General features: G+C 46.8%; 1 protein-coding gene, 1 long non-coding RNA gene and 1 other non-coding gene across 4 annotated transcripts; all 3 read right to left on the bottom strand.

The window, feature by feature from the left end:
• Positions 1–10,083: 10,083 nt before the first annotated feature.
• On the bottom strand, positions 10,084–10,187 carry LOC129654354 (U6 spliceosomal RNA). The gene has a single exon (XR_008715439.1). It is a non-coding gene; the product is annotated as a U6 spliceosomal RNA (small nuclear RNA).
• A 13,440-nt stretch (positions 10,188–23,627) lies between these two features.
• Positions 23,628–37,394, bottom strand: ENO1 (enolase 1). Of its 2 annotated transcripts, none has more exons than XM_055582398.1 (12): positions 37,242–37,394; positions 34,942–35,035; positions 32,334–32,429; positions 31,339–31,397; positions 29,509–29,578; positions 28,922–29,055; positions 28,317–28,539; positions 26,900–27,097; positions 26,022–26,223; positions 25,519–25,627; positions 25,253–25,311; positions 23,628–24,044 (listed from the first exon to the last, which is right to left on the bottom strand). In XM_055582398.1, the coding sequence occupies exons 2-12, from the start codon at positions 35,024–35,026 to the stop codon at positions 23,975–23,977; spliced, it is 1,305 nt and encodes a 434-aa protein (XP_055438373.1). In that variant the 5' UTR covers positions 35,027–35,035; positions 37,242–37,394; the 3' UTR covers positions 23,628–23,974. The 2 variants fall into 2 exon arrangements, with proteins under 2 accessions (XP_055438373.1, XP_055438372.1); XM_055582397.1 differs by lacking the exon at positions 31,339–31,397 and adding an exon at positions 30,978–31,036.
• Positions 37,395–42,678: 5,284 nt separating this feature from the next.
• LOC129653997 (uncharacterized) lies at positions 42,679–44,895 on the bottom strand. Its single transcript, XR_008715340.1, has 2 exons — positions 44,646–44,895; positions 42,679–44,174 (listed from the first exon to the last, which is right to left on the bottom strand). It is a non-coding gene; the product is annotated as an uncharacterized LOC129653997 (long non-coding RNA).
• Positions 44,896–71,156: the final 26,261 nt, after the last annotated feature.

Here is a 71,156-nt window from a genome sequence, read left to right as displayed (position 1 = left end):
CACCTGGATCTTGGTTTAGTTTCCTCATAATTGTCTCCTCACCTCTGACAGTCTATCCTCATTAGAGCCACAAGATGGATGGTTTTAAAACTTAGTAAGATTTTGCCTTGCTGTTCAATCGCTCAGTCGTGACTGACTCTGTGACCCCATGGACTGCAGAACACCAGGCTTCCCTGTCCTTCACCATCTCCCGGAGTTTGCTCAAACTCATGTCCATTGAGTCAGTGATACCATCCAGCCATCTCATCCTCTGTCACCCTCTTCTCCTTTTGCCTTCAATCCTTCCCAGCATCAGGGTCTTTTCCAATGAGTCAGCTCTTCGCATCAGGTGGCCAAAGTATTGAGCATCAGTCCTACCAATAAACTCCCCCACTGGCCTCCAAGTAGGTCAGAGAAAACCCAGAGGATTAACCAGTGGCCTACAAAGTGCTCCTTGATCTACGTGTGTTTTTCCTCCAGTTTCATTCCCGGCTTCTCTCATCCTGGCCCATTTTGCTCCAGCCACACTGGCCTCCACGTTGTTATTCACACAAGCCTAGCCTGCTAGATTGGGTGCCCCAGGACATTGGCATTTGTCCTCTTCTCCCTGAAGGACCCTCAGTTCAGTTCAGTCTCTCAGTTGTGTCCAAGTCTTTGCAACCCCATGGACTGCAGCACGCCAGGCTTCCCTGTCTATCACCAACTCCCAGAGCTTGCTCTAACTCACATCCATTGAGTTGGTGATGCCATCCAACCATGTCATCCTCTGTCATCCCCTTCTCTTCCTGCCTTCAATCTTTCCCAGCATCAGGGTCTTTTCCAATGAGTCAGTTCTTCTCATCAGGTGGCCAAAGTATTGGAGTTTTAGCTTCAGCAGGGCCCTGAAGGGCCCTGGTGTAGATTAAATTGTGTCCCCCTCCCCCAAAATGCATGACCTAGTCCCAGCCCCCAGAACCTGTGAATGTGACCTCATTTGCAAATAAGCTTTTTGCAGATACAGTCAAGTTAACAAGAGGTCATACTATGATATAGAATCACTTATGTGTGGAATCTAAAAAATACAGCAAGTTAGTGAATATAGCAAAAAAAGAAGCATACTCACAGACATAGAGAACAAACTAGTGGTTACCAGTGGGAAGAGGGGAGGGGGAGGGGCAACAAGGGGTAGGGGTTTGGTATGGTATGTGCTCAGTTGCTCAGTCATGTCTGACTCTTTGAGACTCTATGGACTGTAGCCCACCAGGTCTCTCTGTCCATGGAATTTTCCAGTCAAGAATTCTGTAGTGGGTTACCATTTCCTTCTCCAGGGAATCTTCCCAAGCCAGGGATCAAACTAACGTCTCTTGCATCTCCTAGCAGGCAGATTTTTTACCACTGTGCCACTTGGGAAGCCCCAGGGGCTTAAGAGATACAAACTATTATGTAAAAAATAAGCTATAAGGATATATTACACAACACAGGGAATGTAGCCTATATTTCATAATACTGCAAGTGGAGTATAAACTTAAAACATTGCAAACCACTACATTGTACACTTGTAACTTATATAATATTGTACATCAAAAATATTTCAATTTTAAAATGTCTTAAATTTTTTTTTCTAAATTAGGTCGGGTGGTCCAGTGGTTAAGACTCCATGCTCCCAGTGCAGGGGGCCCAAGTTTGATCCCTTGTCAGGGAACTAGATCCTATGCAACTAACAGCCTGCATGCCACAGCTAATATCCATTACAGCCAAATAAATAAATAAATAAAAATAAATATTTGAGACTCCATGCTTCCAAGGCAGGGGGTACAGTTTCAGTCCCTGGTTAGGGAACTTTGATTCCCACATGCCTCTCAATGAGGCCAAAAAATAACATAAAAACACATTCAAAAAATGAAAGTAAAAATGAAGTCATACTGGAATAGGGTGGGCCTTAAATCCAATGACTGGTGTTCTTTTAAGGAGAGATTTAGAGATGTCCACGAAGGAGAAGGCTTTGTGATGATGGAGGCAGAGGTTGGTTTGGGTGATGCAGCTGCAAGCCTAGGACCACCAAGGATGCTAGCACGTAGAAGAGGCCAGGAAGCATCCTCCCCAGAGCCTGAGGTAGAGACCAGAGGCCTGCCGACACCTTGACCTTGGACTCCCCGCCTCTAGAACTGTGAGACAATCTATTTTGTTTGAAGATAGCCAGTTGGTGGTCATCTGTTATGGCAGCCCCAGGAAACTACTGGTGGCCCCCCCTCAATACCAGATGCATCACATTGTCAACTGAGGGTGAGTGGGGGAGGGCCAATACTTGCAGGGAGGGTCTCCCGGAGGACTGACCTGCTCTGCACCTCTGCTCCACCCCCTCTGCGCAGGTCACCCCCAGCCCCATTCTTCCCTCCTGCCCCAGCCCCGGTGGACTCTCCTATGGTCTGAGCATACCTAAGGGGGAGCCTTCTTTCTCCCTCCTCTTTCCTGAGTCTCTCAGTGTGACTCTGCTGCTTCCCTAGATTTTTCCTGCTGAGTCCGGCCCAAGGGGCTATTGATTGTTTCTCTGCGTTTGCTTTCCTTCTGTGCCTTCAGCAACTCTGATGCCTTCTCTTAAGGGAGGAGTTGCAAAGGAAGCCAGAAAAAGAAAAGCACAGATATAAATAGTTCAAGACTTTCAAGATCCTATCTTGCTTCCTTAACTAGTGGACCAGTTCACCCAAAGGCGGAACTACAGAGATCACAAACTTTAACCCATTTGTAACTAACTCAAGTCCTTTGTCAATCAATTCCTTCAGCCAATCCTCCAGGAAAAAGAAGTAAAAATGGTAGGAACCACTGTTACCGGTGGGCTTCCCTTGTAGCTCAGTTGGTAAAGAGTCCTCCTATAATGCAGGAGACCTGGGTTCAATTCCTGGGTTGGGAAGATCCTCTGGATAAGGAAATGGCCACCCACTCCAGTATTCTTGCCTGGAGAATCCCATGGACTGTAGCCTGACAATCTCCTCTGTCCATGGGATCACAAGAGTCAGACACAACTTAGTGACTAAACCTCCACCCCCACCACCACTGTTACTGGTGGGCTAAGTAGAACAGGTAGTGTAGTGAATGAGCTTTGTGACCTGTCAATATTGGAACAAAGGTAAGTCATGCTGTTGCTCAGCCGCTGAGTTGTGTCCAACTCTTTGCAACCCTAAGGACTGCAACACACCAGGCTTCCCTGTCCTCCACTATCTCCTGGAGTTTGCTCAAACTCATGTCCATTGAGTCAGTGATGCTGTTTAACTGTCTCATCTTCTGCCTCCCCCTTCTCCTTTTGCCTTCAATCTTTCCCAGCATCAGGGTCTTTTCCAGTGAGTTGGCTCTTCCCATCAGGTGGCCAAAGTATTGGAGCTTCAGCTTCAACATCAGTCCTTCCAATGAATATTCAGGACTGATTTCCTTTATGATTGACTGCTTTGATCTCCTTGCAGTCCAAGGGACTCTCAACACCACAATTTGAAAACACCAGTTCTTCAGCGCTTAGCCTTTTTTATGGTCCAACTCTCACATCTGAACATGACTACTGGAAAAACCACAGCTTTGACTATACGGACCTTTGTCAGCAAAATGATGTCTTTGCTTTTTAATACGCTGCCTAGTTTTGCCGTAGCTCTCCTTCCAAGAAGCAAGTTTCTTTGAATTTCATGGCCGCAGCCACCATCTGACTTGCAAACATTGTTTCAGGGATGGTGCTACTGCCTTGCACCCCCACCCCCAGCTGTGGACTGAGGACCGAGGTGGCAGAGAGTTGGTGGGAGGCAACAGATGGAAAGTCGGGAAGTGGGTCCCAAAGACCAACAGTTAGAGGGACGGTGGGCTGAGTCCTCTGGGAGCAGACACAGTGAGCTCAGCAGAGCAAAGACCCCCTAGTAACTGGAACCAGAAGGGTGGTCAGTTTTTTCTTCTTAAATAATGGTTCATGTTTCCATGTATTTTCTCTTCCATTTTTAGTCGCTTCTCATTTTTAGTGTGATGGCTTAGGGGCTTCCCAGGTGACGCAAGAGGTAAAGAACCTGCCTGCCAATGCAGGAGACAGAGGAGCACAGGTTTCATCCCTGGGTTGGGAAGATCCCCTGGAGTAGGAAATGACAACCCACTCTAGTATTTTTGCCTGGGGAATCCCATGGACAGAAGAGCCTGGCTGGCAACAGTCCATGGGGTCACAAGAGTCATACATGACTAAGCGACATAGCACGCAGCATGCATGCATGTGATGGCTAGTGACTGTTCAGGAAAGGTCACACTGATACACTTTGAGAATAAAACTCTATGGGAGAGGGGATGGATAAATTGGAAGATTGGGATTGAAATATATACAGTATAATACATAAAAGAGATAATTAATAAGGACCTACTGTATGGCACTCATGGCTCAGATGGTAAAGCGTCTGTCTACAAGGTGGGAGACCCGGGTTCAATCTCTGGGTCAGGAAGATCCCCTGGAGAAGGAAATGGCACTCCACTCCAGTACTCTTGCCTGGAAAATCCCATGGACAGAGGAGCCTGGTAGGCTACAGTCCATGGGGTCGCAAAGAGTCGGACACGACTGAGTGACTTCACTTCACTTCACTGAATGGCACAGGGAACTCGACTCAATACTCTGTAAAGACCTATATGGGAAGAGAATTTTAAAAATAGATATGTGTAAATGTATAACAGATTCACTTTACTGTACACCTGAAACTAACAAAGCATTGTAGGTCAACTGTATACCAATAAAAATTTTAAAAAACAACTCTATAGGAAACTGTGATAAGCATAACAGCAAAGAAACCCTCCTATAAGTGATGCCAGGAAGGGAAGAGAGATGTTGGGAGGAGTAGCTGGAAGAATCTGGGGCTTTATTCACAGCTCCAGGCAAACCGGTTTTGAGTCACTGGGAAACAGAAGGAGTGATGGGTCGTCCCTCACCTCTTCTGAACCACGATGCATCCAGCCTTGTTACCAGCAGAGTGGTGGTAAAGAAAGGTTACTCATAAATAGGTCAGCTGTCAGTTGCACACAGGCCAGCTTTCAGCAGTGCCCTGAGGGCTCCAAGGGAAAGTAGCCACCTCTCAGAACTGTGCTCAGGGACCAGCTGTGCCTGGGACCCTGAAACCAACACACTACCTTGTCCAGATGCCTTGCAAACAGGTAAGGACCCCTTGGCTCAGGCCTTCCCAAGAAGAACAGAGGGCCAGATGGAGGTGCCAGACTCCATCTGTGCTCAGCCCTGAGTGCTCCAAGGCCCCAGAGGGTGAACTGAGATTGTAACACAAATTCAGCCAGGCCAGGACCTTGACAGGGCTGCCTGCTCCCCTGTGCCCTGAGCTGGGCCTCCTGCTCATCCAGGCTCCACTTTGTCCTTCCCTTTGCTGAACGCTTCTAAAGAAACGTAAGGGGAAGCAAACTCTGATGCTTGTCCAGCATCATTGTTTCCATTCCTCTTCCTCATCCTTTGCTTATCAAGGCCAAAGGAACCGAATTCTTAATAAATCACCTCATAATCTAGTCAAATGGAGGTTTCAAATACAGTAGGAGCCCCAGGATACCTCTGTCACATCCTTGTTTTTATAAAGGAAAGGACATGAAGACTGAAACAAGTTGTGTTTCCAGCTGAGGCTCAGAGAAGATAAGGGGCCTGGACAAAGTCACACAGCCAGGTAGTGGCAGAAGTTGCTGCTCTGAGAGAGTCTGTGAAGTTTTTGCCTACCATCCATTCACCCTTTTTTTAGTTGCATCTTCCTTTGGGAAATGCCCCTTAATTTTAGTTCATATTGTGTGGGCATTTTTTTTTTTTTTTTAATGTTTATCTATTTGGCTGTGCTGGGTCTTAGTTGCAGCATTCAGAATCTCTAGTTGCAGTGTGGAAATTCTTAGTTGCGTCATGTAAGATCTAGTTTCCTGACCGGGGATTAAACTCCAACCAGCAGCATTTGGAGTCCAGAGTCTTAGCTACTGGGCCACTGGGGAGGTCCCAGCTCACACTGTTGAGTGAGACTAACCTGGTCCCAGAATCTGGGGTAAACATGTGACTCAGGCCCAGGAAGTAATTTCACCCTCAATGATTGGCTTACAGATGGGCACGTGACACAATTCAAGCCAATAAGAATCAGGCTTAGGATTTTGGCTGGAACAGTTGGGAGAGGAAAGCTGGGGCAGCTGAGCTGAACATAAACATGTGGGGGCCAGCAAACCTGGAGAGCCTGACAGTGGGTAAAGCCAGCACAGGACAGCAGAGTGGAGAGATGGAGAGCTACTGAGTACTGGTGACAGTCTTTCAGCTTCTGGATTCAGCCCTGCCTGAAGCCATAAGCCAGTAAATGTTCTTTTTGGTTTGCTGCTGCTGCTGCTAAGTCACTTCAGTCGTGTCTGACTCTGTGCGACCCCATAGATGGCAGCCCACCAGGCTCCCCCATCCCTGGGCTTCTCCAGGCAAGAATACTGGAGTGGGTTGCCATTTCCTTCTCCAATGTATGAAAGTGAAAAGTGAAAGTGAAGTTGCTCAGTTGTGTCTGACTCTTAGCGACCCCATGGACTGCAGCCCACCAGGCTCCTCCATCCATGGGATTTTCCAGGCAAGAGTACTGGAGTTGGGTGCCATTGCCTTCTCTGTTTTTGGTTTGAGATTTGAATTGCTCACTGACATTTGCAAATGAAAAGTCCTGAACCAAGCGGACTCTAAATCCATGTTCTCTCCAGACTCCACACTGCCACCAGCTGGTCCATCAAGCCTCTGAAGCACCATCCCAGCCCTCCCCAGGATGTATACTTCAGCAGTATTTTGGCTTGCCAGTTGACTCAGTGGTAAAGAATCTGCCTGCCAATTCAGGAGACTCGGCTTTGATCACTGAATGAGAAAGATCCCTTAGAGGAGGAAATGGCAACCCACTCCAGTATTCTTGCCTGGAGAATTCCATGGACAGAGGAGCCAGGAGGGCCACAGTCCACAGGGTCGCAAATGAGTTGGACACAACTTAGCAACTAAAAAATACAATAGTACTTAGCTTCAGCTTGTCTCTGCTCCATAAACTGTGTTTACCTTTAAAATCTACCCTCTAGGACTTCCCTGGTGGTCCAGTAAATCCACCTGCCAATGCAAGGGACACAGGTTTGATCCCTGGTCCAGGAAGACCTCACATGCCTTGGAGTAACTAAGCCCTTCCACTACAACTACTGAGTCCCTGCAGCCCAGAATCCAAGCTCTACAACAAGAGAAACCTCTGCAATGAGAACCCTGAGCGCTGAGATGAAGAGCAGACCCCACTCTCTGCAATAAGAGAAAACCCACACAGCAATGTAGACCTAGCACAGCCAAAAATAAATACATACATAAATAATTTTTTTTAAGGTATGTCTTAAAAAAAAAAATCAGGCCCCTGGTAATTTCCTGGCAGTCCAGTGATTAAGACTCCATGCTTTCACTGCCAAGGGCCCGGTTTCCATCTCTGGTCTGGGAACTAAGGTCCCACAAGCCTTGTGATGTGGCCAAATAAAATAAAATTCAATCCCTGACAAGGTCCTGACCCAGGTGCTTAAAAAAACTCAGAAGGGGACTTCCCTGGTGGTCCAGTGGTTAAGGCTCTGCATTCCCAATGCAGGGGGCCTGGGTTCAATCCCTGGTCAGAGAACTAGATCCCTCATGCTGCAGCTAAGACCCAGCCCAGCCAAATAGATAATTTAATTTAAAAAAAAAAGAAGAAAGAAGAGGCCAGGTGAACAAGCACTGGCCTTTGCTTTCTCCTTTGGATCAAATCAGCCCCAGAGTGTGGGACCCTCAGCAGAGCCCAGGGTGCCCTCCGTGTGTTTCCTTCCACCTCCTCTGCAGTCACCCTAGGTGCTCCTCATCCTTCTAGGAAGGAGACAACTAGAGACAAGTGAACAAAGCTTCCATCCACCATCTCAGAGGAGGCAGGAACCATGACAGGGACTTGTACACAAAACTTTATAAGCTTGGTATCTTGTAAACTTTTATTATTTTTTGTTATCCCACAGATGTTTCCTCGTAACGTCTAGGGGTGGAGGAGGAAGAAGAGGAGATGGAGGAGAAATCCCTTATAGAGAAAAAGAGATCAAGGGAGGGAGCTAGTCTGTGGAAGTGCCTGCATGAATTTCCAGCATCACTGTTGGTTTGACAGATGCAGCTGCTCTGTTGTGGGCTTGTAGGTAACAGACATCATTTCTTTTTTAAATTAAAAAAAATTTTTTTGCCACGCTGTGCAGCAGACAGGATCTCACTTCCCTGACTAGGTGTCAAATCCGTGCCCCCTGCATTGGAAGCATGGAGTCTTCACCACTGGACAGCCAGTGAAGTCCCAGACATCATTTCTGGCAAAAGCTACACCCCAAGATCTCAAGGGCTGTCTGATTACATGTCACCCCCAGTCTATGTACAGTTTATCGGGGGATTTTGTTCCAAATCTCCTGTGCCAACAACCTTGAAGAGCTCCCTACGCCCTTGTATGAATGCGCAGTAAGCTTTGTGAATAGAGTCGGTCGCCCTTATTTGGCAGGTGCGGTTAAGACAAAGGACACCCGCAAGCGCAGGGGTGTTTCGTTTTGGATTCCAACACTTGGGATCAGTGGTTAATTACTAAGTCTCTGTATTCCAAGGTCACTTGAAGTGGGAATGGAGACATGAATCCTATGTTAATCAGTGGATTAAGCTGAGCAAATGGTCTTCTTTCACCAGGGGGGGCCGCACCCCAAACTGCGAGCCCCCAGTACACAGCCTCCCCTGAGGCCAGAGAAAAGAAGTGAAGTCACTCAGTCATGTCCGACTGTTTTCAACCCCATGGACTGTAGCCTGCCAGGCTCCTCCATCAGTGGGATTTTCTAGGCAAGAATACTGGAGTGGGTTGCCATTTCCTTCTGCAAGGGATCTTCCCAACCCAGGAATCAAACTTGGGTCTCCTTCATTGCAGGCAGACTCTTTACTGTCTGAGCCACCAGGGAAGCCAGACAAGTGAGGGTCAAGTCTCTGCTCTTTTGGCCGGTATCTCTATTTCTGCTCCAGGATTCAGAGTCCTCCAGTGCTAATATTTCTAGATCTTATGGAGGAGCTGGCCAGAGACAAGGGTCTTTTATTTTTTAATTTTTTTCTATTTAGCCAGATTTTTAAAAATTTATTATTATAATTTTTTAAAATTTAGTTAATTTATTTTTGGTTGCTCTGGGTCTTCATTGCTGCCCATGGGCTTTCTCTAGTTGTAAGGAATGGGGGCTACTCTCTAGCTGTGGTGCTTTAGCCCAAGCACCATTGTGGTGGCTTCTCTTGTTGCAGACCATGGGCCCTAGGGCACCTGGGCTTCAGAAGTTATTGCTCACAGGCTCTAGAGCTCCGGCTCAGTAGTTGTGGCACACAGGCTTAGTTGGCATGTGGCATCAGACCCGTGTCCCCTGCATTGTCAGGCAGATTCTTAACCACCGGACCACCGGGGAAGTCCAGCTATATATTTTCTTATTGGAGTATAAGTGCTTTACAGCATTGTGTTAGTTTCTGCTGTGCAGTGAAATGAATCAGCTATATGTGTGTGTGTGCACTTAGTCGTTCAGTCATGTCTGACTCTTTGCAACACCATGGAGCTTGCTAGGCTCCTCTGTCCATGGGATTTTCCAGGCAATACTAGAGTGGGTTGCCATTTCCTTCTCCAGGGGATCTTCCTGACCCAGGGATTGAACTCGAGTCTCTTGAGTCTCCTGCATTGGTAGGTGGATTCTTTACCACTGTGCCACCTGGGAAGCCCAGCTATACGTGTATATACAAATATATGTATATATATCTAACCGTCTATGACCTCCATCCCACCCTCTAGGTCATCACAGAGCACCGAGTTGAGCTTCCTGTGCTTTGTAGCAGGTTCACACTAGCTATTTATTTTACACATGGTGGTGTATATATGTCAATCCTAATCTCCTGGTTCATCCCACCCTCTCCTTCACCTGCTGTGTCTACATGTCGGTTCTGTACATCCGCATCTCTATTCCTGCCCTGGGAATAGGTTCATCTGTACCAGTTTTCTGGATTGCATATCCATGCTTAAATACCCGATACTACTTTTTCTGACTTACTTCACTCTGTATGACAGATTCTAGGTCCATCTACATCTTTACCAATGACCCCCAAATATGGAGCACTTCACCAGTCTGGGTGTCATCCTCGTGCAGGGGCCATGCTAATCTTTGTGTCATTCCAATTTTAGTATTTGTGCTGCTGAAGCGAGTGCTGCAAAAATCTTTTGATGCCACGGGCTCTTTCTGTCAAGTACTTCAGCACCTTTTGTCTGGAGGCTGGTTGCATCTGATGTTGACAGATAAGGTGGGACCAACATTCTGGAAAGGCTGGGGGAAGGTGTGAGCCTGATGCCAGAAGGGAGAGACTAAAGGATATGATCACTGCCCCCCACCCCACCCAACCCCAGACTATCCCTCCCCACACCAGGCCTCCTTGTCTCTCAAGTCACTGCTGCTTCCCCTGAATGAAATCAGAGAGGAACAGAGAGCAGAGCAGAGCAGACTTCAAGGCCAGAAACCCAACCCCAGGGCAGCCCTGGAAACAGGTGCTGTCACTCAGGGTGTGGGAAATTCCCAGCTCGAACTGCCGTCTGAGCACAGAGGCGTCCAGGGGCCGGTGGTTTCCTCAGGGGCAGGTGCTCCTGGACTCGTCCTCCCCGTGCAGCCATCTGGGCCCTGCTCCTTTCCAGCCTGCCTGCCGGCATCGCCCAAAAAGAGCCACCCCAGTGCTCCTATGCTGTTTTTCCGGTGATGCCCAACATGCCCATGCTGGGCTGAGGCCCCAGGAGGCTGGGGCAGGAGAGCTGAGACCCACGGCTTGACCCCAGAGTTTGGTTTTAGGGGAAGCACAGCAAAACATGAGGCGTGTCTCTCTGCCTGTTTCCTTCTTGTTTCCTTCATCCCTGGAAAGGCTAAACAAAAGTCCTCAACATTAATGAAATTGAAGGGAGGGACATGCATCCTAAAAAGTTCAGAGAGCAAAACAAGCCAGGACAAGGTCCCTGGGGCCATGTCCCCTTGATGCTGCAGTGGCCTCTGTGGTGGCCTCTGGAGTGGCCTCAACACAGCATCTGTGCAACAAGGGAAGAGCAGAAGGGACCTGCTGTCTGGAAATTTCCCTTCACCCAGTGACAGCTCTACTCACCAAGCTTTGCCCAGAGCTCTGGACCAGATTGGCCCCAATCACGGGCCCCTGAGTCAGCCACAGAGTAGAGTCAACTGGGGCTGGAGGGGAGAGCTGGGAGGCTGGCCAGCGTTAGAGCCAGCGGGATGGGCCCAGCAGGCAGGATCAAGCAGAGAGACTAAGGGGCCCAGGGCAGCTCCCGCAGTGCCCCCTGGTGGCTAAAAGCAGCCCTAGCCCACCCCCAAGAGCCCCGACTGTTGTTCTGCCGCAAATTCCTGTCCAACTCTTCGCGACCCCATGGACTTCAGCACGCCAGGCTCCTCTGTCCTCCACTGTCTCCTGGAGTTTGCTCAAATTCGTGTCTGTTGAGTCAGTGATGCCATCCAACCAGCTCGTCCTCTGTTGCCCCCTTCTCCTCCTGCCCTCAATTGTTCCCAGCATCAGGGTCTTTTCCAGTGAGTCAGCTCTTTACATCAGGTGGCCAAAGTATTGGAGCTTCAGCTTCAGCATCAGTCCTTCCAAAGAATATTCAGGGTTGATTTCCTTTAGGATTGACTGGTTTGATCTCCTTGTTGTCCAAGGGACTCTCAAGAATCTTCTCTACCACCACAGTTCGAAAGCATCAAATTTTTGGTGCTCAGCCTACTTTATGGGCCAACTCTCACATCGGTACCTGACTACTGGAACTACTAGCTTACCTTCTGCCCATGGAGCAGACGGGATGAGAGAGCAGGATTGAGAATCTCATTACATTTTTTGCCTGGCAGTCCTCTCTTGCCTCACCCTATCCTAGCCCTGACTTTCACCCTAGGATGTTGGATGGAGGGTCACTTTGCTCTTGTGCCAGGGGTGCTGAAAGCTGGGGGAGGGCTTGGGGTCCTTTCCACCCCTGTGGCCCCTGGTATTACATGTCTGGAGTCCTAGTTCCACAGCAGCAGACAGATTGAAGTTTTCACGCTGACATGAGAATTTTGTTTTCCCAATCCTAGCTAGGTTTGAGCTCAGCTAAAGCAGCAGTTTTGACAGCCCTGACCATACCCTAAGGGTATATATATATATATATATATATATATATAATATTTTAAGATAACAAGAAGCACAGCCAAGGGTGAGGCAGTGTGCTGGATGGCCATGACATTGGAAAACATTTTCTAAAAACACCACATTTCTGACAGTTTTGAAGTGATCTGTTGACAGTTGTTATGACTTAGGTGAAAATGACATCTTTTCAACCAAAGGTGTTAGGACAAGTGGCTATCCACATGCCACAGCTTACACAAAAATCAACTCAGATGGATCCAAGACAGAAATGTAAGAGCCAAAACTGTTAAACTCTTAGAAGGAAACATGGGTGTAAATCTTCAAGACCTGGGATTAGACAACTGTCTTTTAAGTAGGACACCAAAAGCACAAGCACGAAAAGAAAAAAATAAATACATTTGATGTCATCCAAATTAAAACCTTTGTGTATCAAAAGACACTATCAAGAAAGTAAGAAGCAAGCTACAGAACGGGGGAAATATTTGCAAATCATAAATCTGACAGTATCCAGAATATATAAAGAATTTTCACAACTCAGTAACAAAAAGATGTAAACCAATTTAGAAATGAGCCAGGACTTCCCTGGTGGTCCAGTGGCTGAGACTCCAAGGTCTCAATGCAGAGGGCTCAGGTTCAATCCCTGGTCAGGGAACTAGATCCCACATGCTGCAACTAAGACTTTGCATGCTGTAACTAAAGATCCCACACAGACAAATAAATAAATAAAAATAAAATATTTTTTAAATGAGCTGAATGATTTGAATAGACATTTCTCCGAGAAGATATACAAATAGCCCACTGAAAAGATGTTCAACATCATTAACTGTTAAGGAAATGAAATCAGAACTTCAATAAGATAACACTGTTCAAAAAACCAGAAAATAAATGTTAGTGGGGATGTGGAAAATTCCCAGTGTTGGTGGGAATGCAAAATGGTGCAGCCACTGTTGAAAATACTTCAGTGTTTCCTCAAAAAGTTAAACACAGAGTAAAAATATGACCCAGCAATTTCATTCCTAGGTATATAACTAAGAGAAGGAAAACATGTCCAGGACTTTCCTGGTGGTCCAGTGGTTAAGAATCCACCTGCCAATGCAGGGGAGGTGGTTTCCATCACTGGCCCAGGATGATTCCACCTGCCTCGAAGGAACTGAGCCCATGTATCACAGCTACTGAAGCCTGTGTGCCCTATGGCCTGTGCTCTGCAGCAAGAGAAGCCACCACAATGAGAAACCTGTGCACCGCAACTAGAGAGGAGCCTCCACTCGCTGTAACTAGAGAAAGCCCTTGTGCAGCAATGAAGACCCAGCACAGCCAAAAAAAAAGAATTCCTGGACTCTGCTTAAAAAAATTATGTCCACACAAAAACCTGTGCACAAATGTACACAGCAGCATTATTTATAACCGGCAAAAAGTGTGTTTCCACTTCTGGGACACTCAAATGTCCATCCATTGAGGAATCACCAGGGATCTTCCCAACCCAGGGATCGAATCCGGGTCTCCCACAGTGCAAGCAGATTCTTTACCATCTGAGCCACCAGGGAGCCCCCGAAATCCACATATAATACCTTACACAAAGATTAATTCAGATGGGTCAAAGACCTAAATGCAAGTGTTAAAACTATTTAACTCTTAGAAAGAAACATAGGTGTAAACCTTTGGTCAGTTAGTGGTGGCATATCCATACAATGAAATGTAAAAACAGGTGAAATATTTACAAGCCACCACATGGATGAACCTGGAAAACATCATTGTTCCCTGAGGGGTCCAGCAGCCCAGGCTGACATTTCTTGTCTTACAGTCCAGGGAGGCCCCAGCCTCCACGATCCAGAAGCTCGGGAACACTCAGTCCAAAGGGCTACCTTCTTCATGATCCCACCTTTTTAAGACATCTGAAGATCTGATGGACTCCATTCTCCAGGTTTGCCCTCTCCTTTAGCTGATTCCTTCTGAGGTCATGCTCTTGGACATCAACCACTATTTTTTTTTTTTCAACCTCTGCAATTAAAAAAAAAAAAATCCTGGGACGTCCCTGGTGGTCCAGTGGTTAAGACTCTGCACTTCCACTGCAGGGGGCACAGATTTGATCCCTGGTCAGGGGACTGTGATCCCATCTGCTGTACATTATGGCCAAAAACAAAAAAAGGCCTCCTTTCTTTTTCATTTTCAGCACCCACCCAAACTTCTGAGCTTGAGTCCTCCCTGCAGAGGTGGCTGCATACCTCATGCATGGCCCGAAGTGTGGCTAATGTGGACCGAGTGTCTGGTCCACACACTTGTTTATGCCTGAGGCCCCTGCTCTGTCAGGCTCCATTCTTGGCTCCAGACACACTGCAGTGAGCAAAAGTAAGTTCCTGCAAAGTAAATCCTCCCGAAATTTACATCCTATTGAAGGAAGACCAAAAAGCAGATGCTGAACATTTTGAGTGATGTTTTTGGCTTTGAAGAAAAATTCAGCACAGTAGGGCGATAGAGGGTCATGGGGGGCAGGTATGTGTGTGTGCTTGTCCATTTAAGGGGGGACGGCAGAACCCCTCTCAGCTTGAAGTGTTTCTCAAAGAGTCATAGCCCCAGTGTCCTGACAGACAGGGAACTCACGAACAAGCAGACATACCCAGACTGTTGAGCAGGCCAGAGCTAAACTTCCTTGCAAGACCTGCCCAGCAGTATGGCCAGAGACAGGCAAACCCAAACAGCTCCAGGGTCTCTTTCATTTTTTTAATTTTTGTTTTTCTGGTTTTGGTTAAATAGCATGCAGAATCTTAGTTTCCTGACCAGGGTTTGAACCTGTACTCCCTGAACTGGGAATGGAGAGTCATAACCACTGGATCACTGGAGAAGTCCTAGGTCTCCTTTTAAGGTCAAGTTTAGCTGGGGTGCAAAGAGGGCAGCTTCAGCTCTTTGAGCAAAGAGAGTTTGTAAGCAGCCGTCTCCAGGAGGAGGCTGTGGCCTTTGGGAGGAAGTACCTTCTTCTCCTCACCTTGATGAGAGCTGCTTGGGATCACTTTCTTCCTCGTGGAAGATCCTGGTTTTGGGATCCTAGTGACCAAAGGCCTGGCAAGACATCACTTAGCTATGGAGGTTGTTTTTAAGGTAAAGACATGAGAATTCACACCTTTTGTGTGTCTGTCAACCCGGGAGCACTTGCAATGTCACCTTGCAAAGGGCAACTTGCAACCCACCAACTTTGTGACTTAGGGTAAGACACCTAACATTTCAGGCCTCTAAGAATGATTAGAGTGCCTAAGTCATAGTGTTTGGTGAGGAGTAAATGAAATGATGAATGTAAAGGGCTGGGTCATGGGACTTCTCTGGTGGTTCAGTGGTTAAGACTCTGCACTTCAGTGCATGGAGCTCAGGTTCGATCCCTGGTCAGGGAACTAGGATCCCACATAATCACACAAGGAAGCCAAAAACAAAAACAAAAAAGGCTAGGTCATGTCTTATAAAGCTAAAGTAATTGAAACAGTGGCAGTGGCATAAGGATAGACATATAGACCTATAGAATAGAGAACCCAGAAGTAAACTTGTATATATAGTGAGTTGATTTTCAATAAGAGTGCCAAGACTATTCAATGCAGAAAAGACAGTCTCTCTTCAACAAATGGCAATGGGAAAACTAGATATCCACATGCAAAAGAATGAAATTGAACACTTAGATTATGCCATATATAAAAATTAACTGAAAATGAATTAGAAACCTAAATAAGAGTGAAGACCATAAAACTCTTAGGAGAAAACGTGAGGACAAATCTTCATAATCTTGGGTTTGACAATGGTTTCTTAAACATGACACCAAAACAGAAGCAACAAAAGAAAAAAATAAATTGGAATTCATCAAACTTAGAAATTTTTGTACATCAAAGGACACTACAAGAAAGTGGAAAAAAAAAACCCTACAGGATGGGAGAAAATATTTGCAAATCATATATCTGATAGAATCCAGAAAATATAAAGAAATCTAGGGCTTAGCAACAAGGCAACCTGATTGAAAAATGGCCAAGTGACTTGGAAAGAGGATAAACACATGGCCAAAAAGCACGTGAAAAGATGTTCAACATCATTAGACACTGCTGCTGCTGCTGCTGCTAAGTCACTTCAGTCATGTCTGACTCTGTGTGACCCCATAGATGGCAGCCCACCAGGCTCCCCCGTCCCTGGGATTCTCCAGGCAAGAACACTGGAGTGGGTTGCCATTTCCTTCTCCAATGCATGAAAGTGAAAAGTGAAAGTGAAGTCACTCAGTCGTGTCTGACTCTTCGTGACCCCATGGGCTGCAGCCTACCAGGCTCCTCTGTCCATGGGATTTTCCAGGCGAAAGTACTAGGGAAATCCAAATCAAAACCTCAATTAGATACCACTTCTCACCTTCTGGAATGGCCATAATTTTTAAAAAAGTGTTTTAAAGGGAAGTAAGTGTTGATAACAATGTGGAAAAATTGGAACCTTCATATATTACTGGTAGGAATGTAAAATGGCACAACTGCTGTGGAAAATGGTTTAGTAGTTCCCCAAAAAGTTAAACATAGAATTACCATACAACCCAGCAATTCCACTGCTAGGTATCCATCCGTACACCAAAGAACTGAAAACAGGGACTAAAGCAGTTACCTGTACATCCATGTCCATGGAAGCATTACTCACAAAGCCAAAATGTAGAAACCACCCAAATGTCTATTAATGAAGTAATGGATATATGTGGTATATCTATAAAATGTAACTTTATTCAGCCATAAAAAGGGAGGAAGTATTGACACAGGCTTCAACATGTATAAACCTTTAAAACGTTACACCAGGGGAACTTCCCTGATGTTCTAGTCATTAAGAACCCGCATGCCAATGCAGGGGACACGAGGTCGATGCCTGGTCTGGAAAGATCCTACGTGACTCAGGGCAACTAAGCCCACGTGTGACAGCTACTGAGCCTGTGCTCCGCAACAAGAGGGGCCACCACAGTGAGAAGCCCACGCACCACAACTAGAGCGTAACCCCTGCTCACCACAGCCAGAAAAAGCCCACATGTGGCAACAAAGACCCAACTCAGCCAAACACAAATTAAAAATTTTTTAATTATTTTAAAAGACCATTATCTTAAAGAAAAAAAAAGATGACTATTATATGAGTCCCTTCCCTGGTGGCTCAGATGGTAAAGAATCTGCCTGCAATGTAGGAGACCCAAGTTCGATCCCTAGGGAAAATCCTCTGGAGTAGGAAACGACAACCCACTCCAGTATTATTGCCTGGAGAATCCCATGGACAGAATAGCCTGGCGGGCTAGGTCCATGGGGTCCCAAAAAGTCGGACACGACTGAAGTGACTTAAGCGATGCAAGCTTTGGATGTACTTAATGCCCCTGAACTGTACACTTGACGTGGTTAAAATGCTAAATTTTGCTATGTATATTTTGCCACACACACAGAAAAGATGAGGCATTGTCTTTCACAGTAACTTGTTCATAAGAGCATCAGGGATCCTATAGAAGGATGGAGAGTCTGGGGAGCCTGCTCCCCCCAAGAATGTGCAGTCAGGGTGGCAGTCTAGCAGCCAAAAGAGGGAGCTGAAAGGTGACTGTCATCAGTTGGAGCCAGTCTCAGAAGTGGCATCTGTGTGACAGTGATGTTGGAGGGTTTTAATTGCTCCTGAATTAATGTGCTTATTCCTCACCCCTGGGGCGCCTGGGTTTAATTACTGTCTTAGGTCACATATGCAAATGAGTCTGCTATCATTCCTGGTCCCCATGGATGGCAGCCCTGATTACCAGCCCTCACGCTTTGCAGCGAGATGGGCAGGAAGAAGGGGGGGATGCCACTGGCCAGGCTGCCCTCCCCCTTACAGCTGATGAGCAGAACGGATAAGTGGTACCCTGCCTGCCCCATTTATGGGTCTTTGTGAACTGACGAGTTCAAGGTTGTGTCTGGGGAGTTGTTGCTACCTGAAGGCACCGGGAGGTTGCTTGTCAACAGAGGAGGAGCCCTGGAGGGCCTAAACCCCCAGGGCTCCTGGGGACAGAGGATTCTTACAGGAAAGGAATGGCATTGGGAAGATGTCAGCCTGCAGAAGAGACTGTGGACCCGGAGTGGCAGATTCAAAAGCAGCTGCCTTCAGGAGACAATGGCCAGGGACTTCCCTGGTGGTCTGATAGTTAAGACTCCAGCCTTCCACTGCAGGGGACACAGGTTTGATCCCTGGTCAAGAAACTAAGATCCCACATGTTGCACAGTGAAGTCAAAAAAAGGAAGATGGCCAACTGCGGCCTTCTAGGAATGTGGGCCCGGTGTTGTCAAGTTTTAGTGTCTAATGTCAATCCATTAGAACCCAGAAATTGGAACTTTTACAAGAAATCTGTGTTTTAGATTCTTGACAACTAATTTGAATTTAAAAAACATTAGGCTGTCTGCTTTTCGGGGTGGGAGTTAATTGGGAAGGGGCTCGAGGAACTCTTGGGGTGTTGGAAATGGTCTGTCGTGGAGTAATGCTGGTTACCAGGTGCATTTTTTAAAACACACCAGACTGTACACTTAACAGGTACGTGTGGACTTCCCTGGTGTCCAGTGGCTAAGACTCCACACTCCCAATGCAGGGGGCCCTGCTTTCATTCCTGGTTAGGGAACTAGATCCTACACGCCACAACAAAGACCCAGAGCAGCAAATAAATATTTTAAAAAATAGCCACAGTAAAACAACAGGTACCTGTGACTGAAGGTAAATCATACCTCAGTGAATTTGGCTCAGTGGGTCCCCATACTTCTCTAGGGTTGCTATGAACTTGTTGCTCTAAACTCTGCCCCTGTTTTGTTCAGTCATGGCCACAGGTGCTTTCTAAGCTCTCAAGAGCTCCTTCCCCTTTCCCTATGCCCTGGACCTCTTCCTCTGTTGTTCATGGACTGCAGCATGCCAGGCTTTCCCCATGTACCTCTTCCTACGTAAGTGTATCAGCACTTGATGGTCTAATTCATTGTATTCTGGGTGGGAGGCTAAGTTGATGTGACCATTTCTTTTTTAAAATTAATTTTTATTGGAGTATGTGTATGTGCATGCCAAGTCACTTCAGTCTTGTCCAACTCTGCAACCCCATGGACTATAGCCTGCCAGGCTCCTCTGTCCGTGGGGATTCTCCAGGCAAGAATACTGGAGTGGGTTGCCATGCCCTCCTCCAGGGGATCTTTCCGATCCAGAGATGGAACACGAGTCTCTCAGGTCTCCGGCCCTGGTAGGTGGGTTCTTAACCAGCTGAGCCATTAGGAAATCTGCTTTATAAACTTGCGTTAGTTTCTACAGTACAGCAAAAGGAATCAGTTATACGTATATATGTTCCCTCTTTCTTGGATTTCCTTCCCATTTAGGTCACCACAGAGCGGTGAGAAGAGTTCCCTGAGCTACACTGTCATTTCTAACTAGTTATCTCCTTTATGTACAGTATCAGTAGTGGACATGGCCATCCCAATCTCCCGATTCATCCCCCCCACCATGTGACCATTTATAGTACTTACTCTGTGTGTGACCATTTGGCAGGGATCTCCAACCCTCAAGACAGATCAATACTCGTCCATGGACCTGTTAGGAACCAGGCTCCACAGCAAGAGTTGAGCTGGTGAAGCTTCATCTGCTGTTCCCCATCGCTTGGATTACCGCCTGAACCATCATCCCCCAGTCCCAGCACCAGTCCATGGAAAAACTGTCTTCCATGAAACCAGTCCCTGGGCCCAAACTATGTAGAGAGCTGATTCGACACGGAATTCTTAGTCAAGAAGCAGGCTCTTGTCCAGGCTGCTGCTGCTGTTGCTAAGTCGCTTCAGTCGTGTCCAGCTCTGTGTGACCCCATAGACAGCAGCCTACCAGGCTCTGCCATCCCTCAGATTCTCCAAGCAAGAACACTGGAGTGGGTTGCCATTTCCTTCTCCAATGCATGACAGTGAAAAGTGAAAGTGAAGTCGCACAGTCGTGTCCGACTCTTCAAGAACCCTTGGACTGCACCCTATCAGGCTCCTTCGTCCATGGGATTTTCCAGGCAAGAGTACTGGAGTGGGTTGCCATTGCCTTCTCTGCCTGTCCAGGCTTCCTCCCTTGCAGTTCTGGGACCTGTGTTGACTGCCTTCAGCTGCCGTCTTCCAGTCTCAGCTGCAATCATTAAAATAAAATTACCAGGGCCGGAGGCACAGAGCGTTGCCAGGCTCAGAGCTGTATACTGGAGTCAGCTAGGGAACGTCTGTTTAACACTGAGCCTCTGGTTTCTGCTCTGAGGTTCTGATTTACTTGGTCTGGGAGGCGGGGGAGGGGGTACTTCCCTCCCAGTGGTTAAGATTCTGCCTTCTAGTGCAGGGGGTGCGGGCTTGATCCCTGTTCTGGAAACTAAGATTCCCACATGATGCAGGGTATGGCCAAAACTTTAAAAGCTTCTGAGGAGACTCTAGTGAGTGAAAAGTCGCTCAGTCATGTCTGACTCTTTGCTGTATCAATTCAGTTCAGTTCAGTCGCTCAGTTGTGTCTGACTTTTTGTGACCCCATGGACTGCAGCACGCCAGGCCTCCCTGTCCATCACCAACTCCCAGAGTTTACTCAAACTCATGTCCGTTGAGTTCATGATCTGAGCCACAGTCAGCTCCCGGTCTTGTTTTTGCTGACTGTATAGAGCTTCTCTATCTTTGGCTGCAAAGAATATAATCAGTCTGATTTCGGTATTAACCACCTGGTGATGTCCATGTGTAGAGTCTTCTCTTGTGTTGTTGGAAGAGGTTAGGGTTAGGGTTGGAGAAGGCAATGGCACCCCACTCCAGTACTCTTGCCTGGAAAATCCCATGGACAGAGGAGCCTGGTAGGCTGAAGACCATGGGGTCCCGAAGAGTAGGACACGACTGAGCGACTTCACTTTCACTTTTCCCTTTCATGCATTGGAGGAGGAAATGGCAAACCCACTCCAGTGTTCTTGCCTGGAGAATCCCAGAGATGGGGGAGCCTGGTGGGCTACCGTCTATGGGGTCCCACAGAGTCGGACACGACTGAAGTGACTTAGCAGCAGTAGCAACAGCAGGGTTAGGGTTATAGTCCATGGAATCTTCAGGCCAGAGTACTGGAGTGGGTAGCCTTTCCCTTCTCCAGGGGATTTTCCCAACCCAGGGATCGAACCCAGGTCTCCAGCATTGCACTCAGTTGAGTGCACCAGGGAAGCCACCAGGGAATCGAACTGGGGTCTCCTGCATTGCAGGCAGATTCTTAAACAGCTGAGCTACCAGGGAAACCCAGGGACACTCTAAGCTACGGCCAGCTCAAGTTTGCAAACTACACTGCTTCAAATTTTCAGTTGTTTTGTTGCAGGGATCAAGACAATCACAGGTGAAAAACCAATGTTTGTATTACAAGGTTAACATTAAAAAAGAAAACACAGAACACAAGTCCAGAGACTACTAACAAGAGCTACCAGAGATGTTTACTTTAAAAACACTTGGAAACTTAGAATCAGCGTTGCTTGTCCTGCTTCAGTCAGAATGCCCAGGAAAAGGCTGATGGTTGTATTTCTTCCTGGCTTACTCCTGCCCATCTGTGTCAGCAACGTGCTGTTTCTGCTGGGTGAAAAGCTGTCAACCGTCCCCAGGGGCTCAGCATCCCCAGGGCCAGTGAGACCCCAGTAGCCTTCCTTCTGGGTGGAAAAGATCTGAAAGGGCTCCTATCTATCCTTTAACCAGAGTGACGAATGCCTTTAATTGCTGATCAGAAAATGGGCTTTTTCTGAAGGCTCCTGAAATGCAGGAGACACAGGAGATGCAGGTTCGATTGCTGGGTCGGGAAGATCCCCTGGAGGAGGAATGGTAACCCACTTCAGTATTCTTGCCTGAGAAATTCCATGGACAGAGCAGGCTGGCAGGCTTCAACTCAAAGACAGAGTCAGGCACGACTGAGCGACTAAGCATAGGAATGCTGACATGCAACTAAATTTAGCAATCCAAGTTTGGATGAACAGTCCAGGCAGACTGTCAGGCCTCATTCCTTGTAGAATCAGTTTTCAGATGGGAACCAGTCATGCAAAGCTGGGATTAGTTAGTGGTTTTGGCTGTACACAGGAGGGCTGCACCACATTAGGTGAAGTAGGGTCTTGTTATCTGGAGATGAAGGATGGCTTCAGACATTTGTGTGTGGTTGCCAAGTTCACAAGGGGTGACGGCTGTGATAAGATAGGAGTCCTGCTATTCAAATATTAATCTAGGGATTACTGTGAAGCTATTCTGCAGATAGAATTCAAACCACTCACTGTTGACTCTGAACAAGGAATTTTCTTGGATGATCTGGGTGGGCCTGAATCAGGTGAAAGTTCCTAAAGCAGGGTTTACACAAGAGAGGAGTTTCACCTGAACGTGGAGTTCTTTCCTGATCACCCTCCCTTCTAACTGGCCAGCCTATGGACTGTCATGCCCCACAATCACAGGAGCCAATTCCTTGTGATGCATCTCAATCTTGTGTGTGTGTATCTTCTACTTGGAGAAGGAAACGGCAACCCACTCCAGTATTCTTGCCTGGAGAATTCCATGGATAGAAGAGCCTGGTGAGGCTACAGTCCATGGGGTCACAGTCAGACAAGACTGAGTGACCATCTTCTACTGGTTCTGCTTCTTGGGTTAAACAGATAGAGATGAGCAATGAACAAGAATGTCCACAAGGGGGCCTCGCTGGGTTCAGTTCAGTCGTGTTTGACTTTGCAACCCCCTGGACTGCAGCACACCCTGCCTTCCTGTCCATCACCAATTCCCCAAGTTTACTCTGGTGATCCCCTTCTCCTCCTGCCTTCAATCTTTCCCAGCATCAGGGTCTTTTCAATGAATCAGTTCTTTGTATCAAGTCAGCACCAGTCCTTCCAATGAATATTCAGGACTGATTTCCTTTAGGATGGACGTGTTGGCTCTCCTTGCAATGCAAGGGACTCTTGCCGGTTATTAAAACACAATTCAAGGGATTTTTATGAAATCAGGGGAAGAAAATAAAACACTAGTAGAACACCAGACCTCAAGGGGCAGAGGGCAGAGAAGCCACAGTATTTTTACCTCTTGCTGGTGCTCATCCATTACTCCAGACAGTGCTTTCTGCAATGCCAGCACTTCATGCCTGCAGCACCCAAGGCAGTGGGTATCAGCGACATGGAGCTTCTGAGCACTTGAGATCAGGCAGATGAAAATAAGGAATGAATTAAACTTTAACTTATTTAGCTGCTCTTGAGATACCCTGTGAGAGCTCTGCATTTTTCTCTCCCCAATGACAAGCTTGGTCCTGAAGTCAGGCCCTGCCTCCTGGCACTGGCCCAGCCTCTGCTGCAGGGCACAGGTTGACCCCCTCTCACCTTTTCCCCAGCATGCCCTCCCCAAGGACTTATACAACATCCTCCACAAACTCCTGTTCCTTCTATCATGACACAAAGCCTCTGGTTCTTGTAGAGGTGCTTCCTGAATACCCAAGATGTGAGGACAGGCTCAAGACACCACTTCATACACACAGGGCATATATATACGGGTCACTCAGGCCTTTTTATTTTGCACACGAACCCACTGGACACCTCAGAGATGACAACCTAGATACACGTGGCTCTGGATACTTGGTGGGAGCGAGGTGAGAATAACAATGATTTGGGCCAAGTACGTGATTAGAGCTAGGGTTTCCATCAGGGCTCCAGATGGTCAGGCATGGCTTCTGCAGCAGGTCTAAGGAAGCGGCGGGGACATCACAGGACAAGGAGAGGGCAGGTAACTACCAGAGGCCCCTGTGGGCATCGGCGGGGGCCTCACACTGCCCGGCGACATCAGACGCAGGTCTAAGGAGCCAACGAGTGACTGCAGGGGCTCGCCCGCCCACAGCTTACTTGGCGAGCGGGTTTCTGAAGCTCCTGCCAGCAAACTTGGCCTTGCTGCCCAGTTCCTCTTCAATTCTTAGGAAGCAGAAAGAGAGATGGGGAGAGAAAGACAGATGTCAAACTTCAATGCAATAAATTTTCCCACCCAAAGAGGTGGTCAAGGACACACTTCTTGCTAGGAACTTGGGGACTCAACCCTCGCTCAGTCTGCCCGACTAATCCCTAAATTTGAGCTTCTTGGAGACACCAGGAATAGAACATCTGGGCTCTCCTCATGCACCTGTTCTCCTTCCTGCCCTGCCTTCCTAATATAAATGGTAGGACTGTGACTTCTTAGAATACTTAAAAAAGAAAAAAAAAAAAAAAAGATTTTAAAATGAAAGGATAACCCAGTTTCTTGAACTAATAAGTGGCACAGGGCAAAAATGCGGGGCGCTCATCAGTGTGGACTTTGGATCCTGATGTCAAAAAAAAGTCACTTAGTGACAAGAGAGGAGACAGGCTAGATTAACAGACCCAATGTTGACACTAAGAAATTACCACTAATCGTGGGAACCATCATGGTAAAGTGGTTATGTTAAAAAACAAAAGTAAGGCTTTATCTGAAATACACACAAGTAAAATCACAAAATACCTGGAATTTGCTTTAAGATTCTCAGAAAAGGATGTAGAGACAAAACACGGAGGAATACGAACAGCGGGTGCATGCACGTGATGGGGAGGGAGTACAGTCTACTATTCACTTATATTTTATACGTTTGGCATTTCCCAGGATAAAGTTTTAAAGATGGGATAATGTGGGAGGACTTATGAAACAGATGTTCCTTTTCCCTTCAAGACTGGAAGAAAAGAACAGAAGGGCAGGTCACCCTGTGTTTAAAGGCAAAGCTTCCCAAGGACAGAAAGGGGAGAGACTAGAGTGTCCGAAGGAGCTGAACACTGGAAACCCTGCCGTTTGCCCTTCAGCAATTTTTCTTTCTTTCTCTGAGCTCTGTTATCCTGTTCACAAAACAAAGCTGTGAAGTCAGAGAATCACTAAGGCCTCCTTGTAGCCCCCCTAAATTCTAGGTTGCAACTGTCCAGAAGGGAGCGGTTCCCTCTCCCACCAGGAGCCACCAGGCAGTCGTGCGGAGCAGGCCCGCTCCAGGGCAGGGCTATCAGGTGCCTGACTGGCCCCAACCTAACACCACTGGGGCCAGGGTGCCTGCCCCACCGCGTACTGCAGAGCACAGATGGGCTCCTCCTGGGGACCAAGCCCACACTCAGCACGGGCAGCCTCTTACCTGAGGATCTGGTTGTACTTGGCCAAGCGCTCGGATCGGCAAGGGGCACCAGTCTTGATCTGGAAGGAGAAAACAAAGGCCACAGCTGCTTACAGTGGACACTGAATCCTCTCGGATGCTTTGGGCAAGGGGAGGGTGCCAGGCATAGAGACAGCAAGGCCTTACTTAAGAAGGCTCTCTGACCTGGGAAGGAGGGAAAGAGGCACCCAGGACTCCGTTCTCTCCACCCCACCCCAGATCTGTGTTCGTGTCAGGGAGCTCCTTACCTGCCCCGTGCACAGCCCCACCACCAGGTCAGCAATGAAGGTGTCCTCAGTCTCCCCGGAGCGATGCGACACCATGACGCCCCACCCGTTGGACTGGGCCAGCTTGCACCTAGGAGCCAGAGAAAACCAGACTGGCATGGCTCCACGGCTCAGGCACTGCAGCGCCCCCCGAGCCCTCAACTGTTGGGACGAGGATAACCTTTAACCTCCCCTAAAGGCCCAAGGACGTTCTCTGCCCTGTAGTCACATTTGGAAACCTAGCGGGTTTAGCCTCCTTGAGAGAGAGGTGTGCGTGTGCCCTGACTTTCTCCACGTGAGATGGAATTGTGAGCGCACGGCCATCCAGCGGTCAAGACCAGGCCACAGCTGCCGAATGTCCCAGTCCCCTGGGGGCCATCGCTAACTTTAAATGCCACCGGGAGTTCCAACCAGGAGCCCCCTCCCCACCACCAGGTTCAGGCCCCTCTCTTCACAAGAGCTGCCCCTGGAGGGAGGGCACTCACGCCTGCAGGGACTCGGTCACAGAGCCAATCTGGTTCACTTTCAGCAGGAGGCAGTTGCATGATTTCTCGCTCACGGCCTTGGCGATCCGCTTGGGGTTGGTCACCGTGAGGTCGTCCCCCACCACCTGGATCCCTGCGCTGGCAGTGAACTTCTGCCAAGCTTCCCAGTCATCCTGGTCGAAGGGGTCCTCGATAGACACCACTGTGGACAGTAGAGTGTGTTTCATCAGGGTGGCCTCCCAGGCTGCTGACCAGCAACACCGCTGGAGCACCACCTCCCCCGAACTGAGGCTCACCTGGCCTCACCCTTCCCACCTGCAGACAGCCTGTCCCTAAAGCAAGTCCTGGAAGGAGTCCGCCCTACCCAGCCCTCCTGTGACAGGGAGCGCGGTCATTGCAATCCTGCAATCCCATGGTCGTGGAGGCAGAAAACCTGCTGCCCAGGGGGTTCTCAGTTTAGTGCCACCGAGAGTAAGAGCAGGGCTGTGGACCCAGAGGGGTGACACTGGGGTGTGCGTTCCAGCCCCATCTCCACCAAGGTGCTCAACCTTAAACACGGGCACTCAGAAGCACTGCCTGGTGTGAGCACCTGTGCCACTGTTGGCTGAGCGCCCCTGGGCAAGTTCTAACCCCTCTCTGCCTCGGTGCCCCCTCTCCCGTGTGCACGAGTGCCCGGCAGTCTTTGCCTCACGCCTGCTCGTTCAGGAGGCTGCTGTAACAGTGACACAGGCGCTCACACCGCGTCGCCACCCGCACCCGCAGCCGCAGCCGCCCGGGACACTCACCTGCGTAGTCCCTGATGACACAGGCGCTCACACCGCGCCGCCACCGCGGGGCGCCACCCGCCACCCGCACCCGCAGCCGCCCGGGACACTCACCTGGGTAGTCCCTGATGAAGGACTTGTACAGGTTGGCCAGCTCGTCGGGCGTGATGTACCTGCTGGGGTCATCGGGCGACTTGAAGTCCAGGTCATACTTGCCCGACCTGTAGAACTCAGAGGCAGCTACGTCCATGCCGATGACGACCTTGTCGCTGTAGCCAGCCTTGCCGATGGCATTCTTCAGCAGCTCCAGGGCTGGAAAGAGATGGTGGTGACGACTTTGGAGACCAGGCCAGCTCTGCCCAGTGGGAACCGTAACAGGGAGGATAAGGTGCTCTGGCCGCAACCACCAGTCTCAAGATTCCAGGAACCTTTTTATGTTCTGGGGCAAGAAACCTTTGCTCAGGGCCACAAGTGTATGGCCAAGTTGGAAACTGACTCTCAGAGGCTTTTTGACCGACAAATGCTCCCAAATTTAGCACCAAAGAACAGCTGTGCTGGCCAAGATACAGTTACAGTGACCAGCGGAGATCAGCTGTCCCGAAGAATGGGCTTTAAATAGAGCCAAGACAGAGGACAAGATGGTTAGACAGCATCACCGACTAAATGGACATGAATCTGAGCAAACTCCAGGAGAGGGTGAAGGACAGGAACCCTGGCACGCTGTAGTCCATGGGATTGAAAAGAGTCAAGACACGATTTAAGTGACTGAACAACAAGGCTGACATCCAAGAGGGAGCCCAGTGGACCGACGGGGAACCCCACACCACGGCTCTGCTATCCGGGTCCAGGCTCAGGGTCAGCCTCACTGAGGAGCACTGCCTGTAGGGAAACTGACCAAGACACTGGCTACTGTTGCCCAGCAAAGGTGCCCAAGACTCAAACCACGTGAAACGGCTGGTTTCTTATAAGTTAAAATAGTTGAATGTCAGCTATTGTGTATGATTGACCCAAAGATCAGGACGGACCTTTCCTTACACTAACCATCCCACAAGCCCATGAAATATGCTTGCAATCCTAACTTTTTCTTCTAAAACAAAAAACTCAGCCATGAATTCTTCTCCTAAGACTTCTGTATCCTCTATTCAACTCTCACATTTAATTCTGCATCTAAGGATTCAGAGTGAAACGAAGCATGTGCGGCATTACTGCGGCTGAATGACCTGAAACCTCAGCATGCCAGTATCCTTAAACAGGGAGCAGGCTGCACACTTTTGCCATCGCTGGGGAGCAAGGATGGTAGGAGAACAAACTGCCTCTCAAGCCCACTGTCAGCCCAGTTTAAGCAAATCATCGGGCCATTCAGAAGTCAAATTAATAAGAAAACCTCTTTTTTTTTAAAGGAAGTGCTAGTTTCTTAAATCACAAAGGGTTTTGCGATTTGGTACTTGATGAATGGAAGGTGGAAAAGGCAGACCGGGGGTCGGGAGGGGCGCCGCGGTGCCCAGGGTGGGGGCTCCCCTGGAGCCGCTACCTTCTTTGTTCTCCAGGATGTTGGGGGCAAAGCCACCCTCATCTCCCACGTTGGTGGCATCCTTCCCATATTTCTCCTTGATGACATTCTTCAGGTTGTGGTAAACCTCTGCTCCGATGCGCATGGCCTCCCGGAAGTTTTCGGCCCCAACAGGAAGGATCATAAACTCCTGCATGGCCAGCTTGTTGCCAGCGTGAGAGCCACCGTTGATGACATTGAAAGCCTGTGGGGAGAGAGGAGTATAGCTCCCGGCCCGGAGGGTCTCCCCGCCCCCGGCAGCCCCCAGTGCCGGGCTCCCGCATGGAGCCCGGGCATCAGTGCACTGCAGCCACCCCCACAGGCGCACACAATCCAACACGACAAGTATAGAGTGCCTCTCCCATCGACAATTAAGGAGGTGCGTGCACAGCAGCCAGGTTACCGCTCAAGGTCACTGTCAGCCGGCACCGGCAGAGTTGTCTGCAGCCGAGACCCCCAGAGCCTGCTCGTACCCTCGTGCTGGAGGGTCACATATGGATGAACTGGAGAGGCGGGAGGTCTCAGGGCCCCATGAGAAAGCAAACACTCCCTCCTCTGCACACGGGAAGCTCAAACCAGCTACTCACCGGAACTGGCAGGATGACCTCGGCATTGCCAGCCAAGTCAGCGATGTGGCGGTAGAGGGGCACCCCCTTCTCCACAGCACCAGCCTTGCAGACAGCCAGGGACACGCCAAGGATGGCGTTCGCACCAAACTTGGCTGGAACAGAACAGAGTTAAATGAAGGTATGTCTTACCCACCAGCCTTCCTCCAGCTGGCATTCCCGTCTGGACCACCACTGTGTGCACTCTGGATTGTACTCTGAACCTCTTCATCTCTAAGAAATGCCAACAACCTTCTTCCCACATACACTCATCTGCTCTTCACCCAAAGAGAAAGCCCTTTCTTTGGTCTATGGAACTCTAGCAAGTTCTGCAAATTGCTAGACTATCTAAAGCACAGGCCTCTTCTGAGTAACCCTCCACACCTGCTGCTGTCAGTTGGCTGTACTCCTGATATTTAAAAATGTAATTTATGAACGTGAGGCAAGGACCACAGCTATCTGGTCACATAACTCATCGTTAGGGACGACATGACCTCTCCCCAAGGGACTTCAAGAGTCTTCAGGAGAAGCCACGACCGTCCTGCAAAGGTTCCCCTTGGGCCACTCACACTTATTTTCTGTGCCGTCCATCTCTATCATCAGCTTGTCGATCTTCTCCTGCTCCACGACGTTCAGCTTCTGCAGGGAGAAGGGAGGGTGAGCTGCTTGGACGGAATGGTGCTTCTACCCACATGCCCTGGGCCCTCCTGTCACAGATCCACCAGCCCTGGGAACTGTGCAAAGCCCAGGTCGGTTCTGTGCTTATCCATGTCAGGAGAAAACAGGGAGACACAATACTGCCCTTCACAGGCTGTAAGAGCATCACGTACTTCTCCCAGTATTGTGACTTTGGGGGCCGTAAAACAACAGAACTCATTGTTCTTTATTTGAAGAGCTGTGCTCATCAAAGTCAGTTTCTGCTGTCACTCAGCTGTCCTCAATGAGGACGTCTGAGTATCTGATGGTAGGTAGTCCACAAGACCAAAATAAAAAAATAATAATCATCTTTATTTATTTAATGTTTTACGCCAGGTCGTGTGTGGCATGTGGGATCTTAGTTCCCTGACCAGGGATCAAACCTAGGTCCCCTGCATTGGGAGTGTGGAGTCTTAATCACTGGACTGCCAGGGAAGTCCCCAAAATGTTTGATAACTGACCAAAATGAATACTTTTGGTGAGAGTATAAAGTAACCAAATTGGCATCTTAAAAACTGGCTCAAAGTAATGAAATAAAAGTCAGCGTACTTTAAAAACTTCACAACAGCAAATTATTTATCATCTTTCTTGTGTGTGGAGGGGGCCGGGAGGCTGGGACAGCAGAGCAGTGATGGAAACTCTGCCTGGGGACCAATCACAGTGGGCCACATGGGCCAGCCACAGCAGGCAAGCTGGGAATAGAACCAGCAGAGGTGCCACTTGCCATGGGCACACAGAGTGGAGCTGGGAGAGGGACCACGCCAAGGAGGACACATGGGGCCAGGTTAGGCCACAGGAATCTGGGAGGGAGGGGCTGGAGGGAGGATAAAAGCGACAAAAAGTAGCTGAGCAGGTTGGGCTGTGAGGTCCCCAGCCCCACTTCCTCTACTGCAGCTCTACTTATGTCTGTTTGCCATATTGAGGCTCCAAATAGGATTTTATTTAACAAGAGTTCTGCTGTTGAAACATATAAGGTAATTCTACAGCTCATGAAAAAATCAGTCAGTCGCCACTGAATGGGTACTACATTCAACATCCCTGGGAGTCACCCTTAAAATCTGGATCTTAACTCCCCAGAGGTCAAGATTATTGCTGGGAAACATCAAGGCTCTTAGAGCCTCCTGTCCCTCGAATCCAGTTCCATGCTCTGTTAGACATGGCCACGCAGGCAGAGGGCAGGTCAGCAAAGGCCAAGTAATTCGCATGCAGGACAGGGAAGCCCACCGGCTTCTTTAGCTCTCAGAATAAGCTCTTCTGTAAACAGGAAAGCCCCCTGGCCTGGACTAGGCGGCGGCGCTCTGATAGCATTAATATACATTAGTCATCAGGAGGCGGGTCCTACCTTGCTAACCAGGGCAGGCGCAATAGTTTTATTGATGTGCTCAACAGCCTTTGAGACACCTAGAAGGAATAATCAAATCAAATTACCGACGCTGATGAGAGGCTTGAGCAGCACTGCTGGAGAACCACTCACCATATTCACCCAGATATTCAGAGACCACCAGAGACCTTCAACGGGACCCCTGGCCCTCTCCTCCCGGAATCGGAGGGCTTTCTGGCCCAGTCTGAGTGCTCTTACCTAGGACCCCCAGGGGTTAGAGCCACACACAGAGCCGCCAAACAGTGTCTGGAGGGAGGTTAGTTGGCAAGACCATGCACTGGACAGGCCAGCCGCAGAGGCTAAAGGACGCCCCGTGTATTACCTGAGTGCACAAGGCTGGTGCCAGGAACTCGTTAATATACTTAACAGGTCTGGAGACACCTGACCAGCAGAGATTGACAGAGAAGGAAAAAAGAAAGACTCAGAAGAGAACAGGTTTGTGAAGGGCACTGAGTGAGAGAAAGAGAGGAAACAGGAAGGTGGGGAGAAGGCAGTGGGGACCATGCATTCGGCCTCATCCTAACTGGGGTGGGGCGCGGTCCTCCTGCCGTGGGCAGGCGTCCACCTGGGCTGCCAGCGAGACCCCTCAGGAGAGCTCTTTACAGAAGCTGCCCCCTGCAGTGGAGCCGCCGTGACCCTGGCCCTGTGTCCCCCTCAACCTGACCTCACTCGCTGTTGTCCCTCCGATGCAGTATCCCTGGACCATTTTCTTCATCTCCCTCCCCTGGAAGGTTGGCAGCCAACTCGTGCCCTCTACCTCCTTACAGTGTGGTCCTTGGGAGGGCCATGAACCATGACACAGCCTGTGTTCCCGCCTTCTCTCCAGAACCAATTCCCATCCGCGGGGTGACACCACTCCGTGGAGAGTGCAGTCCAGCCCCGTCTGCTTTTCTGTGACCTGGCCTCTGCCAGAGAGACGACTGCTCTATCCATGATGAGTCGGAAGCCTCCACCCCGAGACCACACCCCAGCAAGAGGCCAGCCGGCCAGGAAGGCCCTCAGAGCCCTCCTGGAGGACGAGAGGCTTCTCCTGAGGACTACCTAACGTGTCTTCTTCTCCCTCGTTCCCTGGCCCAACCAGGAGTTCTTCACAGACTGGAGACAAATCGCAGGAGAAAGAAGAGTGAAAATGCCTGCCCTGGGTTACAGGCTTAGGGACCCTGGCATCAGTCAGCCAGCTCTCTCTCCCTTGGGTGGTACACATGCTCGCCATCCATACCCTGGGCCAAATCAGAGGTCTCCCACCCTCAGATGCGAGCTGTAGGGAGGAGGGAAGCCATGGCTGACAGGGCCGAGCCGGCCTGGGTCTGCGCTCACCTTTCCCCATGTAGCGCGTCTTATCATTGTCCCGGAGCTCCAGGGCCTCATAGATTCCAGTTGAGGCGCCACTGGGCACAGCAGCTCTGAAGAGACCTGGATGTTAAGAGAGGGAGGGGGGAAATGTTTACTAATGATTAAGCAATGACTCTCAGATCCCTCCTGGCACAGAGGGCATCTGCCCTCAGGAAATGGTCACTTCCTCCCAACATTGGGGAGACTCAGATGGCTGTTCCTCCCGCCTCCTGTGCTTTTATGACTTTATACCGAAGACCCTACAGCAGAGCTGATGAATCTCTCTAGTTTAAAGATAAAGGTCTAGAGCAGAGCTTCTCCAGTTTTAACATGCGCACACAGCACCTGTGGGTTAAAATGCAGATCCTGAGACATGACAGGACATTTGAGTCCGCATCTCTGAAATCTCCCAGGTGGTGCCCTGCAGCTGGCCCATGGACCACCCCCAGCCACACAGTCCAACAGAAGCACCATAAATCCACTTGCGGGATTTGTCATGTTCTAGGAGCTAGTAACCCACGGAAACACCAAGCTATTTTAGACAGTCTGGCTAGAGAGCACTGTTGCTAAGCTTCCCTTAGACAACTGAGATCGCGTTGCTAGCTTTCAAGTTTGGAAGGCGATGGCTCAAGAGGAATCTCTACAGTTCATGTGCCTCAGCTTAGGCAGCACTGAATGCTATTTGGAGGTTCTCTGCCTAACAGGACAGGCTGGAAGAGAAAAGGAATAAGGACAACAAACGCGCAGAGTTAATGACACTAGAACCCAATCACAGTCCTGCAGATAGAGAAACCGGCCGCCTGGCTAAGCCTAGACTGTGGAGCAGAAAGTGGCAGCTGTCCTTGGAGGACAGACGGGGTCAGGAAAGGTACTGCAGAGATCTGGTTACATGGGGCAGACAGGGTTAGGGGAGCAGGAAGTGCAGGCAGCCTTCTTGAAACTGTCAGGGATTTCCCCTCTGAGAACTGGCGGGTGCGGGGATGTGAAGGCAACTCAACCGAAGAGGAAAAGACCAACCAAGTATCTCAGTCACACTTGGTTACATGCTTGTGTCACCACATGACTGTGTGAGCAGCTGGCCATATGTTCTTCTTTGTATCCAGCCCCTGGCTTTCCCTGTATCCATCAGCCCTGGACGAGGTGAAGACACGATGGAAGTAAGAGTGACTCTATGGTCAGCTATGGACTTTGGCTGATAACAAGTAAGTGTAACCTTGACTCTAACAAAGGTTAGTCTAGGTGAAGAAGGTCAACTATGGATTTGGGGTGATAACATGTCAATGCAGGTTTGACTCTACTGCTCAGGTGAGAATGTTGATGGTGGGGATGGGGGATAGATGGGAACACTCTACTTTCCACTTGATTTTGCTGCGAACCTAAAACTGGCCTAAAAAATAAATTCTAATAAAGAAGTGATGAAAGGTTCTTAACAAATTTATGATTTCCTGGCCTTTTTATTCTTCCTGAAAAGGATTAAAACACATAAGAGAAAGTTCCATTCATTTAAATGTTAAGACATTAATTTTAGTCATTTTAAAGAGTTTCAAAGAAAATGCCTCCTTCTCAACAATCTTCTAGCACCCTGGGTCTTTTTTCCTTGTTCAAAGTCCGTTAATTTCCAAGTGGAAAGTTCCACTCTCTACGTGAGCCAGTCTCATAAACTGAAAGGAAATTCTTGCAATCTGAGAATCCACAAGGCACATGCCCAGAAGCAATGGTGTTCTCATGGCAACCCCCACAGTAACCACAGGTAGACTTCTGCTGGATGAATCTAGACTTGAGGGGCCTTCACTTTCTGGGCAAGGGGGAAGGCAGGACAGGAAGGGATGGGCTGGAGGTTCCTCTGCCAGGCCTGTGATTCAGACCATGACTCAGCTCTGACTGGCAGGTCTGTGCTCGGCACCACTGGGTGCCTCTCTGCCTGAAGCTCCCTTTCTAACTTCATGCACTTGGGCCATTTAGAAAATGGCTGAGATGTTGCTGGAGGTAACACAGGGGCTAGGGAAGCACCAGATTTTCTTAAAGTAAAAAAGATGAAGGAGGGAAGATTTTAAGGGGGTCCCATTCTATTCTTTTCGAATGTGGGCAAATCCTTCCTATGTGGACTTATAGTGAGGTAAAAATACCAACCTCTGGAATGTCCCAACACCCCCAAGTAAAAACTGTCCCTGATCCTCTAAGAGTGATTTCTGGAAGCAGAGATAAGAGCGCTATATATACCCTTATACTCCCCTAATCTCTTTCCTTTTCAAGGAAGATCCATCCTACCACACCGTGCCTACTTATTTGGTCACAACAAGCTGTGAGGCAAAGGAGTGACAGGCCCTTTTAGGGACAAGGTATCACCTTACCTCCCTACCTCAGTGACCTAGGAGCTGACCTGTGCCCTGCTCTAAATACCAAGAAGCACAAGGGCCTGTTGCCTCCCAGCTTCAGAGCACAGCCTACCAGCACCACAGCCTACCAGCACGTGTAGATCAGAAAGAAAGGCTTTCCAGACCACAAGCTGTTTCTTGCCTAAGGCTGTCATTTGAAGCTTTAAAAAAAAATGGAATGTGGTGCAAGGGACTATAGGAACAAAGGTGGCACATACCTTTCGCGGTGAAGAGATCAACCTCAACGGTGGGGTTCCCACGAGAGTCAAAGATCTCTCTGGCATGGACCTTCAGGATGGACATGGTGACTTTCTGCAGGGAAACACAGTTCACGTTTTCCATGAACCATAACGAAACCTCAGCTCATTATTCACGGGGTCACGTCTGAGGATTCCTAGACTAGGAAGAGTCTGCATATAACTAAAAATTAATGTAGGAAGGGTGACTAGAAAATGCCTGCTGGAAAGCAGTGGGAATTGTTCCTAAAAAGTAGGTGGGGGGCAGCTCTGAAAGGCCCTACTAACTCAGGGCTGGTCCTGCAAGCAAAGAAAGCCTGACCACATGTGTGCTGGTGGGATTGAAAAAAAATAAACTACAGGAGGAAAATCTGGTTTGTAGCAGAACAGTGAATTAAAAGCTGGAAACACAATTCATCAGGTAACTTGAGGGATCAGGAGGATCTTTAATCGGTTGATATAGGATAATCAGAAATTATGAGTTTGGAAGGGAGGAGTGAGCTTCTTGGTCGATGTGCTGTGAGCTTTGCCAATTTCTGAGCCTTTCAAACCTCACAGTGCTTGGGTTTTCAGCAAGACAGGGCACAATAATAACGTTATCTAATAACGTTTTTCTTTCAATGGGCACTTCACCCCATCTAAAAATCTTAATTATGAAAGTCATGAATTGTACCTAGAGAAACGATTTTTTTGAGCACCAGGATATGCCAAATGAAGAAGTTTCCTTTGAAAACACCTTAAAAAAGGTGGGGGTTGCAGCTACAAAGAGTAAATATCAAGAGCTAAAAAAAAAAAAAAAAGTCCTTTTCTTGCTTTCCCTCCCAGGGGATCTCCAAGGAATAAACTAATTGAACAACTTGTAAGACAGAGGTAGACATCTAATCACTGTTCAAAAGCCATTATCTAACTGGGCCCTCCTCCAGTTATCTTCTCTGGAATGTTCTGAAGCAGCAAATGGTATCTTCTTAAGTTTCAAAATTAGACATGAAGTCACATGCGCGGCTTTGTCTTTGTAACAATGGAGTTTTTATTCATTAGCCAATAAAAAGACAAAAAGGCAAATTTGCTTAAATTTTTTCTCATTTTAAAATTCTAGTTAACTTTGGGGTTTGGGCAATCATACCTGTGTAACATTTATCACTGCCAAAAAGTTCCCTTAGGCCATTTCCAGTCACTGTCCCCTCATCCTCAGACCACCACTGATTTACTTTACAGCTTTTAGATACACTTTTAAACACATCTTCATTTCACTACCTCATCACACAGTTGTAAGATTTCATTTTTGGTTTCCTTTTAGTGATATAAGACAAAATGATCAACTTATTTCATGATGTAAAAATAAAATTCAACTTATCTTTAAATTGTATAGAAAAACTTTTCTCCCAAGTTATTAAAATGCTATGAGCACAGAGAGAGAGGAAGGTGTGTCTGACTGGGAGCCTGCACGGCTTTTTATCGGTCTAGACTGAACCCCGGACCAGGGGCAGCATGGGCAGACCGGGCAGCCGGGGCCTACACGTGCCCCGGAAGCAGGTCAGTCGGCTGCCCACACCGCTCAAGGGGAAGACCACATTGCAGAGGAAGCAGCGAACAAGATTTCGTAAAATACATCCTTTTTATGTCAGATCAGGGGCTGACTGTTGGTGGCCAGCCCGGGGAGCCGAGAGCGGCTCGTGCCCGACCTGGGTGAGGTCGCCAGGAGGGCTTCCCAATGACTCCCTGGCTCCGCGGCAGTCTCTTCCAGGACAAGCGCCTTCTAAACCTACATTAGTCCCTGCTCATTCCGGAGCAGCGACGGGCTGGACACCTAGGCGCCAGGCCGGGGGCCACCAGCGGGAGGCAGGGGCGCGGGGCCCGGAGGGGGAAGTTGCAGCTTCGCGGGAATCGCTCCTTTATCGGCCTCTTTGTCCATTTTCGTAAGGGCCTGGCTTTAATGAGCACACAGGTTGGACCTGGAGCGCTTCCCAAACCTTCCACCCTCGCCGCCTGCTGTCTTGGTGACTGCGTGTTGTACCCCTGATCTCCCGGGACAGTTACGCGGGCCCGTAAACCGTAATCTCAGGCTAAGCTGCACTTTCCCCTCCGGAGAAACCGGGCGCGGTGCCCCAGAGTCGAGCCGCGACTCTGGCTAGGGAGGCCAGTCGCGAGGGCGGACCCACCCCTTCCCCATCCCAGCCGAACCCCCCACCCGCAGTCTGACCGGCAGGAGCGCCCGCGAGCCCGGGGGACCCACGCGGCGCCCGCGCGGGCGCTTGCTCGGCAGCCCTTCCTCAAGTTCTCACCCGGCCGCCGGAGGTCGCCGCCCTAGAGAGAGGGAGAGGGTGCTGCTGACACAAAGGATGAGCGATAAGTGGCAAACTCCGAGAGCTCCGACTACCCCGAGCTCCTCTCCGCGCCGCTGGACAGGACTTCCTGCCCAGCCCGGAGGGGACCCCGCCCACTCCCCGCCCCCTCAGCGACGCCTTGCCATTGGCTCAGCGCGCCGTCACTCGGTCTCTCGTCCGAGGGAAGGGAGGAGCTGCGGCCGCTGCGGATGGTTAGAGGGAGCGACATACCAGGGAGGTGGGGCTGGACCGGGCTGGGGCGTCCGCACTGCCCCAGCAAATGGGTGGGAGTATGGACGAGCCCCAGTGTCGGGCCGAGGTCCCCCCCCCCGGCGGAGAGGAATCTGTGGCTCTGGGGCCCCGAGGGAGAGGAGGGGCGGGGCAGCGCGGCCGGCATGAGGACTCGGGGTTCCGTCACGTACTCCGAGTCCCGCACGCACGCAGCGTCACTCCGGCGCCGCACGTCCGGCCCACGACCTTGGTGACGACCTTCGCGGCCTGTCCTTCCTGGCCGCCCCACCCCCCTCGCCCGGCTGCGCGGTGCTGGAGACCCCAGGGAGACGTTGGCGGCCGCGTGCCCCTACCCGGTTCCCGGGCCGCGGAGCCGGTAGCCTAGCCACGTGCGCTCACCCGCGCCTGCGCCCTGTGCTCCCGGCCGCCCGCCAAGGTGACACGGTCCCTTTGTCCTTGTGCGTCGGTCACACATGAGTTATCAGGCCAAGATAGCGGAAAGGATGTTCACTTTGTCTTAATTGCAGCTCATTCTTTTTGAGCGCTTCCTATGGCCTAGGCACTTCTCCATGTGCGTGCCCAGGGTTAGTTCATTCTGAGGCTCTTGTTAATGTTGAATCTTAAAAGGAGGCCCCATCCCTCCCTTTCTCATCCATGTGAACCATACTTGTCCTGGTTTGTGTGTGTGTGTGTGTGTGTGTGTGTGTGTGTGCGTGTGTTAGTCTCAGTCGTGTCCGACTCTTTGCGACCACCATGAACTGTAGCCCACCAGGCTCCTCTGTCCATGGATACTGGAATGGGTTGCCATTTCCTTCTCTAGGGGATCTTCCCGACCCAGGAATGGAACCAGGATCTCCTGCATTGCTTGCTGATCCTTTACCGTCTGAGCTGCTAGGGGAGCCTTGGTTTGGCAGTGGAATTTCACACAGATCCTGGGGGATTTCTCAAAGTTCAAAACAGGCAATATTCCTCAGTGGTCTGACAAATGAAAAATAGACAATAGTAGATGTAGTTGTTTTACTCTCTGCTGAAGAAAGAACTGATTCCTGTTTTAAATCAGTTCTTCAGTACATCCCCACCCCACCCCAAACACTCACACTCAAGGGAGGGCTTCATTTTCCAATAAGAATTATTTGTACTTTCTTAGTGCTCCTCTTGGTAATTCAGAGAGCTAAATCAGTGTCATACATCTTCAGGTTTAACACATTGCATAGAGAGATCAAAGTGTGTATTCAAATTATTATTTCTTCTTGTCAGCTGCAAAACCTGCTTTTCTTCCTTAATCCCTAGCTTTGGATAAAGCTGAAGGCCTACTGACTAAGAAGAAAGAACTTTAGGATTAAATTCAGCAAAAAAGCAACAAGGAAATTGTAAAATGTTTGCCAGAGAATTACATGAATTTTGCAAGCAGAGTTTGTGATTTCCCCAACAATACACTGATGTTTCAGACTGCTTAAAACCAAGATCCCAGCCCCATGACTCAGCAGCTAAATCAACAGCCACCATCTCCTAAACCTTAAGAGTTCTACAGAAATCAGACAATTACAGCTTTTATTTTCAGAGCAATTCTAAGGTGTGGCCCTGAAAGGGCTCCAGAACAATCTCATTTTCTGTTAAAATGGTTAGAGAGATAAAGATAGAAAAACATGGCTCTTATAACAGCTCTCTGGCCACAACCAGTGATTTCTTCGCAGGAAATCAAATGTAGAACATGATCTCAGACTGCTGCTATTGCAAGATTCTTGGAGGCCACTCCACAGCGTTTTTGAGCCAGCACTTCGACCTCAAATAGGAGCTCAAATGTTAATGATTAGTAGAGATGTCCTCCTATCCTTTCCAAAATTCACAGGCTGCCAAATATCCTGCCTGTCTCCACGGCTCCTGAGGATTTGTTAGCAGGCTGTGGGACTCATAGGTGCCTTCAGTCCAGTGCAGGCCATCTACTTTGTTACAGGCGTTTAGTTATTATTGATCACTGACAGTATGCTGGGTGTGCAGTTTTAGTGCAGTGGCAGACCAAAGGCACTCACTCGCCTTGCTGGTGGGCAAGGAGGAAAAATGTGTATGCAAGGCTCTTATCGGAAGATACCTACTGCAGGTAGGGACTGCATGACATTTGCAGAGGGAACGCCAGGATTGAGGGAAGACGAATCTTCAGCAGCCTGTGACCCACCTAGGTCATAGTGATTCTGTCTGTGGTCTGCACACCCCTGGTTGAAAACTGCTGGTCAGTGGAATAGGTGGCACACCCTTTTTGGGAGGCAGGTCTTTACCCAGATAGGAAACTCCAGGGTTAGAGAGGAAGGCCTAGGGAGATAAGAGTTCAGAGTAGTGTAGAAGGACCTCAGGGTATCTAGGCGGATCGCCCCTCCTAACAGTCTAGAAAGTTTCTGTGTTTACCTCTTTGAACAAGGAATGTCACCTGCCTTATCAGTAACCAAAGGATGTTACTTTGCCAACAAATGTCCCTACAGTCAAAGCTATGGTTTTTTCCAATAGGCATATACGGTTGTGAGAGCTGAACAATAAAGAAGGCTAAGCACCGAAGACTTGATGCCTTCATACTGCGGTGCTGGAGAAGACTCTTGAGAGTCCCTTGGACAGCAAGGAGATCAAACCAGTCAATGCTAAAGGAAATCAACCCTGAATATTCATTGGAAGGGTTGATGCTGAAGCTCTAACACTTTGGTCATCTGATGTGAATAGCTGACTCATTGGAAAAGTCCCTGATGCTGGGAAAGATTGAAGGCAGGAGGAGAAGGGAACAACAGAGGATGAGATGGTTGGGTGATATCACCAACTCAATGGACATGAGTTTGAGCAAGCTCTGGGAAATAGTCTAGGACAGGGAAGCCTGGCAAACTGCAGTTCATGGGATCATAAAGAGTTGGGCACAACTGAGCCACTGAACAACAAAGGATGTTACAACCATCAAGCCATCAGCCACTGCAGCCACCTCAGCACTCAAGAGGGGATTCAGGATAGAGAAGAATAGGATACCTGCCCTAGAGAGTTATGGAATAATTTCATTCAGCCTAGTCTCTTGTATCTTCTTGTACATAGAAAAGTGCTGAATTCATTAACTTAAGATGTCCCATTTTTCTTTAATTAGCAGTAATCTTGATGTTTGGTTACCTGAGTTGTTTTTGTTTTTTCAAAAACTCTTATATATCCTGGCTCCTCCCATACCTCTTTGGAGTAGTCCCTCAGAGCTATCTGAGAGGCTGTATCCTGGGCTTAAGTCCTCAGTAAACCCACTAAATAAAACATAATCCTCAACTTTTAGGTAGTGCATTTTTCCCATCCTACACACTAAGTATTTCACATATACCAAAGACTGCCTAAAATATATCTGATGTAAAAAAATAATAAATGTCTGTGTACCTAACTTACCAGCTTAAAAAATGGGGTACTGGCAATGCCATTTGTGTCCCCTGTATATTCTTCCCTGGCCCCCAAAGTAGCCACAATCCTAAATTTTGTGTTTACTTTTACCTGGCTTTTCTCTGCAGTATTTAAATATGTATTGAACTTTATATAAATGGCATTGTACTGTTTGTGGCCTTTGCTACAATATTTTTTTTGCTCCACTTGACATTTGTGAGCTGGAGATAGTTTGTTTTGGTGCTGAATAGTATTCCATTGTGACTATCCACATTTTCCTATCAATATATATTTGAGTTCCCTGATTCTTTGTCTTGTTAATAACAACATTGCTACTATGAACTTGGTTTAGAATATCTCTTAAGTATAGGTGCAAGAGTTTCTCTAGGACAAATACTTAGGACTTCGTTTTCCAAAGTATTCTTTTGAGACTTCCCTGGTGGTTCTGATCTCCAGTGGCCTCAGCCTGTAATGGCTTGGAGCAGAGCTTGGGTTCCCAGGGAGAGACTTAGGCCAGGTCGTAATGGTGTGAGTACCAAATCCTAGCCACTAGACCAGTGATCAGTGACAAGGGCTCTGGCCCTTCAGCTTTGCAGAAAGGAAATTCCACAGAGACAGTAGTTAAGCAAGTAAAGTATTAGGAGAAAAAAAGAGTACAGCATATATAGATAGACACATGGGCAAACTTAGAGAGTCACAGAGTTGCACCCTCCTGGCTGTTTAAATCACGTATATGGGATATTTCTTCCAGTGTTCTTTGGTCGACCATTTTGATTTGCCTGGTTCCATATTTAGTATATCTCAGGATCCTTCCATGTGTGTGCATGCGTCTCTTAGCTAAGACAGATTCTGCCCAAAAAAGCCTAGGGGTAGGGCATCCTTTATGCTTCCTTGGTAGTTCAGATGGTAAAGAATCTGCCTGCAGTGCAGGAGACCTGGGTTCGATCCCTGGGATGGGAAGATCCCTGGAGGAGGTCATGGCTACCCACTCCAGTATTCTTGCCTCAAGAATCCCATGAACAGACCATGGGGTTGCAAACAGTCGGATATAACTGAACGACTAACACTTTCTTTTCAGAGCATCCTTAGAGGTTGCTCCCCTTTTGACCTCCAAGGAGCTTTTCTGCGCACAAGTGGTCAAGGAGGTCTCCAGACTTCAGGAATGAGAAATATGTGGTCTGAGGAGGGCCCAGCCTCCTCCCTTAATTGTCCTGCTATTCTTGTCTTGGAGTTTTGGCCCTCAGGGAATGAATTTCCAATGGCTTTACCATGGGGTGACCCCTCTACCTCCTGCCTCAGTCCAGTGGCTAAGACTCCACACTCTTAATTGCAGTAGGCCCGGGTTCAAGCCACGCCACAGCTAAAGATCCCCCATGCTGCAGCTGAGACCTGGTGCAGCCAAGTAAATAAATATTTTTCAAAACCGAACAAAGTATTTGTGTTTTCATGAGAGATGGAATATTTCCTGCCGTATCAGCAAACAAGGATGTCACAGTCACCAACAGTTGCAGCCACCATGGAGGTGAGCCCTGAGGGAACTCAGAAGGAAAGAATACCTGCAATTGAGCAGCCTTCCGACTACAGCCACCGCCTGGAGAGTCCTGAGTCAGCCCAGGATGTGAAGACGGGATACTGGCCCCAGATAGCTGAGGTGCGTATCAAAGAAATGATTTCTGTGAGACCAGACTCGCGTCTTCCCACACATAGTAAAGGACTCAATTCCTTAACTTGAGATATCTGGTTTTCTTTAATTAACAATAACCTTTTGATGTTCAGATCATTTGCCCTTTGTTACAAAACTTCTATATAACTTGGCTCCCCTCCTCACCTCCTCAGGTCAGTTCTCTCAGGGTAACTTGAAATGATTCTCCTGGGCTTGAAGTCCTAAAAATTCCCACTAAAGAAAGCGTAACTCTCAACATTCAGGTTGTGAATGTTTTTTAAGTCCACAACCAGAAGTGTACATGAGTTTTGACCTGGATGGAAAAAATAAAATTCTGCTCTTCCTTTGGAATATTTTTCTAGAAATTTGATCAATTTTCAATAACCCCCTTTCCAAGTCTTTTGCTTAAGGAAACCTGTGTAAACTCTGTAAATTATAGTCAGCATTCTACCCCATCATGGTTTTGAGGGCACCTCTTAGGGCTCCCTGCTGTCTGTCCATAGTCCCTCCTTTGCCTTCCAAAGTCTGCTGTGGAGGTAGGGTGCGGATAAGGCAGATGTTTGGGGAGGCACTTATCAGTGGTTCCCAAATGAGGGGAGTAAGGAGCAGAGGGGTTAAATGAAGAAACCCCAGGACTGAGGACTGAGAGCAGCTAATGAAGGTGGGGAGGCAGATGGGACCTAAGAGGAGCTCTGCACCAGCCAGAGAAAATCTCAGTGGAGGCTTGCTATCTTGTGTCAAAACAATTCTGTGAGGATCCGCTGTGCCTCAGCTCCTTTATCTTTGAAATGGGTGTGAAAAGACCACCCTCTGGAGGCAGTTCTGAGCTGTCACTGCCCCAGGTGGCTCTTATCAGTTTGGGAATCACTGCTTACAGCTGGAATGGAGGCCTGCAAGGCACTGATAGCTCTAAACAGCAGCTGCATTTGGCCCCCTGCCCCAGCAGTTTTCCCTTTTCATCTCTATCCTTTCCCATCCCCTTTTCCTCACAGTTTTTAAGGTTTTCTCTTGAAGGGAGGCCCAGAGTAACTGCAGCCCAGGGGCAAAGAAACCTTGATCTATCTATCAGCCAGGCTGGTGGCTCTCCTAGAGACTATGATACTAACCAGAGTCCTTGGCCTTCCCCAATCAATAGAAATTGACTAGAGGCCAGACAAGAAATCCATGCAAGGCTTTATTGGGCTTTATTACACTAGCTGCAAGAGGGAGCGAAAAGCAGCAGCAGGGGCAAGCTTGTTTCTTATATGGGATGAGGGTAGCGGTGGGTCTGATCACAGTGGTGGCTTAGTTGTTCTGCCCCCATTAGGTGGTGGTGTGTGCAAGAGCCGTGTGCACTGCCCTGCTTCTCCCAACACCCAGGTTTTGCTCCTGGCTCTTCAGAAATGGCCGTTGGGTTTTTTGTCTTTTTGTATCTTGTGGTCCTAGATTTGCCCCAATTGCCCATGCACACAGTTATTTTCAGTACCATATAGTTTCTTTGTATTTCGTAGCTTGAGGAGGAGAGGTTTGTCCAGGTACCAGCATTGCAGCTCTGCTGCCAAGGGTCCCAGGTCCCAGGCCCATCTCAACAGGGGTACGGGACCCTCGGATGGCAGACTCCAAAATGCCAGTCACTGTGAAGGAAAGAGAAGTCATGCAATAGGGAAGGATAAGTCTGACTCCATATTAGATCTGTTTCTTTAACTTCTGTATTCTATTGCTTTTGCTTTGCTTTAAGAATGTTGCCTATAGGGGATTCCCTGGCAATCCAATGGTTAGGACTTGGTGGTTGGCATTTTCACTTCCAGGGCCTAGGTTTGATCCCTGGTTGGGGATGTAAGATTCTGCAAGCTATGTGGCATGGCCAAAAAAGAAATAAATGTCCGTAGCCTGAAATATACAGGCTAATCCATTCTCAAGGCTCTGACCTTAAGGATATAACACTTTCTCACTTATACAGAAATTAAAAGTTGCACAATAGAGACAAATATTTGTCTTAGTGGACATTTAGAAGAACATCATGGCCTGACCTATGTGGACAACTACTAGAACAAAGGATTTCTACACCAAGAAGATTGTATCAACTAACCACGCCCCTTCCTCACCTTGTTTTTAAAAATGCTTTTCTGAAACCCTGGAGTTCCAGCTTTTGGGGGGCATGAGCCACCTGTCGCCTTGCGTGGCCCTGCACTAACCTTCCTCTGTTACAATTTCGGTATTGTTTGGCCTCACCGTGTGTCAGGCACCTAAACCTTCCCTCGGTAACAGTCAAGTGGTGCAGTATGTGAGCTCCAGAGGGCAAACAAGAGCCAGGTTTTTCCTCCAGAAGTAAGAGGAGGGAATTCCCTGGTGGTCCAGTGACTAACACTCCACGCTCCCAAGGCAGGAGGCCCAGGTTCGATCCCTGATTGGGGAATTATATTGTACATGCTGCAACTAAGACCCGGTGCAGCCAATTTTAAAAAAGGAAGTGACCCTTTGTGATTCACTTACAGTAGGGTTTCAGTGGAGGCTTTGCATGGATGGCCTGATAATGAGAAAATGCTTCCTCCTCCTATCAGTGGTTGATAACATTAGGGGAAGCCTTGTTATCTGCCAGGTGTAACTGTAGCCCATATAATCCTGTTCCATGCGGTCATTTCTGCTTTTCAAAGCACAGAGACATGAGCTGAGCTGACCAAGCCCAAAACTAGTGAACAGCCGTGGTGGACGAACCTGGCTCCCAGCCCTCGCCCCCAGACACTCAGCATCCTGCTCTCCCAAGATGAAGTTCCACTTGCCCTTGGATCTGAATGAGATGCCACAACATTCAGTCCAAAAATCCTTCCCTTAATTTGCACATCCTCCCCATGACTATAAGCAGGTGGTGGTGGTGGTTTATTCGCTCAGTTGTGTCCTACTCTTGTGACCCCATGGACTATAGCCCGCCAGGCTCCTCTGTCCATGGGATTTCCCAGGCAAGAATAACAGAATGGGTTGCTATTTCCTTCTCCAAACTATGGCCATGCACAGAATTTAACCACAGCAGCATCGGGTTTTGAGAAATAGGGCTCAGGAAGACCTCATATCTGCGGTGTTCTCTTAAAGGTTTGCAGCCGGAGGAAGAGAGCAGCCTGCAGATTGGGAGTGGCAGTTGCACTGTATCGCAGTTTGTGTTGCAGTTACAAACTGTCCCCAATCCCACACTTGTGGTGGCATTGCTGGCATTTCCTAAACAAAAGGGTAGAAACTCTGATTTTCTCCAACCCTTGACAGTTCCCATGAAGCGAAGTCTGCAGAGCTTCTGTGTTGGAATTCCCTGATATATTTGTTCTGTTTGTTTGTTTCCTGGTAGCGGAAAGTGGGGAGGAGACAGTAGATTTCAGGACAGCATTTGTCAGAGTCTGTTGGGATATTCTTGTGGCCAGAAGAGCAATGCAGACTGAGGGGAGTAAGACCCGGCTGCATGGGTCTCCTAAGGGGCTGATCTAAGACTGAAGGCTTGCCCCTGGACAAGGGTGGCAAGAACAGGCAGCCATAAATTCACAGATCAGCAGAGCTGGGCCAGTCAGCTGCCCTAGTGAAGGGCTGACTCAGGATTTGCAGCAGACAGCCAAGCTGGCTGCCAGACCAATAAAGTGCCCCCTTTAGAGGGGTTATGTGTGCCTGCCACTCTCACAGAGCCTTTGGAAGGGCTTCACAGACTGGTCAGGCTTTGGCCACCTCAATACAACTGAGTGGACCAAGGATTAGCACCATTCCTTTTCTCTCTTTTTATAAGCAATTCACATTGTACTTAAAGCCCCCCTTAATCCAATATGACCTTATCATAATTTGATTACATCTGCAAAGATTGTATTTCCAAAGGTCACATTCACAGGTTCTATGCAGACATGAGGTTTTGGGGGACACTATGCAACCTGGTACAACCTCCTACCTTGCAGGCTATCTCCGTGCAGCCCCTCCTCATTCAGTAGTCTAGCTCAGGAGTTGACAATCTATGGCCCGTGGGCCAAATCTGTTTTTGTAAGTAAAGTTTTATCGAAACACAGCCGTGTACCTTTGTTTAGCTTTCAAGCTACAGTGGCAAAGATGAGTAGTTGCAACAGACTTGCAATTCCTAATCTAAACTTTATAGAGAGATTTAGCCCACCCCTTGTCTGTCCCCACTTCTTTGATGGTAGCTGTAGCCCAAGAAGCATCCATCAAAAGGACAAGTCTCAGTGTGAAGAGCTGATGGAGATACCTCTTGCTGATATCCCATTGGCCGAAGCAGGTCATATGGTCAAGCCTAGTATCAGTGTGGGAGGGGCTACCTACCAGAGTAGATACCAGGAGATTGGCTCTTTGGGGCCACCAAGGAAACAGCTTTCCATGGGGGCAGGGCTGGAAACAGGAGGCCTGTCTAGGGCAGAGATGGTGGTGGCTCCATTGGTGCCTGGGCTGGTAGCAGTGGAGGCATGAGAAGCGTTTGGATTCCAGATGTATTTGCAAACTGAGCTGATGGTTTTCGCAGATGATCTGAATGTGGGCAAAGCATAGAATTATTTATTTCTACCCCACCTACTTCCAGAAAGAGTCAGATTCCTCGAAGAAAGTTTGTGATAAAATCAATAAATACTAAATAAGACTGGGAAGATACAGGAGCAAGAGAGAGGAGCAAGCAGGCATCAATGGGACAAAAACTCATGGGAGCAGGACTGCCCTTGGGCCAGAGGGAACCTGCGTGGGGATCACAAAAGGCTACCTCTTCCTTGAGACTTTTTGCTTCCATCTTCAGTTCAGTTCCATCTTAGGATTCTATGGTTGTAATAAAAACATCAAAATGTCAGAATAAGAAAGATGGCTGTGATGGAAATGATGCCTCTTTAGAGGCAGTACCCTTGGGTGTTGCAATGTGAGGGCATGCATGTGATGACCCTGCTTTCAAACCTAGTTCAGTGTAAGCCTTGTGGGGGGTGTGATTGGTCATCATAATACTGTTGCAGTAAGGGGGACTCCTTCCAAGGCCCAAGAGTGGGCTCTTGTCTAATACTCTGAAATGAATTGTCTGAGGAAACACATGTGCTGACAAAGCAAGAGATTTTATTGGGAAGGGATGCCTGGGGGAAAGCAGTAGGGGAAGGGAACCCAGGAGGACTGCTCTGCCACGTGGCTCACAGTCTCGGGTTTTATGGTGAAGGGATTAGTTTCTGGGTTGTCTCTGACCAATCACTCTGACTCAGGGTCCTTCCTGGTGGCACATGCATTGCTCAAGCAGGATGGATGTCAGCGAGAAGGATTCTGGGAGATGGTTGGACACGTGGTGTCACCTTTTGACCTTTCCTGAACTCTTCCGGTTGGTGGTGGCTTATTCATTCCATGTTCCTTATCAGGACCTCCTGTCATAAAACAACTCACACAAATGGTTACTATGATGCCTGGCCATGGTGGGGGGTTGCAGACTGTGCTTCCCCTAACAATAGTGTGCATATTATACAAAATTTGGAAAAGATTATTGATGAGGTTGCTTCCATTACAGCCAGAAAAGTAAAATTATAATAAATCTTTTTGGTATAAGTAAAATATGTAAACTTAAAGTGATGTGAGTTTAATAAACCTAGTTTCCAATTTTTTAATATTTTTTCAACCATTTTAATATTTGGAAAAAAATCAACTATTAAGAATACATTAAAATGTACTGGGGGCTATACATATTTCCTCTTTTTTTTTTTTTTAAAGTCTTTATCGAATTTATTACAATATTGCTTTTGTTTTTTTGGCCGCAAGGTATGTGGGATGTTAGCTCTCTAACCAGGAATTGAACTCGCACCCCTTGCAATGGAAGGTGAATTCTTAACCACTGGACCACCAGGGAAGTCCCTACATATTTCCTCTTGCATCAGGTTTTTATTTAAAATTTTGATATTTTGCTCATTGTGGATTTTTGGTGTTGATGTTTCAAAATATGAACTCTCTTGATTTCTGAGGTTCTTGGCACTCTTAAATTTTTTGCCTAAGACAAGTGCTTCATTTGCCTCACCTTAATTCCTGGCCCAGGGTGATGTGGCTGCTGATATTTAAATATTTAATAGAAGATAACTGTCCAGTGTGAAGGCCTGGGGAAAAGAGCTCAGGTCTGAGTAACTGTTATAGCCATGCGTTCTGGGAAACAAACTCACTCAGAAGGACAATGCAGATAGTGGAGTGCAGTTTATTACACCGGCGCGCCCAAGGCAGAGTCTCCTCTTAGCCAAGGACCCCGACCAGCATTTGTGAAAATCTTTTATACCCCATGTGTACATGTCCAAACCCACCACCCCAATTTCCTTGAGACTTACATAAAACAAAGGAAGGGTAAATAAAATCACAATAACCCCATTATTCAAGTGTTATCAAGTGTTAGGTGTTCAAACAGTTAATAATCAATAAGCCTGCAGTTACACTCCGATAGATACAGAAAGGATTTATGACCTGTCCGGAGGCAGGGGTGATTAGAGTATGTTTTCTCTTAGGCGGTGAGTAACGTGGATGTGATCTTCAAGATCCCCCTGTCCAGAGGGGTCTTATCCTTCTATTGTAGTTTCCATAGGCACTAAGCACAGAGTCGAGAGTCTGTTGGAGAGGTGGCCGAGCATGATCAGCATGAACAGGCCTAAGATGGGCTCCAGGCCCTATGAATTCCTTCTTCATAACAAACCCACATAGACCTCTCGAGGGAGTAGGACTGGGGGCTGGGGCTGAAGTACCACACCCCTCCTCCTCCCTGCTGGGAGGAAAGAAGATTTGGGGGGTCTTGAAAACCAAACAAGAACTATTGCAGGATTATTAGGCAGCAAAATGCATACATTTAGTCTTAGTGGCTCCAGAAATGAAGACGAGGATTACAGAAAGAAGGTCCAGGGAGGCTAAAGAGCTACTCAATTTAAGAGAAAATGGAATCTTTTCCAAAACAACATGCAGTTCCTGCCACTGGGAGCTGTTTGGGGAGAGTCTGGGGTCTGCACTTGCTCCATGGTATGCATATATATGTATATGCTTAAGGTGAATTAAAATTAATTTACTTTCATTCCTTTTGAGATTTTTAGAATATCTTTAAATCATCTTTGAAACTTACTTTGAGCTTAAAAAAAAAAGATAAACATAAACCCCAAGGCTGATCTCAATATATATATATATGCGTTATATATGCATTATATATACACGTTTTATATATATATGTGTTTTATATATATATATAAAACCCGACAACATAAAAACCATTAAAAAAGTTAAAAAAAAAAACAAGAAAACCAAGGCCGAGTATTAACATCCCAGTCTCCTGCCTCTTATTCCATTCATTGCAAACAGCTTTTTGAATCCAGGAAAGACAAAGATGATTCAGCAAAGACAAAGATGCTTCTGTTTCCAATTAAAGTCCGCCCCGTCTGGACCCGTTCCCAGGTCTTGCTAATGTGATGCCAAGGGCGTCTCTTGGTTCCATCTTAATGGTGTCTTTGGGTTTATACTGGACAGAGTTTTACTCCTGCCAGACCCATAGATACCAGCTCCACAGACAGGGGCTTATGTCTTGGCAGTGCTTCTTGTACTATGAGTTTAATTTATTCTTATTCCTCAGAAGAGTCAATATACTACGTCCCATTTACTGCAAAGCACAGTTTCTTAATCTGGGCAAGAGTCCCATGAACGAGCTGTCAGAGGTCCAAGGAATGCCCCAAACTGTGTACAAATGTGAGGTAGCTGTGCATATTTTCCCTGGCTAAGGCTTCTGCTTTAAATTCCTGAAGAGGTCCATGGCCTCCTCTGCTCCCGAGGTCACCCTGATTAATTCCGTCTTGGCATATCTGTATCACTGGAACAAATGAATTGACTTTTCTATGAGTTCTGTAAATGGTCACTATTCTCTCACCTCAGGTCATCATAGTTTTCCACTTTAAGCTCAGGAATTCTGTTACATGAGCCACGAAGCTCTCCATACCCTCTGAAAGAACCCATTCATTTTCTCTCCTCTTGTCCCAGCTTCTCAGGAGATGTCCTTGGAAGGAGGAGGTGAGAGGTCTCTCACGTGGGTTGTCCTGGCTCCCAGCCCTTTCCTGTGCCAGGCAAGTGTTGTGTCTGTGTTGGGTGTAGGATGTGTGTAGCTCTAAGTGTACATCAAAGTCTTTGATTCTGGCATTTTACTCCCCTGAAAAACAGTCGGAGCTTAGCACAGCATCTTAGGGAAGGAGGTAGGGAGGGGTTCCCCCTTCTTAGCAGGAAGAATTACCCCCCTGCTTATTTGATTTGCAGCAATGCTTTGGGTCAGAATCTATAATATGCTAGAGGAATATAGCCAAAAGGGGAAAGAAACGACATCAATTTCTACTGTGAAATGAAATATTTTCTGCCCTACCAGTAAACAAGGCTTTTCCAAATGCAAATTTCTGAGCCTAGGAGAAACAAAGCCAGCTATTTGGAAGCCATCAGCTACTTCCTCCCTGGGAAGCGCTGAAGAGCTAGGGGGTGTTGAGAGGTGGCCAGCGGCTACATTCACCATCTCGTACGGTTAATAAGGAATTAATATGTGAACAATAAAGGAAATAGGATTGGCCCCAGATAGCTACATGCATATGAAAGAAATGATTTCAGCAAGCCCAGATGCTTGCATCTTCCCATACATAAAAGATAGCTAAATCTCTTCACGTGAGAGATTTAGTTTTCTCTTAATTAACAGTAATCTTTTAATATTCAGATTACCTGCTCCTTGTTGCAAACTTGCATATGGACTGGCACTTACCCTGCCTCCTCGGAGTCACGGGAGATACTGCCTCCTAGGCTGGAGTCCTAACATTCTCACCGAATAAAACCTAACTCAGCTTTTGTGTTGCGCATAGTTTTTTAGTTGACACTACCAGCCAAACTGGTATTTTTTACCTTTTGAGGGAGGGTTTTATACCCCTTTTGAATTTGGGATTCTTGCCCAGTAAAGAAGTACATTTACGTGTATATTCAGAGTTTTAGGTTGTTCTTAGATGTAGGTAGGGAACAAAGCATCCCTTTCTTGCTTGCCTTACAGATGAGCTATTCAGAAAAGCTTTTCATGCGGTGATGTTTATTAAATACCTTCCACCTACTAGCTCAGTGCTGGGGATTCTAAGATGAGTCAGATATGGTTCCTGCCTTCAGGGCCCCTGAGCTGGCTGAGTGGACAAAAGCATACACAGCTGTGATGTGAAATTAAATGTTGAAGGAGTCCACCATAAACCACTGCGGCATGAGAATAATTTTGAGCTGAAGGCATTTGAGAACAGGATTTTTTTTTCTTCTTAACTCTCTTATCTGTCCCAAAGCAGAACTTCCCCCAAATAACTCAGTTATTCATAAATTCCTTCCTTAGGGTTAACCAGGAGATGATCGACTCTTATAAACAGACATTGTCATAAAACTGTCATATATTCCATCTACTCTCCCTTCCTTCTCTTCTCTTTCCCTATTAAGAAGGTATATAAGTCCCCAGCGCTAATCACTTTGAGTTACCTTTTTTTGCAAATTCCCCTATATATAGGAATAAAAACCTTTTTTTCTTGCTAATCTGTTTTTTGTCAGTTTTAATTTACAGGACCCACTCCAGTATTCTTGCCTGGAGAATCCCATGGACTGTGTAGCCTGCCAGGCTCCTGTCCATGGGGTCGAATGAGTCGGACATGACTTAGTGACTAAACCACCACCACCACCACCAATTACAGAACTAGTGGCTCAGACATTAAAGAATCTGCCTGCCAATGCAGGAGATGCAGGAGCCTCGAGTTCAATCCCTGGGTCAGGAAGATCCCCTGGAAAAGGAAATGGCAACCCACTCCAGTATTCTTGCCTGGAGAATTCCATGGACAGAGGAACCTGGCAGGCTACAATCCATGGGGTTGCAAAGAGTGGACACAGCTGAGCAACTTTCACATACACAATCACGGAACACAAGAGAGTAAAGTTTTCCTTCCTGACAATGTCGTTGCTGGGGTAACAAATCTTTTAATTTCTAATTTGTGATGAAATATGCAAGCTGCATACCGGAAGTTACCTTGCCCTTCCTCTGCTGGTGAAGGTTCATTCAACAAATGTTTACTGAGGTCCTGCTATAAACCAGAAATTGGAGTTAGAACAGAAAACAAAATTGTCTGCCAGAGGGCAAAGTTCTGGCCCTCAGGTTGCTTATACTTTGGTGCAGAAATAGAAAATACACCTGTAAATACATAGATGATCAGTTGATGGTAAAAGCTACAGAGATCACTGAACAGTTCTCGGGGGGAAAGGAAGTGCGGGGTGGGCAGCGTGTGAATGAGTAGTATGTTATGTGATCCATATGACAATTCTCAATATAAAATTCTAGCAGTTTATATTTTTAAAGATTCTCCCAGCTTCTTTTTTTTTAAGGGCAGAAAAGAAGCAATTGAGTATCTTACTACTTTTTAAAAAATTATTATTTCAGATTTATTTATTTTTAGCTGCACTGGGTCTTTGTTTCTGTGCGAGTTTTCTCTAGTTGTTGTGAGCAGGGGCTACTCCCTAGCAGCGATGTGAGGGCTTCTCCTTGCTGTGGCTTCTCTTGTTGCTGAGCACAGCCTCTAGGGCGTGTGGGCTTCAGTAGTTGCGGCCCATGGGTTTTTTGTTGCCCCATAGCAAGTGGAATCTTCCCGGACCAGGGCTCAAATCTGTGTCCCCTGCATTGGCGGGCAGACTCTCAACCAGTGGACCAGCAGGGAAGTCCCAGACACTTGCTTTTTAAAATAACAGAAATACTCTATGCTGGTTATAAAAAATTTCAAAACAGAAACATATTTCTTCCCTTTCCTTCCTATTTTTCTTCCCACTGTTAAAAGTCTGGTGTGTGACCCTTCAGATATTTTTTTCTATGCATGTTCCAAGAAACATATTTATATTCATACAGAGGTGGTTACCTACTTAAAAAAAAATGGAAACAGAATAATGGTAGACACATTCTGCAATTTGCTGTCTTCCCCACACCCCGCATGTATCATTCCTGTCTTCACAGGAATACCGCTGCAGTTCATCTGTCCTTGCTCTTCTGAGGGCTGCCCTGAATATCACAGTTTAAATGTCACTCAGGATTTAATCAGTGTGCCGACAATGGACAGTGATGTTGTTCCCACATTTTCATTCTTCTGATAGGGCTGCAACAAACCTCCTGCATACCCAGGTGTTTCTGTACAGCAGATTTCTAAAATTTGAACTGCTGAGTCAATTGGTCCTAATATATAACATTTTCACAGACATTGCTCAGGTGACCATGTTGCAGTGAAGAGGAGAAAGAAGACAGATGAGTTTTTTTTCCTTTTCTTTTCCTGAGAATAAAGGCGATAAAGAGAACAGTGAGCAGGCCTGAACATTCCTAGTTTTTTTACTTTAACTCTCCTAACTCTGAATGTCTGTAAATAAGTTTGCTTTTCTGCCCCATAACTCTGCAGGAGCTACACTTCGAACTTGTTATCCTTTGACTCTGTGCTAAATACATCCTGTATCTGGTGTTTACCCTTACAACACCCTTCCCCTTGTAGTTACACATCAGAAGGAAGTTCCGCAGAGCCACCAAACTGCCAGACTCAATTACTGGGTTACAGACACCAGCCTATGACTGTCACTGAAACAAGGCCAGAGAAAGAAATCAAGAGCCTAACACCTTTGTTCCTCATCACACTCTTGATATTTTTTATTTGGCTTTGATGGGCAGAGAAAACCAAAATTTTGGCCAGCAACAACCATATTAATTTCCATGACTTCACTGTCATCAAAAGAGTTCATATTTCTACATCTCTCCCAACATTTGGTAATGCCAGTATTTTATTTTTGCTAGTCTGTGAGATGAAAAGTCTCCCCTGATAGTTCAGCAGGTAAAGAATCTGCCTGCAATGCAGGAGACACAGGAGACACGAGTTCTATCCCTGGGTTGGGACAATCCCCTGGAAAAGGGAATGGCTATCCATTCCATTATTCTTGCCTGCAGAATTCCATCAACAGAGGAGCCTGTTAGGCTATAGTCTATGGTGTTACAAAGAGTCGGGCATGACTGAATGACTAACATTTTCACTTTTTTCAGAGTATATGGTAAGACCCAATAAGACCTTAATAAATGTTTATTAACTGGTATCACATGAAGAAAAAAATCCTTTTGTTTTCTGAAAGCAGTCTGAAAGTTGTGAACCATAATCAGGACAAAAGAAACAAAGCAAGAATATTATTGTGCATAGTCACTGTGAAACAATCTTTTAATTATAGCCCTTTTCCTTTTAAAAAGCAGTCAGAAATACACAAAATTGAAAGATTAGTGAAAAGAAGCAAATTACACCCACACATCATCCTGTGGACAGTCCTGTTAACAATTTGCAATGTTTTTTTTTTCCTTAGCAACTTTATTGAGATAGAATTTGCATAGTAGAGAATTCATTCATTTCTCCAAAGAAGACATACAGATGGCCAATAAACACATGAAAAGATGCTCAACATCACTCATGATTAGAGAAATGCAAACTAAAACCAACCAGAATGGCCATGATCAAAAAAAATCTACAAAGAGGGAGTTCCCTGGTAGTCCGGCGGTTAAGACTTGCACTCCCAGTGCAGGTAGCCTGGGTTCAATCCCTGGTCAGGAAACTAGGTCCCACATGCCACAACTAACTAAATAAATGTTTTTTTTTTAAAGTCTACAAACAATAAATGCTGGAGAGGATGATGTGGAGAAAAGGGAAACCCTCTGCACTGTTGGTGGAAATGTAAATTGATACAGACATTATGGAGAACAGTGTGGAGATTTCTTTAAAAAAAAAAACTAGGAATAAAACTACCATATGACCCAGCAATCCCATTACTGGGCATATACCCTGAGAAAACCATAACTGAAAAAGACACATGTACCCCAGTGTTCATTGCAGCACTATTTACAATAGCCATGACATGGAAGCAACCTAGATGTCCACCAACAGATGAGTTGTGGTACATACATGCAATGGAATATTACTCAGCCATAAAAAAGAATGATTTTGAGTCTGTTCTAGAGATGTGGATGAACCTAGAGCCTTTATGCAGAGTGAACTAAGTCAGAAAGAGAAAGACAAATTAGCACATGTATATGGGATCCAGAAAAATGGTACTGATGAACCTCTTTGCAGAAAAGATACAGACATAAAGAATGGACTTGTGGACACAGCAGGGGAAGGAGAGGGTAGGTCGAATTGAGAAAGTAGTATTGATATGTATGTACCATCATGTGTGAAATGGACAGCTGATAGGAGGCTGCTGTATGGTGCGGGGAGCCCAGTCTGGTGCTCTGTGATGACCTAGAGGGGTAGGGTAGGAGAGGAGAGGGAGGCTCAGGAGGGAGGGGATGTATGTGTAATTACGGCTGATTTGTATTGTTGTACAACAGAGGCTGGCACAGAATTGTAAAACAGTTATCCTTCAATTAAAAAATAAATAAATAAAAATAGAGAATTCACCTACTTATAGCCCCAAATCACTGTGGATGGTGACTGCAGACACAAAATTAAAAGATGCTTGCTCCTTGGAAGGAAAGCTATGACAGACCTAGACAGAATATTAAAAAGCGGAGACATTACTTTGCCAACAAAGTCCCATGAGTCAAAGTTTGATTTTTTCCAGTAGTCCTGTACAGATGTGCGAGTTGTACTGTAAAAAAAGGCTGAGTGCCAGAGAACTGATGCTTTTGACTTGTGGTGCTGAAGAAGACTCTTGAGAGTCCCTTGGACAGCAAGGAGGTCAAACTAGTCAATCCTAAAGGAAATCAACCCTGAACATTCATTGGAAGGACTGATGCTGAAGCTGAAGCTGAAGCTCTGATACATTGGCCACCTGATGCATTGAGCTGATACATCGGAAAAGACCCTGACACTGGAGAGGATTAAGCGCAGGAGGAGAAGGGTTGACACAGGATGAGATGGCTGGATTGCATCAACAACTCAATGGACATGAGTTTAGGCAAGGTCCGGGAGATAGCGAAGGACAGGGGAACCTAGCATGCTTCAGTCCATGTGGTCACAAAGAGTCAGACATGACTTACAGACTGAGCAACAAAAGTATTTGCAGTCACTACCATAATCTAATTTTAGAATATTTATTACTTTGTCAACAAAGGTCCATCTAGTCAAGGCTATGGTTTTTCCAGTGGTCATGTATGGATGTGAGAGTTGGACTATAAAGAAAGATGAGTGCTGAAGAATGATGCTTTTGAACTGTGGTGTTGGAGAAGACTCTTGAGAGTCCTTTGGACTGCAAGGAGATCCAAACAGTCCATTCTAAAGGAGATCAGTCCTGGGTGTTCATTGGCAGGACTGATGTTGAAGCTGAAACTCCAATACTTTGGCCACCTGATGTGAAGAGTTGACTTATTGGAAAAGACTCTGATGCTGGGAGGGATTGGGGGCAGGAGGAGAAGGGGATGACAGAGGATGAGATGGTTGGATGGCATCACCCACTCAATGGACATGGGTTGGACTCCGGGAGTTGGTGATGGACAGGGAGGCCTGGCGTGCTGCAGTTCATGGGGTCACAAAGAGTCAGACACGACTGACAGACTGAACTGCACTGAACTGTCCTCAATAAAAGAAACCAACCTGGTAGCAGATAATTCCCATTCTCCCCAGCCCTAAGCAACCTATTTTCTATTTTCTGTCTCTGACAAAATTTGCTCATTCTGGATGTTTTGTACACATGACATCATACACATACACATCACATCACCCCATGAACAGTATGAAAAGGCAAAATGATAGGATACTGAAAGAGGAACTCCCCAGGTCAGTAGGTGCCCAATATGCTACTGGAGATCAGTGGAGAAATAACTCCAGAAAGAATGAAGCGATGGAGCCAAAGCAAAAAGAATACCCAGCTGTGGATGTGACTGGTGATAGAAGCAAGGTCCAATGCTGTAAAGAGCAATATTGCATAGGAACCTGGAATGTCAGGTCCATGAATCAAGGCAAATTGGAAGTGGTCAAACAAGAGATGGCAAGAGTGAATGTCGACATTCTAGGAATCAGCAAACTAAAATGGACTAGAATGGCTGAATTTAACTCAGATGACCATTATATCTACTACTGCGGGCAGGAATCCCTCAGAAGAAATGGAGTGGCCATCATGGTCAACAAAAGAGTCTGAAATGCAGTACTTGGATGCAATCTCAAAAACGATAGGATGATCTCTGTTCGTTTCCAAGGCAAACCATTCAATATCACAGTAATCCAAGTCTACACCCCAACCAGTAATACTGAAGAAGCTGAAGTTGAACAGTTCTATGAAGACCTACAAGACCTTTTAGAACTAACACCGAAAAAAGATGTCCTTTTCATTATAGGGGACTGGAATGCCAAAGTAGGAGGTCAAGAAACACCTGGAGTAACAGGCAAATTTGGCCTTGGAATACAGAATGAAGCAGGGCAAAGACTAATAGAGTTTTGCCAAGAAAATGCACTGGTCATAACAAACACCCTCTTCCAACAACACAAGAGAAGACTACACTTGGACATCACCAGATGGTCAACACCAAAATCAGATTGATTATATTCTTTGTAGCCAAAGATGGAGAAGCTCTATACAGTCAACAAAAACAAGACCAGGAGCTGACTGTGGCTCAGATCATGAACTCCTTATTGCCAAATTCAGACTTAAATTGAAGAAAGTAGGGAAAACCACTAGACCATTCAGGTATGACCTAAATCAAATCCCTTATGATTATACAGTGGAAGTGAAAAATAGACTTAAGGGCCTAGGTCTGATAGATAGAGTGCCTGATGAACTATGGAATGAGATTCGTGACATTATACAGGAGACAGGGATCAAGACCATCCCCATGGAAAAGAAATGCAAAAAAGCAAAATGGCTGTCTGGGGAGGCCTTACAAATAGCTGTGAAAAGAAGAGAAGTGAAAAGCAAAGGAGAAAAGGAAAGATATAAGCATCTGAATGCAGAGTTCCAAAGAATAGCAAGAAGAGATAAGAAAGCCTTCCTTAGCAATCAATGCAAAGAAATGGAGGAAAACAACAGAATGGGAAAGACTAGAGATCTCTTCAAGAAATTTAGAGATACCAAGGGAACATTTCATGCAAAGATGGGCTCGATAAAGGACAGAAATGGTGTGGACCTAACAGAAGCAGAAGATATTAAGAAGAGGTGGCAAGAATACACAGAAAAACTATACAAAAAAGATCTTCATGACCCAGATAATCATGATGGTGTGATCACTGACCTAGAGCCAGACATCCTGGAATGTGAAGTCAAGTGGGCCTTAGAAAGCATCACTATGAACAAAGCTCGTGGAGGTAATGGAATTCCAGTTGAGCTATTTCAAATCCTGAAAGAGGATGCTGTGAAAGTGCTGCACTCAATATGCCAGCAAATCTGGAAAACTCAGCAGTGGCCACAGGACTGGAAAAGGGCAGTTTTCATTCCAATCCCAAAGAAAGGCAATGCCAAAAAATGCTCAAACTACCGCACAATTGCACTCATCTCACACGCTAGTAAAGTAATGCTCAAAACTCTCCAAGCCAGGCTTCAGCAATATGTGAACGGTGAACTTCCTGATGTTCAAGCTGGTTTTAGAAAAGGCAGAGGAACCAGAGATCAAATTGCCAACATCCGCTGGATCATTGAAAAAGCAAGAGAGTTCCAGAAAAACATCTATTTCTGCTTTATTGACTATGCCAAAGCCTTTGACTGTGTGGATCACAATAAACTGTGGAAAATTCTGAGAGATGGGGATACCAGACCACCTGACCTGCCTCTTGAGAAATTTGTATGCAGGTCAGGAAGCAACAGTTAGAACTGGACATGGAACAACAGACTGGTTCCAAATAGGAAAAGGAGTACATCATGGCTGTATACTGTCACCCTGTTTATTTAACTTATATGCAGAGTACATCATGAGAAATGCTGGACTGGAAGAAACACAAGCTGGAATCAAGATTGCTGGGAGAAATATCAATAACCTCAGATATGCAGATGACACCACCCTTATGGCAGAAAGTGAAGAGGAACTCAAAAGCCTCTTGATGAAAGTGAAAGACGAGAGTGAAAAAGTTGGCTTAAAGCTCAACATTCAGAAAACGAAGATCATGGCATCCCGTCCCACCACTTCATGGGAAATAGATGGGGAAACAGTGGAAACAGTGTCAGACTTTATTTTCTGGGGCTCCAAAATCACTGCAGATGGTGACTGCAGCCATGAAATTAAAAGACGCTTACTCCTTGGAAGGAAAGTTATGACCAACCTAGATAACATATTCAAAAGCAGAGACATTACTTTGCCAACAAAGGTTCGTCTAGTCAAGGCTATGGTTTTTCCTGTGGTCATGTATGGATGTGAGAGTTGGACTGTGAAGAAGGCTGAGCACTGAAGAATTGATGCTTTTGAACTGTGGTGTTGGAGAAGACTCTTGAGAGTCCCTTGGACTGCAAGGAGATCCAACCAGTCCATTCTGAAGGAGATCAGCCCTGGGATTTCTTTGGAAGGAATGATGCTAAAGCTGAAACTCCAGCACTTTGGCCACCTCATGCGAAGAGTTGACTCATTGGAAAAGACTCTGATGCTGCGAGGGATTGAGGGCAAGAGAGGAAGGGGATGACAGAGGATGAGATGGCTGGATGGCATCACCGACTCAATGGACGTGAGTCTGAGTGAACTCCGGGAGTTGGTGATGGACAGGGAGGCCTGGCATGCTGCAATTCATGGGGTTGCAAAGAGTTGGACACAACTGAGGGACTGAACTGAACTGAACTGACATCATATAATATGTGACATTTTATGTCTAGCTTCTTTTACTTGTTATTATCTTTTCAAAGTTCATCCATGTATTAGTATATGTCAATACTTAATTTCTTTTTCATTGTAAAATAATAATCTACTCTATGGATATGCCACATTTTTTATTTATCCATTTAACAGTTGGTAGACATTTGGGTTATTTCTTCTTTTTGGGTATTATGATTAATGCTTGTATGACCATTCACATACTTGCTTTTGTGTGGACATCTTTTCATTTCTCTTGGGTGTAAACCTAGAAGTGAAATTCTTAGGCCATATTCTTCAAAAATATGAATATGACCTTCACTTACATATTTATATAGAGGTTCCCTCCTACAAATGGACATCTTTTTGAATATACTGTAAAATGTTAGGCGAGCTGATGCAGGTTGTGAAAGAATTCACAAAAATATTAACAAGGGAAAAAAAGAGAGTTTTTTAATTCTCTTTCCAAGGGAGGAAAGGAGTCAGAGGCATTGCGTGACCCTGAAGAATGAGGGGTTGAGTCTTTTATTGAGTTTTAAAGGGCAAGGAGCAGGAACGAAGGGGTGGGTTCACATCTATTTTGGGCCCCAGTTGTATCCAGGCGGCCGTTCCTCTAGAGGATGTGGTTCTTCTGAGAACAGACTTGTTGTCTTCAGTCATTTTCTAGTCCTTGGATGTCTGGAAGAGACTTGATACTGGCCTTTGACAGGCATTACTCTATTTTGAATAATGTTAGGTGGGTTTCCATTTCCCCTCTCTGAATATTAACTTATTTTTAAGTTTATGTGGAACCCAGTTGGCCCATTTATCAGGAATTGTGGTGGCAGGCATATCTTCTATAACTTCTTCCTGGTGAATGGGGGTATAGGGCTGTCCCTACCTGGTGGGGGGCCATGTGGGTTGTTTTGGGTTGAATGATACTTTCCCCATGAAGAAGGGGAGAGTTTAGGCAAAAAATTATAAAGTACAGAAGGAGAAATAAGAAAGTAAGGAGTATGAGAGCCCATTCAAGCATATTAACTGTGAGTTGTTCTCACAGTTTTGGCGGTCTGGGTTCTGGTAAGTCTGTGGTCTTGGGTCAGATAACTGCTGACAGGAATAGAGGGGCTTTGTTGAGGGCCCCACTGGGGATCAGTAGGCTTGAGTCTCGGCAGATGGGATCCAGGATGGGTGTCCTGAGAGCTTGTCTGCTGTCAGAGTTGTGGGTAGTACCTGAAATGGACCCTTATAAGGGAGTAGGAAGGGTGTGGTATGTCTGGGGAGGTCCTTTAACAGGATCCAGTCCCCAGGTTGTAGGACTGTAGATAGTGGCAAGTCCTGAGCTTGGGGTAGGTATATATTAGCATGGGTTTGTAAAGACTGCAAGTTAGTTTTAAGGCTGGAAGGTAAGAGTCCAGAGGAAGCGGCTTTGTGGCAGAAAAGGGAGTTGGGCATCCTTACATGAGTTCAAAGGGATGGAGGTATAAGGGGGCCTCAGAATAACCTGGAGTTGGAAAAGGGCCTAGGGGAGGAGTTCTAGTCAGCTCTGATTAAGCTTCAAGGCAAGCATGGAGGAATGAGCCTTTTCTACCTTTTTTTTTAAGATTGAGGATGCCAGGCTGCATGTAATGTAATGTGTATTTAATATCTAAACTTGAGACACTTCTTGGGTAGTTTGAGAGGTGAAAACTGGGCCATTGTCATTCTGAAGAGAGGTGGGAAGAATGAATCTAGGGATTTTCTTGAAGAAGAACCTGAGTTATTTCAGAGGCCCTTTCAGGTATGGTGGGGAAGGTCAATCCACCTAGAGAAAGTGTCTGTGAGTGTTAACAGGTATTTCATTTTTAATGAATGGGGATATGGGTGAAATCTAATTGCCACTCCAGTCCTGGCAGCTGTCCCCTTAATTGGTGGGTTGGTTAGATGATGTCCTTGGCGGTTTACTTGTTTGCAAATAAGACAGAGTGTGGTGATCTTTTAGGGCTGATTCTAATTTAGTGGAATGGAGAAGAGGGGTTAAGAGAAGCTAATGGCAGTGAGGGGTTTGAGTACCCTATGAACATCCCATCTGGGGACTTTATTCGTGGTTTAGTGGTTAAGAATCTGCCTTCCAGTGCACAGGATGTGACTTAAATCCCTGGTCCGGGAACTAAGATCCCACATGCCGAGGGGTAACTAAGCTTATGCGTCACAACTACTGAAGCCCACGTGCCCTAGAGCCCCTGCTGTGCAACAAGAGAAGCTACCACAATAAGATGCCCATGCGCTACAAGTAGAGAGTAGCCCCCACTCCCCGCAATTAGAAAAAGCCCGCATGCAGCAATGAAAACCCAGCACAACCAAAAATAAACAATAAATAAATCTTAAAAAAAAAAAGAAGACCCAGCACAGCCAAAAAAAAAAAAAAAAAGGGAAAGAAAAATAAAGAACTTCCAGTTTTATAGGATATTGGGAGTGGTGGGGAAAGAGAGAGAGGGGTCCCTCATGGTGATAGTGACAGGAGTTAGGTGAGAGACCCTCCCGGGGTATCAGTGTCCCACAGCATTGAGGGAATCTGTGTTTCTGGTGGGAGATGGGAGGGCTGAGCATCAGCGGGAAAGTCTCCTAAGACGCCGAGGAAGGAGGCTTGTGGCTGGAGAATTAGTTGAGTCCCTAGTTTGGTCATAAGGTCCCTGCCTAGGAGAGGGGTTGGACAATTGGGAAGCACAAGGAAAGAATAAGAGATCTGATCTCCCAGTGAGCATGGTAAGTCAGAGGTTTGGAGCATGGGATGAGGTTTGCCTTCTACACCAATGATGGTGATTGGTGAGGGAATCAAGGGGCCCAAAAATTCGAGAAGAGAAGGTTCTCTTAAGGTCTCTTCTCCAGTACCAATTAAGAAATTGATTTTCTTCCCTGCTACAGATAGAGTTACCCGAGGCTTGGCCGCATCGATCTTATGTCGTGGAGCCAGGTCCCAGGTCAGGGCCATCAGTCTGGAGACTGTAGAAGTCCTTGAAGATTTCTGGGGATGGCAGGAATTCTTTCAGGAGGGCTCCTTGGCTCTGGAGGGGGATTCTGTTCCCTCTTATCAAGGAGTGGGCAATCCTGCTTCCAGTGCCCGTTAGTTCACAAAGGGGGCACAGTCCTAGAGGTACATTTTCCTGGGAAAATCTCGACTCCAGGGCCTCCTTGTTTGCAGCTGAAGCAGGAGCCAGCACTGGGGCCCAGTTGGTGTTTTCCTTGTTGGTTGAGGGGACTCGGATATGTGTGAGTCCGAAAGTTAGCCACTCAGTTGTGTCTGACTCTGTGACCCCATGAACTGTAGCCCACCAGCCTCTTCTGTCCATGGGATTCTCCAGGCAAGAATACTGGAGTGGGTTGCCATGCCCTTCAAAGGGCACCTCTGATTGTGGAGGCAATTGTTTGAAAGATTGTTTCTGCTCTTGAGACCATGATGGGCCTTGCTCCCTCTTTTCCTCTCATCCATCCTCATCTTGGTTATCAAAGCCCTTAAAGACCAGGTTGGTGAGTTCGGGCTGGGGAGTCTGAGGGCCCTTCTCTGATTTCTGGAGTTTGTGACAGATACCAGGGGCTGACTGGGAGATGAAATGCATTGCCAAGATTGTCTTGCCTCTTTAGAGGTTAAATCTAAATTGGTGAAAAGGCATAAAGCCTCTGAAAGGTATGACAGGAAAAGATCAGGATTTTCTTCTGGGTCTGAGTCATTTCTTTAATTTTGTCATTGTTTACGGCCTTGATGGTGGCCCTTTTCATGCCTTCAATGAAGCAAGTAAGCATATGGTCCTATTGATGTCTTTCTTGGGATCCTGCCTGATAGTTCCAACTGGGGCCATTGTCAGGGAGCACTGTGGGTTCTGGTGCATAAACATTGAGTTGGTGCCCGTTAAGTTTGTCCCCAAACTCCTGAGCTTTAGTCCAGATTCTAGGTCTTTCTGTGGTATTTGTGCAAGTGGAGAAGATGATATGTAAGTCAAGTCAAGAAAGATCTTAAAGTAAGATACTAAAATTCTTTAGTAAATTTTGTGGGGTCTTCTGAGAAATGGCCTAGTTTGAGGTCAGTGAGGGAGTGCTCAGACACAGAAAAATGAACAGAAATGCAAATGATTCCCTCAGAACCAGCCACTTCAGGTAAGGGCCACTGGGAGGCTGCTGGCTCCAGAGAAGGCTGAAGGGAACATCCAGACAGGGAGCGATGAAGGCGAGAAGGAGAACTAGGGGCCAGTAGAGGAGAGGCTGGTGGTAGGGAAGGAAGGGGTGCTGGGGGTCCAGGAGGGGAGTCCTGGCCTGAAGAAGGAGATTCAGTGGGGTGAAAGGGAGGTGGAGGATGTGGCTAAGCGGGGGCTTAAGGAGGGCAGGATTGGAAATAGGGAGATGCTCAGGATCTGAGAAAGGGAGAAGTGAATGAAGTGAAGTCGCTCAGTCGTGTCCAACTCTTTGCAAGCCTATGGACTGTAGTTTGCCTGGCTCCTCCATCCATGGGATTTCCCAGGCAAGAACACTGGAGTGGGTTGCCATTTAGGGGGAAGTGAGATAGGCATTAATAATAGCATGCATCAAGAGGACCACACTTTGGGGTCTTGGGGGAGTTGAAAGAAGGCCTGGACATAAGGAATTTCAGGCCATTTGCCAAGGCAGTGACAGTAAAGATCAAGTTGGAGAATAGCATCATAGTTGAGAGAGCCATCCTTGCTCCAGACCTCTTGGTCACCCAATTTATATCAAGGCCAAGCCGTGTTATAGAAGAAGACCATTTGTTTGGGTCTGAGGTCATCTAATTTGAGATCTGTCCATGTTTGAGGAAACATCCCGAGTCTTTCACCACAGCAGATAGACAGTTGTCCATAATGACAATTTAGGAAGAAGAGTAAAGAGAAAATTTTGAGGACAGAGGCCATTATGGGAGTCCTGGAGTTCAAAAGGAGCATCTCCTACAAGGATTCATCCTGGAGTCGAGAGGCCCTGATTCCGAGATGATGAATCAAGGACGAGAGGAAGATGAACAGGAGTCATCCCCTGAGGCCAAATTCCAACCTAGGTGGTGATAGATCCAACGTTGGGCTTTTTGCCACCTCAATTCTGCCACTATTTTCCCAAGAAAACCCCATCAAAGGAATAACTTGCAGTTTGGCGATGTCTTGCTGGATGATGAAGAAGACTGAGCTGGAGGTTGAGGTGAAAGGAATTTGGATAGTGATGATTTTCCATACAGCTCACCAAAAATCTTAGATTGTGAAAGAATTTGCAGAGGTATTAACAAGGAAAGAAAAAAAGAGCTTTTTATTCTCTTTCCAAAGGAGGAAAGGGGCCAGATGCATAGAGTGATATTGGCCGTGAAGGGTGAGGGGTTCAGTTTTTTATTAAAGGGCGAGGGGCAGGAAAGAGGGGGTGGGTTCATGTCTATTTTGGTCCCTGGTTGTACCCAGGCTGGCTGTGGCTCTATAGGATGTGGTTCTTCTGAGAATAGACTTCTTGTCTTCAATCATTTTCAGTCCCTGGATGTGTGGGAGGGACTTGATACTGGCCTTTGACAGGCATTAACCTGTTTTGAACAATGTTAGATGAGTTTACATTAAGTAGCTTACTCTGATTTTTTTTAAACTTAAAAGCATACTCTGAAGATCTTTTCATATCATTAAGTATTCCCAACCTATAATCTCAAAAACAAATGAGTGTTTTGGGCAAAATACCACCTAAGTCTCAGTTTAGTTCAGTCACTCAGTCATGTCTGACTCTTTGTGACCCGATGAACCGCAGCACACCAGGCCTCCCTGTCCATCACCAACTCTGGGAGTCCACCCAAACCCATGTCCATTGAGTTGATGATGCTATCCAACCATCTCATCCTCTGTTGTCTCCTTCTCCCCCTGCCCTCAATCTTTCCCAGCATCAGGGTCTTTTCCAATGAGTCAGCTCTTCGCATCAGGTAGCCAAAGTATTGGAGTTTCAGCTTCAACATCAGTCCTTCCAATGAACATCCAGGACTTATCTCCCTTAGGATGGACTGGTTGGATCTCCTTGCAGTCCAAGGGACTCTCAAGAGTCTTCTCCAACACCACAGTTCAAAAGCATCAATTATTCAGTGCTCAGCTTTCTTCACAGTCCAACTCTCACATCCATATATGACCACTGGAAAAACCACAGCCTTGACTAGACAGACCTTTGTTGGCAAAGTAATGTCTCTGCTTTTTAATATGCTGTCTAGGTTGGGCATAACTTTCCTTCCAAGGAGTAAGCATATTTTAATTTCATGGCTGCAATCACCATCTGCAGTGATTTTGGAGCCCCCAAAAATAAAGTCTGACACTGTTTCCACTGTTTCCCCATCTGTTTCCCATGAAGTGATGGGACCAGATGCCATGATCTTCGTTTTCTGAATGTTGAGCTTTAAGCCAACTTTTTCCCTCTCCTCTTTCACTTTCATCAAGAGGCTCTTTAGTTCTTCTTCACTTTCTGCCATAAGGGTAGTATCATCTGCATATCGAGGTTATTGATATTTCTCCCAGCAATCTTGATTCCAGCTTGTGCTTCTTCCAGCCCAGCATTTCTCATGATGTACTCTGCATATAAGTTAAATAAGCAGGGTGACAATATACAGCCTTGATGTACTCCTTTTCCTATTTGGAACCAGTCTGTTGTTCCATGTCCAGTTCTAACTGTTGCTTCCTGACCTGCATATAGGTTTCTCAAGAGGCAGGTCAGGTGGTCTGGTATTCCCATCTCTTTCAGAATTTTCCACAGTTTATTGTGATCCACACAGTCAAAGGCTTTGGCATAGTCAATAAAGCAGAAATAGATGTTTTTCTGGAACTCTCTTGCTTTTTCCATGATCCATCGGATGTTGGCAATTTGATCTCTGGTTCCTCTGCCTTTTCTAAAACGAGTGTTCACGGTTCACGTATTGCTGAAGCCTGGCTTGGAGAATTTTAAGCATTACTTTACTAGCGTTTGAGATGACGTTCCCGAGGTGCAGGAGCGTGGCGGTGGCGCAGGAGTGCAGCGGGGGCGCAGCATGGCCAAGAGGAGCTACCCTGGGCCGCAGGTCAGGGGCAGTGACCAAGAGGAACTAGCCTGCGTCCAAGGTAAGGAGTGGCAGCTGTGCTTTGCTGGAGCAGCTGTGAAGAGATACCCTGCATCCAAGGTAAGAGAAACCCAGGTAAGACGGTAGGCACTGAGAGAGGGGATCAGGGGGCAGACAGACTGAAACTAAAGTCACGGACAACTAGCCGATCTGATCACATGGACCTCAGCCTTGTCTAACTCAATGAAACTAAGCCATGCCCTATGGGGCCATCCAAGTTGGACAGGTCATGGTGGAGAGGTCTGACAGAATATGGTCCACTGGAGAAGGGAATAGCAAACCACTTCAGTATTCTTGCCTTGAGAACCCCATGAACAGTATGAAAAGGCAAAAAGATAGGATACTGAAAGATGAACTCCCCAGGTCAGTATGTGCCCAACATGCTACTGGCGATCAGTGGAGAAATAACTCCAGAAAGAATGAAGGGATGGAGCCAAAGCAAAAACAACACCCAATTGTGAATGGGACTGGTGATAGAAGCAAGATTCAATGCTGTAAAGAGCAATATTGCATAGGAACCTGGAATGTTAGGTCCATGAATCAAGGCAAATTGGAAGTGGTCAAACAGGAGATGACAAGAGTGAGCATCGACATTCTAGGAATCAGTGAACCAAGATGGACTGGAATGGGGGAATTTAACTCAGATGACCATTATATCTACTACTGTGGGCAGGAATCCCTCAGAAGAAATGGAGTAGCCATCATAGTCAAAAAAGGAGTCTGAAATGCAGTACTTGGATGCAATCTCAAAAACGACTGAATGATCTCTGTTCATTTCCAAGGCAAACCATTCAATATCATAGTAATTCAAGTCTATGCCCCGACCAGTAATGCTGAAGAAGCTAAAGTTGAACAGTTCTATGAAGACCTACAAGACCTTTTAGAACTAACACCCCAAAAAATGTCCTTTTCATTATAGGGGACTGGAATGCAAAAGTAGGAAGTCAAGAAACAGCTAAGTCTAGAAAACAATATTTAGGAGGTGGAATTGTTGGCAGTTCCTCAGTTGCCCCCACACCAAACTTTCCTGATGTTATTTTGATAATAAAGCCAAACAAAACATCATTGTCTGTTTTTGTGGAATGATGCATAATATTAAAATATTTTTTATAACTTATTTATTTATTTTTGGTTGCACTTGGTGTTTGTTGCTGTGAGAGGTCCCTCTCTAGTTGCGGTGCATGGACTTCTCATTGCAGTGGTGTCTCTCGTTGCAGAGCATGGACTCTAGGCTCATGGGCTTCAGTAGTTGTGGCACGTGGGCTCAGTAGTTGTGATGCATGGTCTTTAGTTTTCTGTAACATATGGAATCTTCCTAGAGCAGGGATCAAACCAGTGTCCCCTGCATTGGCAGGTGGATTCTTATCCACTGTACCACCAGGCAAGTCCTTAAAATATTAATAAAGCACTAATAAGGAATCCATGGACTGCAAGGAGATCCAACCAGTCCATTCGAAAGGAGATCAGTCCTGGGTGTTCTTTGGAAGGAATGATGCTAAAGCTGAAACTCCAGTACTTTGGCCACCTCATGTGAAGAGTTGACTCATTGGAAAAGACTCTGATGCTGGGAGGCATTGGGGGCAAGAGGAGAAGGGGATGACAGAGGATGAGATGGCTGGATGGCATCACTGACCCCATGGACATGGGTTTGGGTGAACTCCGGGAGTTAGTGATGGACAGGGAGGCCTGGCGTGCTGTGATTCATGGGGTTGCAGAGTCAGACACGACTGAGCGACTGAACTGAACTGAATAAGGAATCATGAAAAGTGAAAGTGGCTCAGTCATTTGTGACCCCATGGACTACAGAGTCCATGGAATTCTCCAGGCCAGAATACTGGAGTGGATAGCCTTTCCCTTCTCCAGGGGATCTTCTCAACCCAGGGATCAAACCCAGGTCTCCTGCATTGCAGATGGATTCTTTACCAACTGAGCCACAATAATTTCTTTTTGTTGGAAGTTTGGGTCACGTATTTCCACTTAGATGCCTTCAGCCCAGAATTCCTTCCCCAGCAAAGGCCCTGAGGAGGGTGGGGGGCTTTTCCTGCAGGGAGCAGCTATTGTGCAGCCAACAGGGGCCAGGAGTACTCCTGGGGTTTCACACTGTCCTCAGCTCCTCTGTGACCTGCTGACCCTCCAAGTGTTTTGAGGGCTCTGAACTGGCAACAGCAGACTTCCTGAGGAAGATTTTAGTGATTTTTTAATTCAGTTTTCAAACACTGTGGGTATAAAAAGGACTAACACCAAATACAGAAAATATGTTGTGATTTAATTGCAAAGTTGTGTCCAAATCTTTACGATCCCATGGACTATAGCCCGCCAGGTTCCTCTGTCCATGAGATTTTCCAGGCAAAAATACTGGAGTGGGTTGCCATTTCCTTCACCAAGGGAATCTTCCTGACCCAGGCATTGAACTCAAGGCTCCTGCATCTCCTTCACTGGCAGGGAGATTCTTTACCACTGTGCTGCCTGAGAAGCCCCTAGAGAAAATATACCTAAAGTGAAATTATTGGATTCAGATCAGATCAGTCGCTCAGTCATGTCCGACTCTTCGTGACCCCATGAATCCCAGCACGCCAGGCCTCCCTGTCCATCACCAACTCCCGGAGTTCACTCAGACTCATGTCCATCAAGTCAGTGATGCCATCCAGCCATCTCATCCTCTGTCATCCCCTTCCTCTCTTGCCCTCAATCCCTCGCAGCATCAGAGTCTTTTCCAATGAGTCAACTCTTCGCATGAGGTGGCCAAAGTGCTGGAGTTTCAGCTTTAGCATCATTCCTTCCAAAGAAATCCCAGGGCTGATCTCCTTCAGAATGGACTGGTTGGATCTCCTTGCAGTCCAAGGGACTCTCAAGAGTCTTCTCCAACACCACAGTTCAAAAGCATCAATTCTTCAGTGCTCAGCCTTCTTCACAGTCCAACTCTCACATCCATACATGACCACAGGAAAAACCATGGCCTTGACTAGACGAACCTTTGTTGGCAAAGTAATGTCTCTGCTTTTGAATATGTTATCTAGGTTGGTCATAACTTTCCTTCCAAGGAGTAAGCGTCTTTTAATTTCATGGCTGCAGTCACCATCTGCAGTGATTTTGGAGCCCCAGAAAATAAAGTCTGACACTGTTTCCACTGTTTCCCCATCTATTTCCCATGAAGTGGTGGGACGGGATGCCATGATCTTCGTTTTCTGAATGTTGAGCTTTAAGCCAACTTTTTCCCTCTCCACTTTCACTTTCATCAAGAGGCTTTTGAGTTCCTCTTTACTTTCTGCCATAAGGGTGGTGTCATCTGCATATCTGAGGTTATTGATATTTCTCCCGGAAATCTTGATTCCAGTTTGTGTTTCTTCCAGTCCAGCATTTCTCATGATGTACTCTGCATATAAGTTAAATAAACAGGGTGACAATATACAGCCTTGATGAACTCCTTTTCCTATTTGGAACCAGTCTGTTGTTCCATGTCCAGTTCTAACTGTTGCTTCCTGACCTACATACAAATTTCTCAAGAGGCAGGTCAGGTGGTCTGGTATTCCCATCTCTTTCAGAATTTTCCACAGTTTATTGTGATCCACACAGTCAAAGGCTTTGGCATAGTCAATAAAGCAGAAATAGATGTTTTTCTGGAACTCTCTTGCTTTTTCGATGATCCAGCTGATGTTGGCAATTTGATCTCTGGTTCCTCTGCCTTTTCTAAAACCAGCTTGAACATCGGGAAGTTCACTGTTCACATATTGCTGCAGCCTGGCTTGGAGAATTTTGAGCATTACTTTACTAGCGTGTGAGATGAGTGCAATTGTGCGGTAGTTTGAGCAT

The sequence above is a fragment of the Bubalus kerabau genome, chromosome 5 (genome assembly GCF_029407905.1).
Source record: "Bubalus kerabau isolate K-KA32 ecotype Philippines breed swamp buffalo chromosome 5, PCC_UOA_SB_1v2, whole genome shotgun sequence".
NCBI lineage: Eukaryota > Metazoa > Chordata > Mammalia > Artiodactyla > Bovidae > Bubalus > Bubalus kerabau.
The sequence above is the reverse complement of the archived record's forward strand: the minus strand, read 5'-3'. Positions and strand labels throughout refer to the sequence as shown.

Excerpts from the sequence above, each read along its gene's own strand:
- ENO1 (XM_055582398.1), bottom strand. The coding sequence starts at position 35,026 with ATGTCCATCCTGAAGGTCCATGCCAGAGAGATCTTTGACTCTCGTGGG. Across the intron at positions 32,430-34,941 it reads TGATCTCTTCACCGCGAAAG|GTCTCTTCAGAGCTGCTGTG; the intron begins GTATGTGCCACC and ends CTTAACATCCAG. Across the intron at positions 24,045-25,252 it reads AAGTACAACCAGATCCTCAG|AATTGAAGAGGAACTGGGCA; the intron begins GTAAGAGGCTGC and ends CTGCTTCCTAAG.